The sequence below is a fragment of the Gymnodraco acuticeps genome, unplaced genomic scaffold, assembly GCF_902827175.1.
Source record: "Gymnodraco acuticeps unplaced genomic scaffold, fGymAcu1.1, whole genome shotgun sequence".
Taxonomy (NCBI): domain Eukaryota; kingdom Metazoa; phylum Chordata; class Actinopteri; order Perciformes; family Bathydraconidae; genus Gymnodraco; species Gymnodraco acuticeps.
The window spans coordinates 2,225,419-2,297,507 of NW_022989985.1; the positions used below are offsets into that span (position 1 = coordinate 2,225,419).

The following is a 72,089-nucleotide window of genomic DNA, read 5'->3' on the forward strand; positions in this document are numbered from 1 at the left end:
GGATTTGTTGTCATCTATTTGTTTTCCTTTAGGTATTGTGACAAATAAAGAGCTAGTGCGACGATTATATGATTTTCTTTGTTACCTATGCAAATGTCTTTGGATTTTGGGCTGTTAGTCGAATAAAATAAGCCATTTAAAGATTTCTCCTTCGGCGATCTGAAATGATAACAGACATTTTTACAATGTTATGGACCAAACATTTAATAAATGACCTAAGAAAATGTGTGGTGGTTAAGGATAATGAAAACAATTCTTAGTTGCAGCCTTACATCACATATCTACTTCCATCACAGTAAAGTCCTGAATAACAGCATGTTGGCACAATGTATAATGCATGTGCAACAGTGTAGGAGGAAGACCAGAAGTGACCAGTCAAGTGTGGGAGAGGCCTAATTTTGTTTGTCTGCAAACTTGTAAAAAAAAAAAAAAGAACAGAAAAAGTAGTCCTATTAATCAATAACACTTTGCCTCAGGATGAAGGAAGCTGCTCCTTACACTACAGGAAGACCAAGCATCCAGCAGTCCTCCCGGAAATGCCCATGCAATTGTCTTCAGGTCTCCTTGTTCGGAGATGAGCGGAGAGACGACCGCATTGCTGCTCCGAGACTGATCACTCACCCAGCCTCTTTCAATACCCCCAACCCCTCCTCCCTCCCTCCTCATAAAACACGCACAACCACGCCTCCGGAGAGGCACGCACCCAAGCGCAGACTCACAGACACACCTCCTCCAGTCCTCCATCACACACAAACACACGTACACACACGCGAAACCAAGAGTGCGAGAGCATCGTCGGGTGAAAACAACATGTAAGGCAGGATGAGGGACGAGTGCTTTGGTCCGGGAGACTCACAGCAGGTGCGGTAGGAGATAAGCTGCTCCTCGCAGGGAACAAGCTCCACCATGTCCCCCGCATCCGATCTGCTCACTGGCGAGGAGGTAAGGCCCCTCTCGTAAAATCTTTCCTTTTTAAAAAACTTAGCCGAACTCATTCCCTCTTTCTCGGCGGGATCCATCCCGGTTTGAATCAGCTGCTTTCTTCTTTATCAGCAAATTATGTCATTCGGGGCTCAAAGGCATTAGGTCAGCCGCAAAGGATGGAGGGCCGTTCGTGCCGCAGCACCAAAATAAAAGGGGTGCGTAGAGCAAGTATTTGGTAACGCTTCAAGGCTGAATGCGCCTCGGCATGGCCCCATGGGGACGTTTCAGGCGAATCTGCATCACATTTGGTATTGTCTCAAAAACCTTGCAAAATGGACGAATACAGTCCAAGTTTATAGTTTTAGTCTCACACTAACAACTCAGTCATTTTTTATTTAACTGCATGAATAAAACATCACACAACAACAAAAATAAAGCACAGGAAAATACAGCCTTTGGTTCTATAAATAAGCTATTATATCAATATCATGAGTACATCTTCTGATAAGGTCAATGTAAAGTTGCACTTGTTGTCACAGATGGATTTTACCCACACACATACAACAATAAGCTGTATGTGCTTTGGTTATTTTTTCAGACTGAATGTGTGCCCTAGTTCATTGTGCAACTCCAGGAGTGTTTCTTTGCTGTGTGCTGTAGCCATGGAGACAGTATGTGGCATGTGGTTTTACTTGTGCAAGAAAGTGTAGTCCCTCTATTCAAGAACAGCCGTAGACCATGAGGATGAGTAGAGGAAGAAATGCATGTGTTTAGCTTGCCCTAAGCTTTTAATCCTGTCCTCTCATTTTAAATACAAATGTGCTATTTAGTCTTATCTTCTATCCTTACTCATTAACACTATATATATATATATATATATATATATACTATAAAAGTATAAAAGGGCTCAACATGTGTGTCTTTGGTTGTCAGAAATGTATATTGACCTATTCGAAACCTACATTATTTCAGATGTGTTATTAATCTCTAGTGGCACATATATACTGCAATGTGCCTATTGGGACTTGTAGAGCAGCTTAGCAGGGCTTTTATTTACTGTAGCCTTGCTAAACCATCCATATCTCCTTTTACAACTTAATTTGATAAAAATGTATTGGATAGCTGTTTGAGTGATAGTTATATGCTGTAAATTGTAGAAGCGAACTACTCACTGAGTGTTCAGCCTTCCCATCCTGCACCTTATTTGGCCTATTTTGTTACGCTGTTTAATAACATTCACTCACCAAGGCCCTTTCCATCTCGCTGACATCTCACCTCATTCATTTAACCTCAGAGAATAAGGAGAATAAAAGCAAGATTGATCTGAGGAACTTTTTTCATCTATATTGGCAAGTTCAAACTTAGGTACTTTATTTTTATATTATTCACTGATGGGGTATTAGTAATGAATTTATCCCTCCTACATTAGCACAAGTGACACGATATTTGTCCCAGATGGTATTCATATCATAATGACATTCAGCCATTAATAAGATATTACTGAGCATTAGTCACAGCGGTGATGGAGCAGCTGGTCATAGTACAATTATGTTACCTGTAGTTTTACGAACAGCAGACTTATTATAAAATATATTTTTATTAAAGCATTTCACAACATTTGGTCATTTGCTCTTAAATTGCAATGCAGTGACTTCATACATTGCCATACAATTGTTGGACAAATGAAGGTGTTTGATTACTTGAGCATCTGACACACAAACACTATAAAAGGATTTAAAAGGATTTATTACAATTTAATGTAATTGGAAAAGAACGCTAATAAGAAATATAAGGAGAAACAGATTGATGTATGAACAAATTATGATCTTAGGTTTAGCTAATCCATCTTCCCACATAAATCGGTGATCTGTTATTCATTTGTAATGCTTTTACCTACTAACATTCATGCAAATCTAGAAACAGTATTTTTAAATGACATAAATAATCTGTGTTTGCAACTGTAGACATTTACTTTATTTTGATTTGGAGCAGCACAATTCACATAATGTATCTTATAATATGTCTCTGTAACTTTAAATTCTAAGTAAAGCAGAGAATAACAATGATGGTTTGTGTGAAAGGACGTGATATTGAGGTGTGTTGTGGAGACAGGAGAGGGAGATGGTTGGTCAGTCCTCTCTCATCACGGTGAACAGATGGTAACTCAGGGTTAGCTCGTGGATGTGTGCCAACAAGGAAGCCCATGACACATACTGTACATCCATTGGGGAAACAGAAACATTATTGTCTTCAAATAAAAATATTTCAAGGCCTTTAAAAATAGTCGGGATTCTTGAAGCAGAGATTGACAGCAGTTGTGGTTACATCATTTATTTAATATTTGAATAATTCAAACAGTATGAATAAAATATGCTTTGTTGCACTGCCTTTGAAAAAAAAATAAAAACAAGTATGCCCACTCAGACACACTAGAATGAAAATACACTTCTTACTGTAATGTTGTTAATTGGTTATATATTTATATATATTCAAGTTTCAGTTTACATTTAATATATGAACATCTGATTCAATTTACCAGAGTGTTTAATACATTGTTGAATACAAATAATTGATTTGATGAATGATTTAAACATGTTAATTGCAATTTTGTTTCATAAACTCATGCCACTACTTCTTTAAACAACTTTCTCTTTTTTGCAGAACATTTACCTCACCTCTGTACATTAAATTGCATTGAAATGTATTTGTTTTCTTCTCTCTCTTTTTTCTACAGGTTGTGTTGATCTTGAATCACAGTGAATGGAGGTTACTTTAGGATGACAAGAACACATCCCCCAGATATACTGGCATCAACTCTATATCAGGACTTCTCTAATCCCATCACCAACCACACCTTTTCTCTCCACTCCTCCCAGCAATGTGACTTGAAGATGATCGACAAACCAGAAATCATTAACAAAAGACACTGCCGCAGCTTTGACTTCATTGAGTCACTGGATGACCCACAGTCCCTCTCTTCGTCAATGGAGTACCCTTACAAGAGGACTGAGAATCCAACATTAAATAAAGACCAAATGTGGAATGGAATAGATCAACCGGGGTACTTGCGCTTTTCATCTCCCGATCTGTTCAACACCAGGCAGTTCCAGCAGCAAACCACCCAGGACAAAACAAGCAATCCTACATGGTCAGACTCTAAAAAGAGAACAAGATCTAGAAGTGCTCCAAGAATTAAGTCCACCCTCACTCCTGTGCCAATCTCAGTGTCTCCTCCCAGAGACAGGAACGGGAGGGATGCGTCTCAGGCTGCGTCAGATGCCTTGAGGACTTCTGAAACACATAGAGAATCCTTCTCTTCAAATAAGGCTTTTTTGAATGAGGTGCACCCTATCAAACTGCAGCCTCAGTCTCCTCTCTATGTCTCAGACTGTTTTGATGGGAATAAACCAGATAAACCAGCTATAACCCCTCATGTCAGGTGCCGTGTGGACATTAAACCGGACGCTGCTGTACTGCAGCATACATCTAGGCAGGTTCCCAATGCACGGACTGATCATCCTTGGCAGAGATTCTCCCAGGCCAGTAGCAGTAGAGGTTTGTATGTACCTCGACAGATTGTATCCTCTCCAACGCCCACTCCTAGCGAATGCTACAGTGGAGATTTTAGACAAGGATACCACTATACCACCAGTATGTCTCCCATCTCATACCAGCATCTAGACATGCAAAGAATGCCTTCACCAACACCACCATATCTGAGTCAGGAACAAAGAGCTTACTCAAATCCTAATATACCAACTAAGTTCTTCTATACCGAGGACCCTGTTCGGTATCCTGTCCATCCCTACTCTAGAGCATACATTCAGGATGACCGGTCCAGTCTAACCAGCCATGGTAGTACAGTCACTAGTCAGTATGATCCAAGGACTCGATGGGTGCACACCCTTCCTGTCAGGTCCTATTTCACAGAAAACTTTTCTAACAGAGAGCCAGCACACTCTGTATATAATAGGCCTTACTCCACAAGTGAGGCAGGATCATACTTTTCTCAAACTCCACTGTCTAGATCTTACTATGGAGAGGAGAACCGGTTCGATCCCTACCATATGAGTAACTCAAGGTTGTTTTATTCAAAACCATGCTCTCCTGAGGAGCAGTACTATCCACCAAGGCCATACCATACGGAGGGTCGTCGACGCCCGCGAATGTCGCAGGCCTTTTCAGATGACTGGTATCGCTCAAGTATATCTGGTTACTCTAACCAGTCCTCTCAGCTCACACCACCAAGAGTTAGGCAAGACCCCAGTATTCCTCCGTGGTTTACTAAAAGCTGTTCGGAGACAAGTAAACTAGGAGCAGAGGTAAAAAACCACTCAAAGTCTTGGGACAACATTCTATATCCACGGCACGAAAGGGAGCAATCAGTGCCTCGTGGACGGAGCTATGAAAACCTGTTTCATCAAGCAAAGCAAGCACCATCCTTTGATGTGACATCACAGCCTGTTATTCTTAACCTCTCAAGTTCACCAAGGCGCTATGCTGCCCTTTCGCTCTCTGAAAGCTCTTTAGAAAGGGGCTCAAGCAATCCGTGGAGGAATACCAAGAGCGGCCACTGGTTTGTAACTCCTGAGATCACCATAACAGATAATGACATATCTGCCGGCAACAGAAAGCGGCGAGATGTGCACACTGTCAGCTGGGATATGTTGGATGGTGAAAAGAAACCATCTCAGAGAGTATCGCCTCCTAAGCAGCCACAAAATACACCTGAAATAACCAAAGAGAGGAAACACAACAACTTCTCCCTCCAGCAGAGTCTAGAGCAACTGGACGAACTCTTAGCTGATTTGGTGATTGATTACAAACCACCAACTAGCAGAAAATCAAGCGTTGACCTTTTAGACCAGCTGAAACAACTCATTACTGAAGATGACGGCAAAGACAGGGACTCTTCTGGTATTGAAAACTTCAACTCACAACTCCCATCCTCCAAATCCAGCCCAGACACACTCAAAGACCTTGATAGTGGATGTGATGCTTTTCAAAGGAGTGCAGAAGAATGTTCTCCAGACCATAGCACAGATGAAGACGACACTATGGTGTGTGCTAACAAAAAGTGCAACCGGGTCGAGAGTATGTTCAATGCCTGCTTGTACTTCAAATCATGCCACAGTTGCTACACATTTTACTGTTCACGAAACTGTCGCAGGGATGATTGGGAGATCCATAAAGAGACCTGTCTGTATGGCCGGGTGACCAGTGTGTGCCGACACTCTCTTAAGTTCTGCAGAGAGAATTCAGAGATCCACAAAGCCTTCTCTCGCGTTGCTAAAGCTGGCTACCTGTCCAGGGGGAGAGGAGTTCTGTTTCTGGGTTTTGCTAATCCAGAGACAGCTGACAACTTCCTCCAAGTGGGGCTTGAGAGCCTCCTCATGTCTCCCACATACTTATCTCTCAGAGAGCTGGATGGCTTTAAGGACAACCTAGGCGAATACTGCAAGGATCTGCAGCTGGCAGGTAATGAGTATGACCCCAATGAATGTTTCCTTCTGAATGTATCTGTAGCTGTTGGTGAACTAGTGCCTAACAGACCTTCACCAAGGGTCCAAGCACCAACAGTTCGAAAATATGCAAAGGTTTCCCTGGCCTCCTCAAGCCCTGACAAAAAGGTACTCAGGAAGGATAGTGAAATGGAAACCCTCATCCTCACTCCGCCTCCAGGCACACCGGACATTGACAAAGAAGGGGAGAAGGGGAGGAAAGCCAGAGAGGTGTGCTTTGTCAACATCCAGCGGGAGCTCAGGACGAGAGGAGTCTTCCTCCGACACGAGTACCCCAAAATCTATAACCAGCTGTGTGAGTTTGTGGAGAGCAACAAAAGGTTCACTCCTACTACAATTTACCCAATAGATCGGAGAACAGGTAAACAGTTTATGTGCATGATCATGGCTGCGTCCGAGCCAAGAACACTGGACTGGGTGGGTACCCCTCACCTCTTGGATGATATTATATAGTAGAGCACTAAACAGTAAAGATTATGATGTCAGAAACTGTACATGCTGTAAATACATGGTGTTGTTTAGCAAATTTGACATTGATATAGGAACATGTTTATATAGTATGTGACCAATCTCTCTTTCTGTCCCTCTCTTCTCTTATTTCGCTCTGTCTCCACACAAACACACACAACCACACACACACACACACACACACACACACACACACACACACACACACACACACACACACACACACACACACACACACACACACACACACACACACACACACACACACACACACACACACACACACACACACACACACACACACAACACACACACACACACACACACACACACACACACACACACACACACACACACACACACACACACACACACAGGCCAATATGCTCTCACTTTTAAAGGTTGCCCTATGTTGTTGTTTTTGGCTTGGTTTGGATCCTGTTGCACTCAGAAGAGTTAATAGCCTGCATGTAGACTAGGCAAGTTATCCAGGTGTTTAAGATTTGAACGTGTATGTTTTGTGCAGTTTCAACTGACAATGTATGAAGCACACACTCTTTATGAAGTACACATCTCAATGCCAACACAATATAGTAGGCACAGCCTGAAACATTCATCCATTATTGATTTCTCCAACAAATGTTATAAGAAATGCATATTATACCTTGTTACAGTGGTTGTAATATTACAGCTGTTTCTAAGTATTTTTTCCTAAGTATACTATAGTTATGTGGAAACTTTTTTATGATTGCCATATTCATTATTGTTTGATAGAATATGAAGTACAATCAAACCAACTATTTGTTTCCCACTTCATTAAGATTTTAAGTTGGAACTTATATCATCTTGTGGTAAGACTTGATGTCATTCTCGTAGGAATTGCTTTGTTTGAAAGTGGCCTTCTGTCGGGAAAAAAATGCATTTGACACAAGGCAATGTGTGTAATGAGTTAGCTAGTTCTTAACGCTTGGGAGATCTTGATTTAGGATGTTTGAAATACTGATGTAAATGAACAATTATTTTGCTCAAAGCATGTTATTTTTATTCAGGTATTTTAATATGGATATTGCTTATAATAAAATGTATTATGTTAAAGAGAAACCATTTGATGCTTAGAAATAAAAGAGGTATATTATATATTATATATTGAATATTAGATAATTTGAACATCATGATCTTGAGACCTTATTGTAACTAATACACCAGTTCTTAAACTATATGCAATAAAAGAGCAACCAATACCATCTATTGTAAAATGCTATTTTATTATGAATATTAAAGAATTCCCTGGAGCCAAGAGCTGCAAAGACTTTGTTTGCACAAAAACATAAATTATAAAACAAGAATGTTCCTAACAGCTGCAGCACTGATCCCAGATATGATGCTATGCCTGCTTCCATTGCCGCTGTTGACTAATCTAAGGTTGCTCTTTTACTTGATTATATATATCTTTGTGCAAGACTTTCTGGAAATTTCTATTTTGTGATGTTTATAACCCATATATAAATATATAATAAATGGAATTTAAAGATTTACCTTGTGGCTTTCTATTTCTCATCCTCAATACTTCTTATTAGCTATTTGCAGGGTTAGTGTCTTTTATGTTATTAGACTACCACCTAGTGGAAAATGCATGTATTACTCTTTTCTTTTCAAATAAGAGCAGTGCACCTTATTATTGATTTAAACGGATTTAACAATTTTGAAACTTCATTAACCAGCTTGAATATTTATTTGAATAAACCTATTTTGTATGCAGGAGTTACATCCAGCATAGTACAGTGGCAGAGTTACAATATAGGCCTATGGCATTATTAAGAATCCTTTACTGAACATTTATAAACCCAGTTATAAGTAAAAACTTAAAATAAACCTAAAAACAACAACTATAAATTGTATATCAGCAGTGTGTAAAATCCATACAGATTATGAGCTATTGTCCTTTTTGTTTCACAATTAGACAATACTCCTGCTCGGCTAAATCTCAGAATATTTAATTTATCTTATTGTTTTTCAGCTCTGTTTCCAGCATTAAATGTCTCCTTTTCTATTTAAATAATTTGCCTTGTTCAGTTTTGTTTATCCAATATGTTATTTACCCAGTATATTTCCACATTAAATAAAAATAAATCTAATGCCATAATTATTTGAGTGACAAAGATCAAAACATAAACACATTTAACAGGAGGCCTATTAGTCAAACATCTCATAAAGTATGGTGTAGAATATAATATAATTGGGAGGGATGAAACCCTCTTTAATGGTCACACATTCAATTTAATTATCTGACAGAAATTGCAAGAAGTTACTCAAGTGAAAGTACAAAAGTATTAACATCAAAACAAACTTATGTCTTACTTAAGTGTTTATTATATTATCTCACATAATTATTCAAAATCTGCAAAGTAATACAGGGATTAAACAAATGTAGTGGAGTAACAGTACACTTTTTTAAACAGCAAACATTTAAATACTCAAGTAAAGTACAAATCAAATCAGAGTTTATTTATATAGCCCACTATCACAAAACACGTTTGTCTCAGTGGGTTTGACGGATTAACAAACATGATTGGCAGTGCTAAAAGATAAATACAATTACAGGAAAATAATTAAAAGATAGAGTGTAGAATAAAATGAAAATGAAATAAAATACAACAAAAGAAAATACAAATATAATAAAACTACACAATTAAATACCATAAAATATAGGACCTAGGAAGACAAACATAGGGAATAATCTGAAACCAGCTCTAACTATTTAGGCTTTATTAGAAAGGAAGGTATTCAGCACACTCTGAAGTATAGACACTGCCTCTGATAAAAACAGGAAGATAGTTCTAGAGAAAGGGAGCTACAAGAACCCAACATTGTACATTAAGTACAGTACTTGAGTAAATGTAGTTAGTTACTTTACACCCCTGTGTGTGGGTTAGGCATGAATGTTTTTAAGATTGTTTTCTGTTGGTAGGTAAAGCTTCCGTTAACAGGCCTTTGCGCATGCGGGTTGCGCATGTCTCCTCGTGATGACAGCAAATGACAGCACTGTTCGCTCCTGCAGAAGCCAGGGTGAGACGGCTAACCGCCAGCAAACAGCTCGTCTGATCCGAGAAATCTGATGATCGGCTGTGTTTAGTTAAAAAGTGGACAACCAGTACACGCGTATAACGTTTGGTAAGTTGCTGAATTTAAGTTGGCATGTTTTTGTTGATCATATTTGATTACTCAGGAGCTTGCAGTCTAAAGCTAAGCTAACGTAGCTAACTAGCTTAACGTTAGCTTACCCTAGTTTACTAGCAAGCGTTAGCCGTGTTTAACTAGGTTTACGTTAGCAGGCTGCTGTGGCGGTTAGCCAGAACACCAGTTTGCCGTCTGTTCACAAATCACTGCAGACACAATTGCCAACGAAGCTAACAGCTGGGGTTTGTTAGTTTCCGTCATAGCATTTAGCTGACCTAACGTTAACTACGTGTTTTATTTGATACGATTCCCAGATCGTCTGGTGGTAATCAAAGCTGAGGCAACCTAGCAGTCACAGACCTGAACTTAAATAACCATTTTGATTTGTTCAGTTAAATATCTGTTAACAACAATACCAGCAAATCAAGGACACCATACACTTGCATATTAGCACATACAAATGTTTCAGCTTATTGTGTCAATGTTCCCACCCTCATACTAAGTGTGTGAGGGTAATGTTTAGCTAAAGTTGTTAGCCTAAAAACATAACCACTGACACACTATTTGTAACGTTAAGGCTTGTAAGGCCTTGGGCAATAGCAGCATACTGCCATGTAACATAATGTTAACACTGGATATTAACGTTAAGATAAGATAGTACTTTATGGATCCCAATTTGGGATATTTTTGCTCTTAGTAGCATAGAGGTAATTGCCTTCCCATCTGTCCAATATAACCGTGGTAATAAGTCATAGACAAATATGTGTTATTTTATTAAGTTAAAAGGGTAAATATTTGCCGGGTTACTTCTTGTCAGACATGAGATTTTGCAGCTTTTCTCAGTTTTAGATTACAAAATTGAATAGGTTTGTTTTTTTCTCAGAAAGAATATTTTAATAATAGAATATGTTTATAAGGACTCAATGCAATTGTGACCCAAAGCCTAAATTAAAGGAACATGTTATTATAACAACCCAAACATACAGTTATTACCTTGTTCTTTTCTGAAAACTGGTCCTGAATTACTGCCCATCACACAAGCACTACATTTTTTCCCCATGCCACATTACGAAGCACATCATGCCTTTACATAATTTCCTCACAAGTTAGTGTCACTCACTTTGTTGTTCATCATTAAGTCTTAATCCTGGAGTGAAGCTTGGTCAACAGGAATTTCTTCTTCTCTTCTTTCTTCTGGTTGATGGCAACATATTGCCTGGTTCACACTCTTTTTGCTTGCCAACTGGATTTCTCATAATTGATCAGAATAGGTTCTTTGTATGTCTGGATACACAATACTAAAGCCCAACATGTATATTTATATATATAAATGTACATTTCGCACAATATGCATTTTCCGCTGTTTGCTTCACTCTTTCATGACAGAAATCGTAAAGATTTTGGTTTGGGTAAAATGTTTGTCTTCAATTTGGATGTTTTCATAATTTGAAGCCATATTCGTCCCTTTTTCATATTGAATGTCTTAAGCAAAAATACACTTTTTGCCCATTTCCTTTCTCAGAGCCAACCTAATGGTTCATTCTGGTGTTCCTCATCAACTGGTAGGAGTAGAAATTTGCCCTCAAGACAGCAGATAAAATGACAGCACCTCAGGTAAACTGGGTTAAGTTCCACGATACCTGAGTCTGCAGTAAAAGTCGTAACATTAAACTCCAGCCGATGATAGAACTGCCTACAGTGACCCATGTTAATGGTACATACTGTTATCCATAAAGCTGGCATGTTATTCCCTGTGATTAACTATATCCAAGCTGATAACAATGACAAACAACGTAGTTTAATCAGGAAGTCCAGCTTAAATACTGTTTTCTCTACGGATTATCGAGGAGTCACGAGAATCGGTCTTATCTGCCCTCTACTGTGTTTGTTGTGGAAACATAGATTTAGCACGACTCTGCATTATGTTTTTTTTCAGTTTTTGCCACAAACGGAGCTTGTTGTGCCCAAACTGGAGGACATTATCAAACATTCCTTTTGGGGAGTGGTGGCCTTAAAGTTAGAGAAGTGAGCTTTGTGGCTATTATGTTGCTTATTAAGCCCACAGACTGGCAGGATACATCTGGGTGGTAGTAAGATCAAAATGCTCAAAGCTAGCTTTCAATGCTTGACAGTATTTTTAACAGTATGGATTTCAATCGGCAGTCAGGGTTTAATAGCCAGCCCGAGTGGGGAGAAAGTTCACTCTCAAACCTCATGTACTTGGTCTCCTTGCTGAGCAATGTAAGACATTATCGGAAAGGGAAGTGTGAAGAGGATGTTGGCTCAGAAACATGAATACCTTTTTTGTAGAAAGTGAAATCCTTTGAACAGCTATAAAAAGCACTTTGTTCCGTTGGTCGGTCTGTGGGTGTGTGGGAAGAGTGGGCTGTGTTCCAAACACCTTTACGGTGCTAGGATATTTACTTTAAGGAGTGCTGTTTTGATCTATGCATTGTCAAAAACCATATCCAACTTTTAAACCGTGTCACTACATAACTTGGAGTGAGACTTGCCCGTTGCATTTGAAATCCTCTGTGTTGTCTTTGACCTGTCTCTTATGATACCTTGTCGTTGTGATTATAGTGCTTACACCGATGTTATGGGTGAACCATTGGTCCTTTGTTATTCAGTGGCTCTTCTGTCACAATCCCTCTCACACAACTACGAAGGTTGCAGATTATGCCTCACACTGTTTGGTTTCTCTTCTGCTTTAAAGTTCCTCAGTGCTCTCCATGACTGACTCACCAGGTGGCTTTATGCTGTTTTTTGTGTTGGAGCTGATGGACACAGGAGGATACGACAAATGACAGTTAACCTCTCTACTAGCCACTTAATAGCCTAGTTGTTTTTCACTTCCTTCCAAGTATGTGAGGAATGTGCTTGTTTAAGAAACATGAGTGTATGTGGAAGTGCACCCTGAGTGTTCTCAGTAGCCAGTTACCTGTCAATTCATTCAGCTCTAAAATGAAAGCAAAATAAATCTAAGACAAAATGTATCTGTTTTATTAGCCTTTTATAAGATCCCCCCAGATCGATTAATTTCCCCCCGAAAAAGGGTCTCCTTAAGTGCAGCTCCCTTTTGTGGTGTCTTTTGGACTGCTTTTTTTAAATTTTTATCAAAAAGCAGCTTGAAGAGCTTGGACATTTGTAAATTGTGATGGTTATTCTTCACACATTTCTGACATTTTAGAGACAAAATATCAGTTGATTAAATAGGAAAAATAAATGCAGATACTCAATAATGCTAATAAACATTAGTTTCACACCCAGTTAGCACCCCACTCATGTTATCCTCATGACCTTTTTATGAGAAAAATGTACCTTCAAAGGCAAAGCTAAAATAATTCCATTTATAATATTAATGATTTGAAATTATGAATCCATCATTTTTGAAATAGCAAATGTTTGTATTTTTTTACTGATAAATAACTTATATTTTGTCAAATGAACCCAGGACGCAGCTGTACCCTGCAAAGAATATGCATTTTTTACAAATCATAAAAACAAACATTCGGAATGCGTAAAAGAGAGATTTCCAACTAAAATAGATTTTTAACTTTACCTGTTTTTGAAAAATCAGTCATTAGAGATCGGTTATCACAACACTGTTTATTCTTGGTTTGCCAAGGGAGTTCAATGTGGAGCCTATTATTATGCGTTTAAATCCGCATAACCAATTTGATTTGTCAGACACATCATATCTAACGTCGTGGTTGTCTGTTAGCTTGTGGACAATGGCACTGCCTTGCAGTCATTCCCACTCTCAGGCAGTTTTCTCCAGTCTAGTCTCAATTACCTCATTCACACTAACGGTGTTTCAGGGCCGGTTCGGAGCTGGAGCTTGAAAAGCACCGGGTTTTCCTCTTCACACCGCAGCGGCGCCGCCTCTTAGCTCCGGAATCCGGTTAGTTTCAAGCACCAAAAAATTGTCCGGCCAGAGCAAAAGCACCGCATACGTCACGCTTACGTCGAGGCGGGGGCAGGGGCAGAGACAGATCAACTCCTGAACAACAACAAAAAGCCCGCGTTTTATCCAGCTTGTACTTTGTACACAACGATGGAGAAACTTAACAAGAGTTTCAGAGTTTCAGTGTTTCTGCCATAGACATATAAAGGTTTCTGCTCATGGTGAAGCAACGTGTCTGCGTGTTAAGGTGGAACCTGAGCATTCACGTTGATCACCTCTCATTATAACTCATTATAAATCTATAAAACTATAAATATTAAACTTTACTTCACGTGTTCATTTGAGAACAGCTGTTACATACCTGGGTGAAGGTTACAGTTCATTTAAATGAAAGATACAACGTTACTCCACACTCATGGTTCAGTCCACCTTAAGAAATAAGACCAACCTCGGAAGCAGTTGTGTTTTAAAAAAACCTTTATTGACACGAGTACACTTATAAGAATATAACTAAACCACAGAAATGACTCCGGAAAAGCTGCAGATAGAGCCATAAGAAATGAATGCAACTGATTTCATCTGCGCGGTTTGGCTTTATGAAGCAGGCACGCCAACGGTTACGTCATGACGCAAACGATGACGCAACGACGCATTACCAGTCGGACTCTGGGCGGTGTGAAAAGAGCCAGAGCTAAACCGAATAACTGGTTCTGAACCTGAAAAGCTCTAGCACGGAGCTTGAACCGGAGTTGCGTTGGTGTGAATGAGGTCATTGTCCTCCCAGAGCCATAACTCCACAGTTAAATCTGAGTTTGCTATGTTTGCATACAGCCACAAAAAGGCTTTTGTGCAAAGGATGCACCAAGAAATCATTCAGATTTCATGCACTCGGCTTGGTTTGTATGTCTTAGCTGTGTATATCTGGACAATGAAAAGTGATTTGCATAATGTGTCTCCTGAAGCTTGTGAAAAGTGTGCTTTTGTTGTTGTCATTGAGGCAGCGTGTGAAGCACATGGAATGCAAATGATCACTTCCCTTGAATGACCCAAGCATCATGTAGTTACTTTCAAATGCAGCTTTACTCTACTAATGAATATTGATACCGTTTGCACATTTTATAATTTCAATAGTATATATTTCAACCACAATTTCCGAATCCTTACTTTCTTGGGTTTTTCTATCAGGCAAGTACACATACTAGACAGTCCCACAGCGTTGTTACAAGTTTAAGGCTACATAGTTACAACAATGACATGCTGTTAACCTGACAGGAAAAATGCTGTTTTTACTCTTTGATTGAGTCTCTTTTGAAAAACATTCTGGGAGTACACTGTATTGAATCTTAAAGGAATACTTCAGAATTGTTGTGATTTACTTACATTGGAGGACTTTAAGGAGAAAGATAAAACATGATGGTCTGAATCAGCATATGTGTTATCATGATTTCCCCCATCACTTCTTAAATGTTTATCAATGTAAATGTCTGGCTAACGATTCCAAACCCAATCAACAATGATAGAAAACAGAGGAAAACAATAAGTCCTTTCGTTGAACAAGCCAGAACCAGAGATTGCTTGGTGTTTTTCTATGAGAAATGACTTGAATAAGAATCCACTTTCAAAATGGTTATTATACCATTTTTGAGGATTGACTAATCCATTGCTTGTATACTGTTTCAACTCAAGATTAGTGTTAATTTCGTCAGCTATTTTTTAATTTAGTTTTAATCTTAGTCCTGTGTTAAATTTAGTTTTAGTCATATTTAGTCACCTTCATCCTGTTTTTATTTAGTCAAGTTTTAGTCGACTAAAAGTCTGAGGATTTTAGTCTTATTTTAGTCAAAGAAAACTAATTATTTTAGTCTACTTTTTGTCAATGAAAACTGTTGAGTCTCATCAGATTATATAGAACATTTCAGTCAAACTAGTCTAGCCAAAACCAATAATTTGTCATTTTAGTCAAACGTATTTCACAATAAGATTATATCTTGTCCTTATTTGATGAAAAACTCAGGTTGAATGATTAAGAAGCTTTGCAGAGAGTATCTGCTCAGGTTTGTGGTGTTTTTACCAGCTGTGTTTTGGCCACATTGCTTCCCTTCTGATAAAACAATGCATTCACATTTTTTCTCCGCCTCATTGTAGCGAAAATGGGCCCAAATATCACATCGTTTCTTTCTCCCAAGCAGTGGTGGCTTTAGACTTTTTTGTTGTCAGTCATTTTGACGACAGGATTGTAACATTTCTGTCATAATCCATTATTATCCGTCGAGTGCACAATTTATCAATCACTCGCGCTGACGGGGGGGTATTCGGTTAATGCGAGTGTGACCACTGCTCCCAAGCCCTGTTGTTGCCATTTTATTTTCTGTTAAATAAGGTTAGTTAGACCATGAGTTAGACCCGAGTCTTCTTGACAGTTCATATTGTGCCGCTGCCCGGTGTAATTCAAATGTACCGCGGCGCGCAGCACAGACACACACAGCTGCTGCCCAGCCGCAGCACGGACACACAGCTGCTGCCCAGCCGCAGCACGGACACACAGCTGCTGCCCAGCCGCAGCACGGACACACAGCTGCTGCCCAGCCGCAGCACGGACACACAGCTGCTGCCCAGCCGCAGCACGGACACACAGCTGCTGCCCAGCCGCAGCACAGACACACAGCTGCTGCCCTGCCACCGCAGCACCGGAAATGGAACTGCTGGGAGAAAAACTGACTATCAGAGATGTAACGTTATCTTTGATAATATTTCGTCTCCTCATTTTTCGTCAACGAAAGTAAAGAGAGATTTTGGCATAGTTTTTATTTAGTAAACAACATTTTCGTCTCGTCACTTTTCGTCAACGATATTGCATGATGATTTCGTTACAGTTATTGTTTACTGCCGTCGGTGCCGTCTCGTCATCGTCTCGTTTTCGTCATGGAAAAAAAGATCGTTAACGAACATATTTCGTCATAGTTTTAGTCAACGAAATTAACACTACTCAAGATACAGCCTCTTTTTCATACATTTGTAGTTCCAATTCACCTGCTAAGATATCCCTATCCCTAATGACATTATTTATGGTTATTTTTCGAACTTGACAAAGCATCTCCAGAGCCACAATGGACTTAATACAACTGTGTGCACATGCTGTACTATCCATGATAATGAAAGGTTTTCCTATTTCCTCACCTGACTGTCAACACTTTCTTTTCCTGCTAATGTGACTAAGTTTTTTCCATTTCACTTATTAACCTGATTTACCTGTTTTTTGTGCTCTAGTGATTTACCTCTCTGCCTGTGTGAGCTGGTGAAGATGGTGAAGCCAGACATCCACACTCTGGCCCACCACCTGAAGCAGGAGCGGCTGTACGTGGCGTCGGAGAAGCAGCTGATCCAGAGGCTCAACAGTGACGTGCTGAAGACCGCCGAGAGGCTGTACCGGACCGCATGGATCGCCAAGCAGCAGAGGATCAACCTCGATCGCCTCATTCTCACAAGGTCAGACCTGTGTTCCTATTTACTGAAGTGATATTTTCCTGTTATGCATGCCTGTGATTTCTCATTTTATTTTGGTGTACTTATGTCAACAGAAAGCAATTTTGAATAAATGGCAGATAATATTATGCAGTTGGTTGTCAGCAAATATTGAAACTGAAACATTTCCGATGCTAAAACATGTTTCAAATTTGAGGATGTGGCAAATGTGAAAAAAACGAAACAAGAACATGTTTGATACTGTGTGGTGTTCTTGTGTTCACTTGACCCTGTCACTACCGTTTAGATCTGTTGTCAGTTTCAGCCTACAGTGCAAGAGCATCCCTGTTGAGCATGTGATATAATGCTTGTTCATGCTTGTCTAAAGGTGGATAGATGTCAGTCAGAACTAGGTTGGAGGATATGTCATCTTTCACCACAGAAGCTAGCATACACTCTTTTGGACCCACCCTGTCTGTAGGTTGGGTGAGATCCGGTTTGCATAGTGGAGAGAAATTACAGTATTATTATATAGTTGTTCGTACAAGGGATTATTTACGTACAAGGGATTATTTACGTTGTATATTAATAATGACACCACTTTTTTTTTTACAGTGCGGAGGCCTCTCCAGCGGAATGCTGCCAACATGCCAAAATGCTGGAAGACACACAGTTTGTTGATGGCTACAAGACTCTGGGCTTCCAAGAGAACATCTATGGAGAGTTCTTGGCCCGGTTGAGGGAAAACCCCAGACTGGTGGCTTCCTGTCTGGTGGCCGGGGAGAGGCTGAACCAGGAGCACAACCAGTGTGTCACCCATACAGTCTTCACCTCACTTTATGGCAACTGTATTATGCAGGAGGATGAGAGCTACCTGCTACAGGTCAGTAGCCTCAACTGTCTTTAGTGTTAGGGGTCGTCCACGCCAAGAACCATAGATAATGATTACTTTATGTCTTTTTATTTTATTCTAACTCGGGTGGATAGCAGAGTAAATTCAAACTATATTGAGGATGTCAGTGGTGAAGGATATTGTTGGGATTACTTTCAGAGCCATTTACGATAGTAACACTGACAGCCAATCAAAACCCACCTGAATACAAAGGTGTTGTTCCACACAGGAATGTAGATGAGTAAAATGGTCTTTGGAAATATTTGACATTTTCAGTTAACATAACATTTCCTTATTGTGCAACAATATTAATTATTGTTTGACAGTGTAAGCTGACTATTTATAGTTATGATTATAGATCACGTTCTGGGTATGGATGGCTCTTTACATATTGGACAAACAATAATAGCCTTTCTGTAAGATTACATGTTTTTCTTCTGATGCAACTTTCTTTTCTTGCCATCTCCCAGGTGTTGCGTTACCTGGTGGAGTTTGAGCTGAAGGAAAGTGACAACCCTCGCCGTTTGCTGCGACGGGGAACCTGTGCCTTCAGCATCCTTTTCAAGCTCTTCACCGAGGGCCTGTACTCCGCCAAACTCTTCCTCACCGCCACCCTACATGAACCCATTATGCAGCTGCTGGTTGAAGATGAAGACCACCTGGAGACCGACCCAGCCAAGGTGACGGAGCGCCTCACCCCTGCCCAGCAGGACCGCTTCGGAGAGAAGGGCTCCGAGGGCTACAAACAAAGGGTGCAGTCAGCGGTGGAGGCCAACGAAGCTAAGCTAGTAGCTCTGGTCAACAAGTTTATCGGTTACTTAAAGCAGAACACCTACTGCTTTCCCCACAGCCTGCGCTGGATTGTGTCGCAGATGTACAAGACTTTGTCCTGTGTGGAGCGTCTGGAGGTGGGCGAGGTGCGCACCATGTGCACCGACCTGCTGCTGACCTGCTTCATCTGCCCAGCTATAGTCAACCCGGAGCAGTATGGAATCATCTCAGACGCCCCCATCAATGAAGTAGCTCGCTTCAATCTAATGCAGGTTTGTGGCAAAGCATGCAACCAATACACATATCATGCATTTGGTAATCATTATACAGTATTGATTCATTTTGCATGTCATTTGTTACACAGGTGGGACAGCTTTTGCAGCAGTTGGCCATGACTGATAATGATGCAGACCCAAGGCGGAAAAGCAGTTTGGCTAAATTTGATAAGGTACAAGAACCATTGTGAAGTTGAGTTAAATCGAACTTAAGCACAACATACTTTTCTCCTTGTACTAATTTATACTTTTATGTCTCTGTCTCCAGAGTTGTGTGGCTGCTTTTCTGGATGTGGTCCTTGGAGGAAGAGCAGTCGAGACCCCACCCATGTCCTCAATGAACCTCCTAGAAGGCCTCAGTAGGACTGCGGTCTATATTACACATAATCAGCTGCTTGTGCTGGTAGGCTTTTTTTTTTAATTGATATCCAAATGTGACATTAGCATACCGTGTGATTTATTTTGTGTTGTCTACAGCTACAGGGTTGAACAATAAATGTTTTCCCCTCATAAATGACCATTGCAGCTTCTCTGCGTTTGGCATATGCTTTATCATTGCTCACCTTGACCTATGGTCACACTACTTAATTTTTTAGGTTTTTACAAGTAAATTCTTAGCAATTCACACATAACAATTTAGGATGAGTCATTTTTACTGGAATGCCAATGACATTATGCGAAAGCTTAACTACACTGTTGCAATCTGTTCCAAGTCATTTGTCAAAGCAACCCACACATACATAAAAATAGGCTAGATAGTCTTTGTGAATTGCAGATTAGTCAGTCGCAAACAACGCAGAAATGTGTCTTTTGAATTAATTTACCTTATGACTCTAGTGTGACCTCAACGTGCATATTTATTAATACATTACTATGTTTATGTCAAGACTTATGACAGCTCAAGAGCCATTTTGTTCATTTGAAAATGAAAAACATTTGTGTCTTTTGTATTGATTATATTTCTCCCTTCATTGTGAAACACCTTTCATCAGTGAACTCTAATAAAGCCATGTGTAATTCTACATGTTGTGCCAGCAACAGTTAAAGTTTAGGCAGACTTTGGCAAGTGCAAACTTGCCATCTCACACCCTTCCTAGAAAAACCTGTTGAATTCCAAAAATGTTTCCCATGTCCTGCGTAGGTGGACTTTGTACGGAATGTGATGGCAGGGGACCACCTTCGGGAGGAGGAGCACATGGCTCTGGAGACTCTGGTAGCCAATGTGCCCCAGTCCCGAGCTGTGAAGAGCAACAGTCTGGAGCTCACACCCTCCAACACCCCCCAGCTCTCCCCCGCTACCACCCCTGCCAACAAGAAGAACAGGCTCCCCATAGGTACCTCCTCATGAGGCGCATTCACACCGCAGTACTTTTCCCACAATGGTTCATCAGAACTTAGTTCATGAGAACTCTTTAGTTCTCATGAACTAAGTACAGATCACGTTCACACCGGAATAAGTCCCTGGGGGAGGATTAGGCAAATGAAGCCGCTGACGTCACTTCTTCTTCTTCTGCTTTGGGTTTACTGGCAGGCCGTAAACCACTTCACGGCGTATACTGCCGCCCAAAATCCCCGGCCGGAAGTCCCCTACTGAAGCCTTCCGAGTAAATCGCCAGAACGCCGACACCTCCTCATCTCCACCGCTCCCATGTTTTATTTTGTGTTGCCATAAGTTAGTCTCTCTGCGTTTCTGCGCTGGGCTAATGCTAATAATGCTAAAGGATAATAAAATGGCGGCTTCACAAAACTTTTTGGGAGTTTTACGGGGCATGGTTTGCAATCTGCCCAGCCAATCAGACATAGGAACCTTTTTCTCCCACGAAAGTCCCTGCTCTCTAGCAGGGACGGAAACGGGGGTGAAAAGGTTCTCATGAACTCATTTTAGTTCCGGCTCTTTTTGGTGTGAACGCAACATTTCGGAACTATATCGGAACTAAAGTGGGAAAAGTACTGCGGTGTGAACGCGCCTATGGCCTCTGAGCCTCTTTCTCCTTGCCACGTCTAAAAATAGATATGTTATTGTGCTAAATGTTGGAACCTCTTGTTTCCTGATGTGAGGATCCAAAGGACATTTTCCTTTTTAAGGAATATCACAATTTGAAACAAGAACCAAAAGATAGAACTGTTATATTTGACCTAATGGGAAGCAAAATAAACAAGTAGAATTGAGTGGTGATGACTAGTGAAAGGCCTGTGTTTTATAAGAAGCTAATGAGCTTCTTCTCAGCTTGTTATAAAGATAATTAGCATGGCCTGGATTGAGGCTCAATTACAGAAATGACAACCAATTAAATTACCAAATATAAATGGACTCATTTTAATTGGAATGGATGGAAAAGATGCATAGACTACCTTCATTAGCATTCTCAAGACAAATGATGTTGTAGCAACACGCCCTTAATTAGAAATGAACCACTTGTACACGCTACTCTGAAATTACATTTATACACACAATCTTGACTTGATACTTGAAATACTTTAAAGATTCTGAGATGTACTCTGTATTCTTTCTCCAACTCCCTACCTTTTGTCCTTCTCCTTTCCCCCTGTGCTGCCATTGACCAGGACAACACTTAGCCGCTATAACATCCTGGGACCCCACAACCACCACTCTGTCTGCTCACATTCCATTAGTTACCCCTTTTGGTGGGTAGCATGTCGGTCGTGTTAGAGCAGGAGAGAACTTAACCCATGAAGCTGTTGTTTTACCAAGTGGCGCATTAGATAACACTCATCTAGTGCTAACTGCACCGTAATCGCACTGCTTCGCCACTGTTACCTTGCAGCACTGTTGTTGTCCATTTGCTACCACCCTGCTTGCTTTACCCTGCTCTGTGCGTTGTCCCTTTATTACACCTAAAATGTTTTTGTCACTTGTTTTTGTTATAAAGTTTTCCCCCTTTTTGCTTACTCATTCAGCTGAATATGGCTTTTCATCACCAGGTAGAGTCAGGGGAAAATGTATATAGTCCACCTTTCCTCTTTCTAGTCTGTGCCCGAGTTGTGATCAGAATAAAAGAGAGTAGTGCTCTGATGTGTTGTGGTTGAGTTCTAAACAGCACTCTAGCATCCACTTATTTCTGAGAAAGTAAAGGCAAATCAATTTATAGTGGCTTTACAAGCAGTATATTGGCTCTTCTTGTTTGTAAATGAATTGGGAGACAGTGTTCCAAGACCTCTTAGCTATTTGAAACTTGAGAGTGTTGTTATTGGAGGATTTAGGATGTAACCACATCCTTTTTAATTTTCTTCAAATACTTAATTCCTTGTTCATGCTTTGATGGAAGCATGGTTCAGAAAAAACACACTTTCATCCAGAATGAAACACAATCCAAGTTAAGTGTCATGTGGCAAAATGCCTTGATTGCCTGTTATATCATTCTCTTGAGATTAGAACCAGACTTCCCATGTGATCCAGAACCTCAGTAGACTTGTAAAGTACCTTTTTACTTTAATTTTATTTTTTTTCATTAATCCACTGGATCGAGCTAAGTTTTCAATTCCGTGTGCTACAGCCACGTGCGGCTGAAATATCTTAGACTGGTCTTTAGAGTGGTATGAGTATCATGTGCTGCTTAAGTGTTTCATTATGTTAGCGCTTCCATTTTTACCCCAGAAACATTTTGAAAGCAGGTCAGTGGGTTTCAGTTTGGGACATACCAAATGTTTAAATAATATGGCATGAATAGCGTCATCAAGCAAATCATGTGCTTTTGTCTGTATCTGTTTACAGTGTGTAACCATAACAACTGGAAAAACTATTTTCATACTTAACAAAGTAATCTTCCTCCTAAAATAAAGCTTAGTGTTTATTATGTACTAACATCTAAATATGAGATATAGACTTGTCTTTTAATGTCACACCAGTGCACCGTGTAATTTGAGCATAAAAACGGTAAATCTGACAATATGTGTGAAACCAAAAAAGACATTCAGCTCACTTTTTTTGACATGCTACATATTGGTGTGACATAACAGATGGGTCTTGGTTTTATAGTTTCACGCTTAAGGCTGCAGCTTTTAATTTTCATAAAAACATAACAATATATGTTGTTATTGAGTGCCCTCAGATAATAAGTGGTTTAATTCCCTCGACCCAGCAGCTGCTCGCAGCCGCAGCCGTACCAACATAGCCCAGGAGGGGGAGGCAGAGGCCAGCTCCCAGGAGTCCCTGCAGGAGCTGATGCCAGAGGATGTGCTGGTGATTTCACTTGGAAATGGTCCTCAGTCGGTCCCTGGGATGATGTCAGAGAATGAGGTAATGTGACTTGAATGAATGTACTCATTTACAGGAGAGATTATGATGTGATGAATTCAATGTCATATCTTTTTCTGTCGCTGAAAGACTTCTTAGAGTCGGTGTCATGAATTTGATAAGAGCCTTGTATCTCATGTATAAGTACCTCCCTGATTCAAGTGTTTCCTGCTGTCTTTGAATGAGAAACAAAGCTCTACAAAGAATGACTCATGGCAAGGCGAGATAGCAACCAAAAATAAGTGATATTTTTTTTAATGTATGCTCTTTCTCTCTCTCCACTGCTCTCTAGGTTTTGAACCTGCAGATGGCTGATGGGGCCCAGGGGGACGGCCATGCTGATGATACTAAGCTGCATGGTAAACCAGACAAAACTCTGCGCTTCTCCCTCTGCAGTGACAACCTGGAAGGCATCTCAGAGGGTCAGTCTGCAGTCTGATGATACATGGAGCTCAAACATGACAAAAACATATTGCTGCTATGTTTATGAGTGATATCAGAAAACTTGAAAGTAGTGTTTTTGGTTTGTGGAAGCACATTATTGTGATTATCGGCCCATCTGATGTTTTTGTCACTGTTATATGGACACAACAAACAAATGAACACACCAACAAGAAAGACTATGATGCAACTCCATTTCACACTCAAATATGACTGATTATTAGTTGGTGACATTTGTATTTATTATTTCCCCCTCAGGTCCATCCAACAGATCTAACTCTGTGTCGTCTCTGGACCTGGAGGGAGAGTCTGTCTCTGAACTGGGAGCCGGACCGTCAGGGAGCAACGGGGTGGAGGCGCTACAGCTTCTAGAGCATGAACAGGGTATGCGTGTGTATTTTTTAATTCTGCAAAAGAAGTTGGAAGTGAAAATAGGAAAAGAAAGATGTAATGTTTATAAAGCACTGAATGGTTTAGGCCCAAAATACATTTCTGATCTTCTGCTAAATTATGAACCATCCAGATCTCTCAGGTCTTCAGGGACTGGTCAGCTTTCTGTCCCCAGAGTCAGAACTAAACATGGTAAAGCAGCGTTCAGTTATTATGCTCCAAATATCTGGAACAAACTCCCAGAAACCTGCAGGTCCGCTACAACTCTGACTACTTTTAAATCCAGGCTGAAGACTTTTCTTTTTGCCGCTGCTTTTAATTGAAACTGAGCGGTTGTGTTTCGTTTTTGGTTAATGAACATTTGGGGCTAGTAACCCCAGGGAATCAGTGTCTGGGGACTTTGTCCTGGCTGATTTTCTCTGTGTATGCTGCTCGGGACGTATGTGCCATACCGTACACAGCTCATGTTTAGAGAAACCTTAAAGAAAGGCATCAGTAAAATTGAACTTCCGTGTGAACTATGCATATCTTAAACTGCACTGTAACTTTTTATTCATGTACTTTTTATTCATGTATTTTTTCTTTTAATGTTTCTTTTATTATCTTTTCTTTTTAATGAATGTTTTTAAATGCCTTTGTCTGAATGTCTTTCATTTTTGTAAAGCACCTTGAATTGCCTTGTGTTGAAAGGTGCTATATAAATACACTTGCCTCTCCTTGCCTTGCCTAATATATAATGTATATAATATAATGTGCAGGCTCTGTCTAACATCCTTTGTGTCTCCTTCAGCCACCACTCAAGACAACCTGGATGACAAACTGCGCAAGTTTGAGATCAGAGACATGATGGGTCTCACCGATGATCGGGACATCTCTGAGACGGTCAGCGAAACCTGGAGCACCGATGTGCTCGGCAGCGACTTTGACCCCAACATGGATGAAGATCGGCTGCAGGAAATAGCAGGTGGGGCATGGCTTTCTGTGTTTGTCCATATTCACTCCCTGCGTAAGAAGGCAAATTGATCAATCTACACAGTCTGTGAGGTCATTGCACATTGTATGAGATGAATGGGAATCTTACCTGGCTTTTCATTAAGTAGATTAAGGGAAATGTCCTCACCTTGTGGTATGTAGAGGAAATAGCAGATTTTCAGTGCAGCATAGGTTCTATAAAGAAACACAGATACGGAACTGCTCATATCTGTTACTGTGATAAAAAGTCATTTTAATTCCATTACAACATTCAAGTACAGCTTAAAGGAACCAAATATGCCTTAGTTTCTAGTTGTGCAAATGGAGTTTTTATGAAATTGGTCCATTGATATTCCAAATTCAGTGTCAGTGCTCTGACAATTCACTGCCAAATCTTATATTGAAACAATGCTTAGTTGCTCAGTTTTTATGATTTTCAATAGAACAAAGAAACTGCATAATCTATTACTTTTATAATGAAGGTTCAAGCAAAAACTGCCAATTGTATACCCATTGTCTGTTTCCTTCTACTGCCACTGACTTTTAGATGTTACTGATTATGCAATTATCTTCCAATCTTGTAAACGGCAGTAATGAATTGGAGGCATTCAAATAGAAATTGTACTCAAGGGGCAAAACAAGTTGATTTCTACATGTCTCTGGAAGTGTATCCTGAAGATAGCTTGCATCATCACAGTGACGGTGTCTAATCTAGTAAATACATGCATTATCATAATATGCTGATTTATATCAAATAAAAAATTCTTCAGTATATATTGGAGGGCAGATTTAACCTCTGCACTATTTTGAGCAAGGACTATAACTGTTATGCACAGGTTGTACAAATCCGAAGTCCATCTAATGTAAATCTAGCTGTAGTATACAGAATATTTTAGTCTTTACATTTATTTTCCTGCCTCCTTGCCTCAGCCTCTTTTTCCTTGCAGCCTTCCTCCTGCCCATCTCGCTTTCCTTCTGTCTCTCTGACATTCACTCTGTCCCTGCAGTCTTATTGACCTTGGTTCCTTCTCATTTGCATCCTCCATTTTTCATTCTTCCGAATATGGCGTTCGGGGACTTTTCCATCATTAAGTGAATTTACAGCGATTTCCTTATGTGTTTTCTCCAAGGGATTGGGTTATGAGATGCACATTAAATATCCATTAATACCTCATTATCCCACTGATAAGATTACCATGATAATGAGGCAGAAATTCTAATTGTTTCACTTCTTGTTGTGCCACTCATTTAATCATCCACCTGAAAGACAAGTACTCTGCGCCCCTACCTTGAAGACTGTAAACACGGACAGCGGGGTAGAGCTCTCCCACCGCCAATGAGAGCCCTACCCCCGCCAACATCAGCACACACTGTTGCCTGGCTGCTGGCATGCATGCACGCTCATGGCGTGTGTGTGCCATGATGTGGAAGCGAGACATTCCAGGGGGCGCGGCTACCACAGGTCGACTCTTTGGTCTTGAGCCTTGGCCAGTGACTCCCACTCACACCTGCTAGCTCCTCCACATTCTTCCGCCTTGTTAAGCCTTGGCTTTCCAAATGGAGATGGAGGGACTCCGTGCTGAGGACTTTGTGGGGGGCGAAGCGGTAATTTGGTTGTGAGTAATGCTAGGCAAAATCAACAGCTCAAAGTCATGGCCCTGGAGGCCGAGGCAGGGTGAGATATTACCATTAACCTCTGACCTTTGGCACAGTGGTGTATGTGCCTGTGGGTCCCAGCATGCAATGCACGTGACCTCCAACTCTCTCTGTGTGTCTGTATGCAGAGCTCACTGTCACTGAAGCCCCATCCACTCACTATTCAAAGGGGGCTTTTTCTACTGTTTATAATTATCTCTGGCCATTTCACTGTGTTTTTGGAAAACTGAGACCTCTAGGCATATTGTAAATACGATGGAACGGGTTTAATTAAAATATAACGAAAAAAGCAACACAGTCAGTACTAAGGGATCACAATCACCCCCTAAATACGTGGATTAAAGGAAGATATATTATTTTAGGGGAAAACCTTAGTCATGTCAGTCATTCATCAGGAAAACATGCCAAACATTTGCTAGTCCCAGTTTTAATTTGTGAGAATTTGCTACCTTTTTCTATATTTACATAGTTGGAATTCGTTTTATTGCAAAAATAGAAGTTTGAATAGACAATTCACAAGAAAAACATCATTTTTAACCCAAACTATTTTATTGGCATCATTTGTGTATTTCAAGTTCACATTCAAATCTGAATAATTTATTAGAACTAATTACAGAATATGAATCAACACCAGTGCTATAACAACACGCAGAGGCTTGCTAGAGTACGAAAAGGTGACGACTTTGTAACGATGCAGGTGACCTTATTTTCCAGACAAATAAAAGCTGGTTCATTTTGATGGAGGAGGTTAACTCTTTGTCTCTCTCCCTCTCTGCTCTCAGGGGCCGCTGCAGAGAACATGCTCGGCAGCCTGCTGTGTCTCCCTGGCTCCGGATCAGTGCTGCTGGACCCCTATGGCTCCACCATCTCAGAGACCACCAGCGAGGCCTGGAGCGTGGAGGTCCTCCCCAGTGACTCAGGTAGGGATCCAGGTTCGTTCTTTTCTTTTCTACGGTTTGCTTGGGTTATTGTGTTGATCCGTCCACTCCCTCTTCTGGATGCATGCATATTTATGTTTGTTGGATATAGTGGGGGTTGGGACACCAGGTGTGGCTTCACAGCAATCCATACCAAAAATGTGTGTGCATCTGTCATCATATTTGTGTGCACTAGCCTGTCTTTCATGGCAGATCTGCGTGTGCCAGTAAAAGGCAGAACAGGGTTTCCTTAGAGGGACCACCAGGTGTGTTTGCACCTGTGGTGGAGCAGCGGGAGGGAAGCAAAAGGACAGCAGCTGTCCTCCGTCAGTTTACGTCAGTTTTTTATACGACTAGACTTAACATCGCTTTTCTCTGAGGCTGGTGTTTACATAGTGCACTGTTGTGACACACAGGGCATCAGTCTACATCATTTGTCAATCCACATTCATAAACAAACTTGTGAATAGATAGTCTAAATATTTTATTAATGAAAAATGATGTGCTTAACTTCCCCTTTTGAAAACCAGTGTTTTGTGAAATCAGTAGTGCTTTATTAACAGCGTTAAGTGTTTCTTTGAAAAGCCTGGGCTTATGTTAATTGAAGTAGTACACCATTTCAATATGTGCCGTGCAGAAATGACATGCATGAGTGTCTTGATTGCTTTTTGTTCCGTTTGCTGCTCCTGTTCTGCTCTGTAATAGCACGATCGGAGGCTCTCTTGGACTAGAACGCTTGTTTCATGGCTAGGCAGCAGAAAACTAGACTCTGAAGAGCACTTCACCAACACATTATTACTAACGAGCATGCAAATGAGTACTGCTGTTAGTATGGAGCCTCTGGGTTCGAACCAACAGCTCCGTTGGGTAGCCAAAGAGTTGGCCGTATAGCTTTATGGTTTGGTTTGGCAGTTATAAGACATGATAATGTATGCTTTGTTTGATTTCATACATATGTGCACACTTCGTTTCCCAATGATCGTAACAGAGGGGGGGGGGGGGGGTGGAGAGAAAAGATTGACCATCATCTATTGCAAACAGGAGTACACTGGATAAAGAGTTGTGTGAAATGAGAAATGTACACACTATTGTATCGGATTCCTTTTTTCTAAAGATATGATTTTTAAAGTATTTATATTTCTATCCTTTTTGGTAAATTTCCAGAAGCTCCCGACCTGAAACAGGAGGAGCGTCTGCAGGAGCTGGAGAGCTGCTCAGGGGTCGGCAGTACCTCCGATGACACGGAGGTCAGAGAGGTCAGCTCGAGGCCCAGCACACCAGGGCTCAGTGTTGTCTCAGGTATTCATTTAACCTATTCTCTTCCCTATTTCGCACCTTCTTCTTTGTCTGTATAGGTTGTCTCTCTCTCAAGCTAACCCTTTCCTTTTGATCCAAAACTCTCTTTAAATAAATTGCATGTTCCTCACCCTCTTGAGGCTGTGTACAGCGGTCATGTTGCTGGCAGAGATGTTAACAATGGGGTCAGTGGGATTTATTTTCCGTATGACACAGGTTTTTGCTGGTTGTCTTTTCAGTTGGCTCAGGTGGACATGCTATGTTTACATGCATGAGGTAGTATCCTAGATTAAGAAGCCAGCAGTGATGTGCGTGGCTCAGCTCACAGGAAAACATCCCTCGGGATCCCGCCGATGGATAGTCTGCATCTGATGATCACTCTTATCCGCGTCCTCCCCCTAGCCCATGGGAGCTTACGCTACCAATTTACGGCTCCCAGTGGTCTCCCATCTGAGAGAGAGCATACAGTATAGTCAAGAGACAAATGTCTTCTTTTGTTTCAGAAACATTGGTTCTGTTTTGTGACAGGTATTTTACTGTAGAGGGTGAGTTTCTGTTGTCTTGACTGTCAATACAACTGTTTTTGTTGTTTGTTCCTCCTGCAGGCGTCAGTGCAACCTCAGAAGACATCCCCAACAAGATTGAGGACCTGCGGTCAGAGTGCAGCTCAGACTTTGGAGGGAAGGACTCTGTGACCAGTCCAGATGGGGAGGAGTCAGGCCACGGTAGGAGAGTGTCACATCCCCGCTACGCTAGCTAAGCCATCATCCAGTGTCTATCTGGTCGCAACAGCATCAGCCAGAGCAATCAATCCCTGTCCTTCCACAGCTGCCACCAACTCTAATCACTCTTTCAGTTCTCAGCAACCCTAATTGTTGCATTAAGTTAGTGTACATCCCTTGTAAGCCAGGCTGGGAAGTCCCTTGCCTATTGTCTTTTTAACTTGATGTTACAAATGTATTTATTTGTTAATAACAGCAATACGCTTTTGTGTGTCAGTGCTTGATTCAGTAAACGCTCTAAATTGTCTCATATCCTCTTGTGTTTTCACAGGAGCACATCCGACATCTCCACCCTCACAGGCCGATTCCTTACTGGCCATGTTCGATCCCCTCTCCTCCGCTGACGGTAATTTGCACTCCCAGGATGCTCTTCAGCCAATCAGATTTAGAAATTAGTATCATTAAGTCCCGACCCTAATGTCGAGGGCTCGCAGAACAGCTTGAGCTTTCGTGGAATCAACCAAAATAGAGCCTGTGCCCCTCTCACGTGTCTTACTCCAATTACTGGTCTTATTATACGAGCTAATTAAACGTCATTTCATTTGGGCTATCTATTATCCAAAATGATTCTTCGCAGACTCTCTTCCTGTGCATTGTGTGTGCAGTGCAGGTGGATATTGTGTGAGAGAGGAATGGTCGTGGCTTTGTGTCTGTGGCAAGGTGAAGGGATGACAGGTTGAGAGACCTCACCCCAGGCTCTTTGGCACTGTCCCCTTGTCCCACTGTGCTCATGGCACCAGGCTGCCATTGGAAGCTTTTCAGGAGAGAGAGTCTACCCTTGGAACAGGTGGCCTACCTAGGGCTCATCTCCCTCTAACATCTCTCTTTAGACCTCTCTCCCACTTTTGAGGGGATTTTTTCCCCACTGCTTTTTATGTTTAGCCACTCTAGAAACAAGCGAGAACAGCTCTTCCCCTCAGTAAGCCTACATTTTGCACAGGGATGTTATTATTATTATCATCATGTTGTTCTAACCCTTTTCTTTTTCTTTTTCTCGCCTCAGGCTCCACCACTGGAACAATAGTGAGGCCCAAAGTGCACTACGCTAGGCCCCCTCACCCTCCCCCCGACCCTCCCATCCCTGAAGCCAGTGCCCTGGGGCCGGAGACGCGCCACTCTCTCTTCACGCCCCACTGCCTGACCCAGGTCGAGCTGGAGCACACCAAGCAGCGGCACTCCTTCCCCGACAGGCTGGTACGTAGCCGCAGCTCTGACATCGTGTGCCCAGGCCGACGGCCCACAAGCGACCCCGGCCTTAACCGGCGGGTTGCGGTTGAAGAGCGCGACCCTGCCGGGGCCTTCGCCTTAGGACCGTCCTCGTCCCCCAGCAAGGACTCCCTGAAAGGGGAGGTAAGGAGCTACAGCGGCACTCTTAGCATTAGACAGAGAGAGTTGCGTTTTTACTAATGCTGCTGAAGAACAGTTTTAAAATAATCCATTAGTTTCTCTTTTAGGGATTGTTATTTATAATAATATAACTGCTGGGATCTAAGTGTATCTTTGTAATATATATCCTAAGGTTGAGGACCGTAAAGACAGCGACGACGAGAAGTCGGACCGCAACAGGCCATGGTGGAAGAAACGTTTTGTGTCAGCCATTCCCAAAGGTAAGCAAACTTAGTGATTTTAAACATTCCCAGAGAACAGAGAAATGAACTTTACACATATAAAAGTGATCTGTTTGATCGCAGCTTTGTTTGTTAGTTGTGGAAAAAAAGTACTCTTAATCACGACCAACAGAAAATATCACATTTTAAAGAGCAGAGCGAAATCCAATTTATAATGTGAGAATGATGATCCATGTTGTCCACTCCATTGCTGATGCTCCAGTTGGAAAATCATGTTTCTTGTTGTTTGAAGTTACCTCAGAGACGTGTCCAGTCCTTTTTCTTGCACGTCTCACTGGCTGCAGATTTATATAGACTTTTCAAAGCCAATCAGTCATCAGAGGAGCTGTAGATTGTATGGCTGTAGCCCTCCCAGCAGTGCTGTCAGCCAGCGGCTAATGGTCATTAGATAGACCTTTCTGTCATCAGCACTGATAGATGACGCATCTCTTGTTGCAGTTCTACTCTACAACCAGCGCTCATACATCTGTCTGGGAAATAATGAGCTGTGCCCACACAGAATGACTGCTTATTACTCTTTGAGATAATGATGTTTCTTAAGTAAACATTACATTGATATTCATAAAATGGAGGACTGTGGGCACAAGGAAAAAGTAAAGAGTCGTAAAGCTAAAACCACCAATCTCCATCCAAACGTCTGTAGAGTCCATTTGTTTTTTGTCCTGTTGCTCTGCATGGTGACGCACAGTCAGTTGTCCGGCAGAGTGGCAGCGCGTGTGTGAAAGGCCAACCCTGTCTGTTGTGTTCCTCACAGTGCTGTATTGGACGGCTGAGAGTGATGTCCCAGGTAACGCTTCACGCTGTCGTCATTGAGCTAGCTTTCCTGCTGGAGCCAGCGGCTGCGCGCCCATGCTGCTTTGTAGATGTTGCCTTAGAGCTGTAGAGCTGTGATGTGACATGGTTGTAGCCTGAGTTCAAACGCCCACACTCCTCATTTATTCATCTGTTTAATCACCCCTTTGTCATTTTTGTTACAGTATGTTACCATTTTTCTATAAAGAGAATGCAGAATATCGATGTAGATATTCCACCCAATGTTTCCCGTGTGTGTCATCGAGTTTTAGACCCCGTGTCATCTTTGTGTGTCCTGTTCACACCTTTGTGTTAATAGGATAAGCATCAGTGAGTTGACCTGCAAATCTGCATCGACTGGACTTTTTTTTATAATAACTAGGGATGGGTATTGTTAGGATTGTATCGATATTACAACTCTTATCAATGCTCTTATTGGTTCTTTTTCATTTCTAAACATTTGCAGAAAGTTTTATTGTACCTAAAGTAATATGCATAGTAAGAGGGTCTCAGCCCCCGAAAGGAGATGCTGCAAATTAAATTACACCAAAACATGGTGTACAGATAAAAGAGCCGGTAATGTACAGCTTATCAATACAACTGTCTTTAAATAATTTAAAGATATACCCTTTTAATACTGGGTTTTGGTACCCATCCCTAATAATGACTTAAAGGGGACCTTTGTGATATTCTGCTATACACCAATGGTTTAATTCTCCATTCCAATATTATTTTGCTTTACTCTGAATAAAGTTATACCATTGACTTTTGGCAATGTATGATACCATACATCCTACATTGAGATGTTTTAATCTCAATACAAGCCATGACAAAATACCAATGTGGCTGTCAGCAGTCATTATCTGCTTGTTATCACGCAGTAGGGAGAGCGGTGTCGGTCCACTAATCACATGTCTCTCCTCCACAGCTCCGATAGCTGCCTTTCGGAAAAGGGACAAGCAGGAGAAGGACGACGTGCCCCCGGAGCGCGTCCCACAAGGTCTGTCCTGCTTTTCTTTAATTACACTACTGATTGGGAACAAAATATGGATACATACATAGTTTATATTTCTAAAACCCTTATCTAGATTATTTGAAATGTACATGTATCTGAAGTACTTTTGTGCTGTAACTCCAACTTCATTTCCAGGAGTATATATCTATGTTTACATATCCTCATATACAGGTGTATCACATATACACACATTACCATTTATATTTACCTCCACATGTATACAGCCTAAATACCTATCTGTACTTCTAATCCAATCTGTACATTTGTATTCTAAGCTTACTTATAAACAGTGTTGTGCTAGTTACTGAAAACCAGTAACTAGTTACCATTACTAGTTACTTCATTTCAAAAGTAACTCAGTTACTTTACTGATTACTTACACCAAAAAGTAATGCGTTACTGTGAAAAGTAACTTTTTAGTTACTTAAAAAAAGGGCTCCCATTAATGCCCTTATAGCCTTCCTTTCAGTACTGTTATTGTATTGGAGAATAATACAATCTGTCGATCAACTTGACATGCATTATATGCAATCTGGATTGCATCGATATTAGCTGGCTTTCCATTTTTGTATATTCTTTCTCCAGGTAGTTGGAAAAAGTTTTCCGTCCCATATGCCCGGACATGGTATCATGCTAACTAGCTCCCTGAAAGCGGGTGACTCCACTGTAGCAATAGCCTGCATGTGTTCTACAACATACCGTGCAATGGCTTTATCGACTTTTCCCTGGCTAGCAGTCCCTTGGTTAAAATCCAGCCGCTGTTGCTTAGGTGGAGGTGGAGTGGCGTTGGATGAGTCTCTGTGGTCTTAGCTACTAGCTTCGTCCCAGCATGTTGTTTTTGCAGATGTTTTAAGAGATTTGAATTACTGGTTTGGGCAGTAGATAGGATCTTTGACCCGCCAGGACACAACTTACATTTAACAGAAACTTTCTTTTCTTTGTGCTCGACAAAAGTGAAATAGTGAGAATATCTCCAGGTGGAGAAACTAGACTTGAGCTCCGCCGCCGCCATGATAGTCTTGTTAGTAAACAACACAAACACACCCACAGCCCGTCTCCGCATGTGACACAGGAAGTATTTAAGTACATTTACTCAAGTACTGTACTTAAGTACAGTTCTCATCTCTGTTCGCCTGGCTGTTGACTATATAAAAAAACTAACGGAGTAACGCACCACGGAGTAACGCACCATGTAGTAACGGTAACTGAGTTACTGAATTTAAAAAGTAATGCGTTAGAGTACTAGTTACTGCCAAAAATAACGGCGTTACAGTAACGCGTTACTTTGTAACGCGTTAGTCCCAACACTGCTTATAAATGCCCATCCCACACTACCTAAAAAAACACAACTATTCGAAGGATAAGAGGGAAAAAGCTTACAAAGTCTGCCCGCATTGTGATTATGAATTCAGTCAACAAACCCAAATGTGTTCAAATTATGTCATACTAATACTCAAACGTAGGGTGTTGGCTTTCATTAAAATACATATTTTCTCTTGGTGGGTTTAGCAGATGACCTGTTGCCCAGACAGAGCTCTCAGGCGCAGGCAGCTGAAGATATCCTGGACAAATACAGGAACATCAAGAGGATCAGCCCGAGCGATGGCGCCACAGGTGGAGCTTCTTACGATGGAACAGGAGGTCAGGATGAACACTCTTTTCTTCTATCTAGATAATACACACTTTTCAGTAGATACATTGAATAATCTTCCTGTTTTTGTGTCAACAGATCTTTGTGGTGATGACAACGTTCACGACTCTCCGAGAGAAGACACTCTGCAGAACATTTCCACAGACGACCTCCCAGACTCAGCCAGTCAGACAGCCCAGCAGCATGACACCAAGTTCTCTTTCAGGTCAGAAAAAACACAGAACCTAGAAGCAATTACTCAACACTCTAGGTTTCTTTGCAGATATGTTTAACCATTGCTGTTAATTACATTTAACTTTGTGTGTCTTCCAGTGATGCGAAGAAGAAGTTGAGGTTGGCTTTGTGTTCAGCGGACTCAGTGGCTCTGCCCATCATGCTTCCTTTAACCACACGAAACGGGCTGCCTGACCACATGGAATCTGAAGGTAGGCGGTTATTTTCTAGCTGTACTTGATATAAGGTACCTTGGTCACTCTCTCCATGGGGAGTGGGGTACAAGCCCTTAATGTTGGCAAGAATCCAAGCAGCTGAAAGTGTCCTTAGCAAGACGTCAACTCTGCAGCACCTTCACCTTCTGACCAACCTTTCAAGGTTTGGGGCAAGGTTGAAAGTGTTAAAAAAAACATGCTAGATATTTAAATACTCGTGTAGTCACATAGGTTAATAATAGTCCAGCATTCCTCACAGCAGGGACAATAGCAGGCAGAATCAAGTGACATCCTGTGAAATGGTCAACAGTCAAACCATAAAACTCAATCTTTGGGGCCATCAGTCACATGGTCAATGTGGCGGCAGCAGGTTGATCAGATTACAGCAGCCAGCCGTCTCTTTTTGAGCGGTGAGCAGTGTCGTCTAATGCTGTCTCCCCGCCGTCCTCTCGCTCAGACAATGAGATCGTCTGCTTCCTGAAGATCCAGCTCGCAGAGGCCATCAACCTTCAGGATAAGAACCAGATGGCCCAGATCCAGGAGACCACGCGCTGCGTCAGCCGCTTTGACGTACGCACCAGCAGGAAGCTGATGGCTGCCATCGCGGAGGATTACAGGTAACTGTGGAGGCCTGGAGAGTCGGTGCACGCTCACTTATGGCACCCCATGAGTCTTTCAATTTGTTCTCATTTCTCTTTTCACTGCATTATGTTGTTGAAAGGTCTCCTATTAGGGGTGTAACGGTATCCGTATTCGTCCCGTACCGTCACGGTTCGGACTTCACGGTTCGGCACATGCAGTCACACGGCGAATACACCTTTTTTTACGAGTGGGAAAAAAGTCTGTCACTCAGGGCAGTATTACACTATATATAATCCAGGGGGCGGCATTGCGCCTAAAAGCCAGCCGCCCGTAAATAACAAATGAAGAACAAGAACAAAACACAACAAAACGAACACAATACATGAAGAAGAAAAGTTAGCAGCTATGGCGAGTTCACACAACACACAGGAGCTAGAAGACCCACCTGCTTCTTTTAAATCAGGTGTGTGGGAACATTTCGGGTTCCCTGTGGACTACAACAATGATGGGGTGCAAGTTGTGGATCGGACGAGGACGGTGTGTCGGCGTTGTTCGACAGCGGTGCGGTATGCTAGTGGTAACACGTCAAACATGCTCAATCACATCCGAGTCGGTACTCAGTCCCCAGCGAGAGGGTTTTCTCGACGGCAGGTGACATAGTTACCGCCAACAGATCTGCCCTCACTGCTGACAACGTAGACAAACTCATCTTTTTGAAGAAAAACTTTAAAATAGAGTAAAGCTTGAGTGCCTTTATTTAGGCATAATGGCCTCACACACTCACAAAGTTAATTACACATGTTAGACATTGCTCCTGAAGGTACAGATTTTATTTGTATCATTGTATTTTTTATATTTTGACATCAGGAGATGTTATACAGTTCTGTATTGCCTTTTATTGATTGTGATTGAAACACTTTCTTATTATTTATTTTAATATTTTAAAGACATTCATTTTAGTTGTACAGCTTATTTAACCTTTTTGTTTGACATCAGCCATTATAAATAATATGGCCATCTGAGTGTGTGTGTGTGTGTGTGTGTGTGTTACTGTTTGTGGTTTGTTTTTAACTGTGTAATACAGTTAATGATTCCAAATGTTAGAGTTCCTTATTTTCATACCAAAACTTGCACTACTGTTAAAAATAAATAACAGCAAAAAAAATTATGCATTTGGGACTTTTCTTTGCTTTTCCTTGTTGTACCGAAACCGTACCGAACCATGACCCCTAAACCGAGGTATGAACCGAACCGTGACTTCTGTGAATCGTTACACCCCTATCTCCTATTATACTAATTTTAGGCATAAATTATAGCTCTCAAATATATTAAAAACATGTCTATGAAGTGTTTTGCTAAAAATACCAAATGGATCACTCATTCTAGCCATGCCTCATACCCCTCTATTTCAGCCCTGTTAGAGAAGTGCTGATTCCGGGTCCGTAGCTTAAAAAAAAAAAAAAACGAGATAATATCGGCAGCAAATCTGGATCAGCTCCGTTGTACCCCTATCTGTTTTGGGTAAGGAGGAAAAGAGAGAGGGTTTTGTTTTTTAAGACACTTTGTGAGTCTACTGACTCACACATATGTTTGTATTAAAGACATCAAAAAGTGCATTTTGCATGATAGGAGACCTATAAGGCAACTACAGAGATATAGCCAGCAATTCAGTGGCACTAATAAAATACAAATGTTTGTGTGTGTTTCCCTTTTAGAAAGCGGGCACCATACATAGCGTATCTAACCCGGTGTCGTCAGGGCCTGCAGACCTCTCAGGCCCACCTGGAGAGACTCCTCCAGAGGGTGCTGAGAGACAAGGAGGTGGCTAACCGCTACTTCACCACAGTCTGCGTTCGCCTCCTTCTCGAACACATGGAGTCCAAGATGCTTGACTTCATTAAAGGTATCTCTACATTTTCACTTTCCGTGTAGCTAAACATGGCCTTATGGACTTGTACGTCCTTCAGCTGGCAGAGTAGAGCGAATTCTGACCTTCCTGCCATCCTATTTTCTGCCGTTTCTGGCATATTATTTGTGTTTCACAAAGATTTATCCGTCTTAAAAAAAAAAAAGGTGGTTGTACCCTAAGATTATTTAAATATGAAGGTAGTTTATCCCCAAATATTTAAGTAACAGATTTAATGGAAAGCATGTTTTAATATAATTTAATGTGAACTAATTTTCAGACAAAATTTAGTGTTTTATTACATTTTTTGTATTACACAACATTATTTATTTCCTAGTATTTGATGCTTGTCTATAAAATACCTCACATCAAAGCTAAATCCACTTCAAACAATCCTATAGTTGCACAGCAGTGGTTGCAGCTCCGTCCTGTGCTGCACTTACATCTGTTGTTTCTCTTCTCCCCTGCAGCGTTCCAGGGGTGCACAGCATCGGATGACAAGACAGCATCAGTGGAGGATTTTCTGCGCTACTTGTACGGCGCCATGGCCCGTGATGCCATTTGGCAGTACGCGAGCGAGGACCAGCTGCAGGATGCCCAGATGGCTATCGAGCGCAGCGTTATGAACCGCATCTTCAAATTGGCCTTCTACCCCAACCAGGATGGAGATATTCTCAGAGACCAGTGAGTAGCTGGAATCACACCAGCACCACACAGCCTCACTAGGCAGTGTTCTAGTTTATTTGTTGTTTTATTAAGATTTAAACCTGAAATAGTGAAAGGACTTTGATACAGCAGTTAGTGGTAAACAAAGAAAGACCCTCAGCAAAGTGTTGTCTGTTTCTCGTGCACAATTTGTGCTTTTGACACCTGGTGAAAAAATGCAGAATACGAAATTTCACATCCTTATAATGTAATGAAATTAAGTTTCATAAGCAATATTGTTTTTACAATAAGTATGATTCTATAAACCATGAACATTTTAAACAATCCCCTTATCCTTTTAATGTTATTTTTCAAGGAGTTGAAGCCAGAGAATCAGTCGAAAACGAAAGAGCCAGATCAATTCTAATGTTAGATATTTAGATTTGCACGTGTCATACTATATGTCATAAGTTGTTTTGTCCACACAGGCTTTTCCATGAACATATCCAGCGGCTCACAAAAGTTGTGACGGCCAATCATAAAGCTCTGCAAATCCCAGAGGTATCCTATGGTCACATTTGTTTTAATATCAGTTGCGTGCCTTTTTATAGAAGAAGAAAATACTGTTTAAAGTTGTCTTGAATGTGTTTTTCTCTCCTGGTTGCAGGTGTACCTGAAGGAGGCTCCCTGGCCCTCCGCCCAGTCTGAGATCAGGACCATCAATGCATACAAGACGCCTCGAGACAAAGTCCAGTGTGTACTGCGCATGTGCTCCACCATCATGAACCTCCTCAGTCTGGCCAACGAGGACTCAGTCCCCGGAGCCGATGACTTTGTCCCTGTGCTCGTCTTTGTCCTCATAAGGGTGAGTCGGATCTTCCTTCTCTCACACAATCTGTTGAAAACGCATTCAGTAAAACTCGCATATTAATCTCCTATTGACTTTTTTTTTTAAATAAATAGAGGCTAAGCATAATTATGAGAAACAGTATTTCCCAAATGACTGCATTTTAACTCCGAGGCATCATAAAGTCTGCTATCTGCTAACCGGTGTGGATATTCTTTACATATTTACATATTTATGATTGTAATCCACACGGCGTTGCGTGAGCTTCTTCCAGCCGCTAATGTGGGCCCATCCCTACATCTCCTCCCCTCCAGGCAAACCCGCCCTGCCTGCTGTCCACCGTTCAGTACATCAATAATTTCTATGCCAGCCGGCTGAGTGGGGAGGAGTGCTATTGGTGGATGCAGTTCACCGCGGCGCTGGAATTCATTAAGACCATCGATGATCGCAAGTGAAGCAGAACAGCCACCTGTATGGGCAGACTGCGGGGGAAGGAGCCGGGAGACTGGGACACTTCCCAACCAACTGCTCCCTCTGCACAGCTTATGAAACCTGGCCCTCAGCCTGCTCTTTATTTGTATAGCTTGTATATAGCCAGAGACGTTGAAAGAGTACAAAATATATATTACTGTATGTATGTGGACAAATCCAGGTTTTAGCTGTGCTGAAAAAATGGCGTCGGGGGAAGAATTAGCAAGATGTTAACCTGATTTGGATTATTCTTTTTTGTCTCTTCAATCATCTTTCACGTTTGGGGTCTGTATTAGGAATTTTGCATATACATAATTACCAATATGACATTAAATCAACTTAAAAGATAATCCTATATAAAGGGACCAGACTTCCTTGATGTGATCACTGATTTTTTTTAAATTCCCCCCTGAGTAAGAGGGAAGAGCTTCCAATTAAATTACAATATAATGTTCATTAAATGCGTTGTAACGTGGGGATTTACAGTGCGTGAGTTACTGTAGGGATTTAGTGACTCGTTAACACTGAGATTACCTCACAATAACCATAATACTCATAAGGTAAGTGTGTCAAACATATAGGGCAGCTTTTTCATGAATTGTTTACTTCATCTTATTCCCAAAAACAAGTGTCGGTGATAATTTGGACATAAGGGCCCACATATTTATATGAAATAAAAATGTATTTATTTCTGTAATTCTATTGAATGCTTTTGTTTAATTTTTTTTTTTAAAGGTGAAAATGCACATCATGCCCATTCATGATGTCTGAGGCAAGTGTTGTATTTATAATAAACTTGTTTGAGTTAGGAAGGCACCTTAGCAAAGAGTAGGCGGGGCTGCTGGGGGATTATGATACAGGGTCAACTCATGCACAGAGCAGTGGTGGCATTTCTGGAAATATTGTGCCTTTGATGTGGGGCGCTCTGTACAGGTAGTTATTTTTGACTATTTTTCTTTTTTTAACCCAGCATAGGCATTATCCCCAGCCTACACCCTCCCCAACGGGCCAATCGCGTCCCACAGAGAAACCTTAGTCCAGCCCTCTCTGCAGGAGCATGGGCTTCACTGATTGTCATGGCTCAGTCCCTTTTACTTGAATTTGAACAAATATCCCCCTTTGGAAATGTAGGTCCTACCTCAGAGTTAAAACCGATGAGCCTGATTATGACTGCCTTGCGTTGGTTGTCAACCGAGTACTGGGTCATTTTTGCACTGGTAAGAAATAGTGAAACAGTAAAGGGCAGGGAGGGGAAGTGATCTACCTGCTGTGATGCTTGTTGCGTTCACATCACCCTTAAATTACACTTTGTTAGCAAACAAAGATGTTTTAGTTTCCAATCTTATACCGGAGATGCCACATGTGTCCGAATGGGCGTACTAGTGAACTATTGGATATTAGCTCTCTACCTCCTCATAAGTTCAAGAAAGGGACTCGTGTTTATGTGCACTTATATATATTTTTTTTCTTATCCCCATTTTGGCGTGCTGTGATATCCCAGTGTCATTGTATCTTTCCAAATGTAGTACAAGCATGTCTTTAATTATCCAGAAATGACTAAAACTCATCTCTCTCTTGAATTCCTCTGCTTCATTTTTGTGCACAGACGTGCCACATGTATTATAGTTTTTTCACAACCCATTACTTTTCACGGTAACCGACAGCACAATACACAGGATAGAAGAGCAAATAATCAACACTATTGACTTGTTACTGATTTCCTTTTTTCTTTTCATTTTATGCTAACGTGGTTGGTGTAGTATGTGAGCGTGGTTTATATATATAGTGAGTGTGTGTGAGATGAACGTGTGATTGGTTGACCCTCTGCCTCCTCTTGCATGAAGTCATTGACTGGTCTACATACTGGATCATGATATACAGTTTAATAGGATTAACATCTGCCACAGGCCAGTAATTGAACCTGCAAGAGGATGCAAAGATTCTCTTTGTGTCCGTGATGCTTGCATATCAGAACTCAATGATTTATTTTGCACAACACAGATGTTTTCCTGAGAAATTGACAGGGGGCAGTGCATTGAAATATCAATACGTATGCCCATTAACATAAGCATATTGTGACTACAGAAATGTGTTACTATCTCAATCTTCCACATTAATGGGCACATTTCAAATGTGATTGGATTGGATTGGTCTACAGAAGCACCAGATTTGAATTTGCAGTATACTTCCTTGCAGAGTCTGTAATCAATCTGATGAGAAAAACATGCACTGGAAAATGAAGTTGCACATTGCATCTATACTAATTAGGTTTATGTGATGTCACCTAAATCTGGAATACATACGGCACACATCTGATGAAATTATTTGGCCCTGGCTTATGTTTCAGTGTTTCCTCAGATGGCCGATCACAGCAGCTGCAGATGTCCCCAGTCAAGTACTGATTAAAACACCAGATCATTTACACACATATACACAAGGCTATAATGATCAAACTGTAATATAAGTTCTGATTGTATGCAAACCACAGGGTAGTTGTGTCAAGTGAATCGACTAAATTGTTAGTCTGTGTCAAATCGTTACTGCTCTGCTCCCTGGTCAATTGAGTCGAAAAGCTGAGCAGAGAAGAAAAAAAGAGTTTTACATCTTACATCTAATTTTACATTTTATTGTAAGCTTGCACAATATGACATGCGGGGAAAGCCGGTTTGTCTTTACTGTGATTAATGCATTATGTAATTCTTTAAAAACAATAAAAGAAGCAGAAGTTTTTCCTTTTTATTTTTTTATTCTTCTGTCCACTGCAAGGGGGATAATGTCGTACCTACTGTACATGATGTTTAATTATTCCGAGGCTTATTGGGACAGTTGTAGGTATATTTTGCCGAGAGTTTCAACGACAGAAGAGAGGGTCGGGAAATATATGCGTGGAATATAATTGTTGGTGGGGGCAGTGGAGCAGCATCTTCCAATCTAGCAGTCACAAATAGCAACCTCTCAGAAAACATTTCATTACTGCTGACAAGTGTACGCTGGATTGTAATTGGAGATATCCCCTCATCTAAAAGCCCTCCTTACTTCACCGGTTAATACTCGTCTTTTTTCTCATCATAAACTTCTTCACGGGGTGCTTTGTGTCCCCTGATGATATCTCACAATTGTTAATTTAAATTCAAATTTGGTGTGTGAAGTTAATTAGTTGCTTAAGCCAATGGCGATAGGCCAGATTTGGAGATTGGATCTTTCCACTATGTGGCACTTAGCTGATTTAAGATACAAGGAGGCTTGGTTTTTTGTTTTGCCTCATGCTGCTCCACATTTATGATTGTCTGATACTCTTTCGAGCGATAAACTAAACAAACATAAGGTGTACAAATGTATTCCAAATAAGACAACAGGGCACTGGAGTTTCTTTTTCAGGTGATGGCTGATGGATAAAGTGAGAAAGATTTGTATGAGTTTTATTGATGTCGTTCGTAGCTTGAAGACATAAACAGGCCTGAGGTCTCACCCAGATGGCTGTGCAGAGACAGATGATCAGTCCAGTGGGACTCGTGCATGACTTCACACGTTGGTCTGGTACTTCCTGGCTGTACAGTGAATTAGGGCCTCCCCATTCCCCTCCTCAACTGTACACCAGCTCAGCATAAGACAGAACAGTCTCATTAAATCACCCATATGTCCCTCCTGTAGGCCTCTTTATAAAGCTCACCCTCACTTAAGAGTTACTGTAGATTCCAAAGTAGAATTGCCACTCACGCCATGATGGAAAATAATCAATTGTTAACTTTGGGTGATAAAATATCCTCAAAGGTGGGCCTAAATTGAAGTGACCCAAGAGCTGGGACAATACAATAATGCAATAAAGCATGATTAAAAGTACATCACATTATTATTCAATAAGTCACTTTACCTGGAAATGACTTGTTAATAATATGTGTTAAATGTTTTCTCTATAGCAGCGGTTCATGATTTGCTGCCATATACACTATCACTATGCAGCTGCAGGAAGAATCACATAATCAGCACTGTTGTCCTCTCTGACTGTACTCTCGCCGGTCTGTACAGTGTGTGTTTCTCCCTCGGTGTCCTGCAGATGGCAGACGCACCATTCCCGAGGACGCTCTGCAGATCTGATCTGAGAGCGGCTCAGACAAAGAACACCACGGGGCACGACGGCTTGACATTTAAAACCAATGGGACTCGCTGTCTGGAACTGGATCTGTATTCTTCATTCGGGTATTCTTCAAATGAATAAATATTAGGATATAGTCTGTATTATTATTATTATTTTAGTAGTAGTAGAATGGACATTTGACACTTAAAGCTTAATGCAGAGGCAGATAAGTAAAATACTTTTTTTGTTTTAATACTTCGCTCATAAGAATGGTCTGTTGTTGCCTTAGGTTCTTCGTGGCATTTTATATCGTGAAAAGTGTCATCACGCGCGCATATCCTTCACGGTACACGTCCATAATGTAAATATCTCGTTGGGAGTTATTTGCTGTTGGTGGCGGGAAATCTTCACAAAGGACAGAATAAACAACACAAGGCAGCAGCACGTCAATTAAATTAACAGTGTGGAGCAGCAGGGGAGGGGGCCAAATGAACAAAAATGTCAAATACACATATTAAAACTTAAATGAAATAGCCGCAAGGATGCAGGCAGAGTAGGAGATTAAACTCAAAGGGATACCAAGTCTCTGTGCCTGGAGGTGGTGATACTGTAATAGATGCAAATAGTAAAAGTGAGCACCATTCTCTGTAATAATTTCAGCTTAAACGACAAAGACAAAGGAGATTTGTGTCTTGTAACAAATAACAAAATAGTTCTGTTTCATTATAGAGCACACATTAAACCATGGAAAAATGCTAACCCAGTCCTGTTATAGCATAATTCCAAAGGACAGATATATAGATTATTGCATCCCTTTGCACTTTTATTGTGGCATCAAACCTACTGGGTTTAGTCCAAAATAGTAGTAATAAATGACATTCCCCATGTCTTCCTTTATTGCTCACCACAAAGGATATCAATTAAGCAAAGGTGTCAGTTACAATGGCCTTCTGAGGCTACCACTCCTTCCTTATATTGCGCTGATATCATTAGAAAAAGAACAATTTTCACAGGCACAGCTAATCACCTGCGAGGGAAAGAGTGGGTGGTGACATCAAATTGAACCGCGGAAATAGAACAGGAATTAGATGCACTTAGCCATCAGATGTTAATGGCAGCAATCAACAGCCAATTACCCAGCATACTTGAGTACCTTGACAAGTGCAGGTGTACCCTACAACTAACACAGGCCTTTTTCATGCATTTCCATAAATTCGACAGTAAACTCCCTCCCTGATTGCGCATGCATGTTTCATTGAGGTTGCAATTAAGCAATATTGTAAGGATGGATGTGTCAAACATGGATCGTAAGAAAGAGGAAATTCCTTCAGGGCAAGTTGGACAACAATAACATAGCTTAACTGCATGCATGCAAATCAATGAAGTTATTGTTTACATTTCAACTACCACCTTTTCTCCCCTCATATTGCTTACGCACATTTGCTAGTTTGAACCTTTGTAAATCAATGTTCAGAAATGTGTTGGCAGACATTTTTTTTGTAGACTGGACAGTGCAGTGGTGTCACTGCCTGGCACAGCTCGCATTGTGAACATGATCCAGGCTGAAGATCTTCTGCTGATGCTGATGATCTCTGTCACTGGGGTGGATTTCAGGGCTCAGCTCTGACTGCTGCCCTGACAACTTTAGGAAACACACTCAGGGCACATACACATGTATTAGATGCACATCAGCCCTTGCACCCACTGCGAGGCCAGCGTCCCATATGACCCACTTTGATTATTCTGTCTTTAAGCAACAGGTGACGGGCTTCCCCGGATGTCATCTGTGTCGTTGGCCTCTGTTCAGAGGCAGCATTCAGGACCCAGGGAGAGCTGGCTGGCAACATGCCCGATCTACAAGTGAGCTGTCCTATCATTGACATCAAGTAAGCCCAACATGTCATGTCTTCATCTTGTGAGAGTTCAATCCCCCTTTCGGGATGGATCAAGCTCTCTGTCGTTGAAGAGAGGCTGTGCAGATATTTCCTCCTGGGAATGTCTAGAAAATTACCCTTGAGATACATGCTTAATAACGCTGCTTTAATTATGACCGAGAAGCAATACATTGCACTAAGTGTGTGCAATATGTATTCTACAACCAGTGTGATTTTAAATGTACAAACTGGAGTAACTTATATAATTGTATAATGTTACTTGTATACTGTAAGTGATGGGGGCTTTTTTGTATGTCCAGGCACATAAATCTGTTTTGTATGAGCCCTGCATGGCCTGGTATTCAGGCTACAGTCCATCTGGTGGACAGCACTGTAAGCTGCAGCGATGGCGAGCTCTGATCTCTGGAGCTGGTAAACAGACACCACAATGGTAAGGTAAGCAAGATCTAGGAAAAAGCGTAATGTGTGGAGGGGCGTTTGGTTTTAAAAATCTAAGCCTGTTTTTGAAAAGAAAAGCAATATTATAATTGAATAATCACTGCTTTTAAATTGGCATTATACCAATGATAATATGTACATTGAATGAATCTCTGTTCTGTTTTGTATTATTGTAGCTCTGAATAGCCATGGTTAAATAATAGACAGCCAATGACTAATAGCACTGTCTTCACATGAGGCAAACATATTTTACAATATTCAATATAATACAATATGACCATTGACAGTCCATTAGCTTTTAAGAATGACCTGTGCTTTCCCTCCTCTTTCTCCCTCTTCTATTTGTCCTCCAGCTACTTGACTTGTTCTACTTGACTCCTGAACCATTTTAATATCAGGCTGCCATGGGTTTCCTTCCTGTAAGCCAGCGTCTTCATATTTCTGTTTCTGCTCTCCCAGAACGAGAGATAAAAACTGAGCATGCTGTTGGTGAATTCTACCAGTGTATTAATAGAGGAAGTGACCGTGTTAATGGCCCTTTTAAACACCATGGAGAGTGTGCAGAGAGCACAAATGTTGAGAACATATTTTGGACTCATTTGACTATAATTTGTATTTAGATAAAAAACAACACCTGTGTCCTCCTGCTGCTAATTACAACATGCACAATTGTTTCCTTAAAAGAAATAATTAATACATGTATCTTAAGTGCAAAGAGCTATATTAAAGATGATTTTATGGATAGTGTTCAGCTCTAAATGCACATTTGCACAGACATAAAGTTTAATGTAATTGTAGTTGGACATTTTATTTTAACTATTTTTTAATTAATTTTATCTCTGCAAATGTTTCAAAAATATGCAAAATCTATCTTATTCAAGTGCAAGTTAAGTTTTGTTTGGTGCTTAATGCAAAAGCTAGTTAACAGTTCATATTAATCACTTTTGAAATGACATCGATAAACCAGCCCAACGGAAAAATGGCAATTAAGCACTTATTGGCCCAACATGATCAGTGTTGTCAGAGGTCATGGGCAGACATCAATGGCAGTGTGTGTGTGTGTGTGTGTGTGTGTGTGTGTGTGTGTGTGTGTGTGTGTGTGTGTGTGTGTGTGTGTGTGTGTGTGTGTGTGTTTAAATGCACGTGCAGTATGTGTGCTTGTGCATGTTAAATGTGGCCCAACTTTTTCTTCATGACTAACGGCCTCCATAAAAGATGGAGCCTGTCTCCCCGCAGCAAACCTCTTATGCTCCGTCTCTCTCTCGCTGGCACTTCATTGCTTACTCACAGAGGAGTCCACAATGCTATATATTAATTAAGGGGTTTCAGAAACAATAATGGTGACAATAAAGACAGTCCTCCCTCTTTGTCCTCCGAGTTCTGCCGTCAGACGACATTAGGAGGCATTTGAGAGGAGATAGGGAGGAGGGGATGGAGGAGAGATAGAGCCCCTTCTCTCAGGAATGTAATCTCCCTGATGTTACATGGTGCAGCCTAAACTGATAAATTGCAGATTAAATGGCGGCCACACTCCACTTCACCCTACAGCCTACACCACACCCCCTTAGTTCCACACATTTTTGCTATTCACTGCCTTCTTGGCCTGTCAATTCTGCCTAATCGTGAGAGGCACTAAAACACCAGGTCTTGACAGAGCCAGATCAAGAATGATGAACATCTCTCAATGGCAAAAGACTCGTGCTCCTAACTCTACTAGAAGGCTCGCATCACTTATGCAGAAATCAGCGGCGTGCCAGCATCTAGGAATTATGCCTGCTGACAGGAGATGCATGAGGTACGTATTGTGCGGCTGGAGCAGCCTTGACAAGTTATAGTTAACTGCAGCAATGGCGACCCCGAACACAAAGGATACAGCGGCTTATTAATGGTGGAGCATCCATGTCAATAATCCCTGCTTTTGGGTTCTGTCCAGAGTCATGCATCTTGCCATTACAAGTGGCACACACACATGGTTTCACAGCACATAAATACACACACTCGCACAAGCAGAACACACATTTCCTCACTGTGTTTTATTCCTCTTACGGGCCGGAAAGCTTTCTTTTCCTATAGATTGCATTGGCAAAACACCTGGAAAAAAGGAAAAGTGAACGTAAATATATACACCTGCTTATAATTGTTTCCCTTTATTACCCCCCCAAAATAACCTGCCGGTAGAGGGTGTGCCCTCCCGACCTAATCCATAAGCCTGAATACAAATAAATAAGTCATTAAATTCCCAACCGCATGTTGCCGTTGTCGTCTATGGAAATATTTGTAATGTATATTCTAATTTTTCGGAATAAATTAGGCACAGATGCATTTCCATGTAAATTTATTCAAGGCGAAAGGAAGAAGAGTGTGGGGGGTGCGGTAAGATCTGCCAGATTATGCATAATTGTAGTATTGTAGCTCTCATTTCTACATCTAGCTCCGTATTGCGTGGTCATTAAATTGTAAAATAATGGCAACCTCACAGCTTCTCTGTCCTAATTGCCCCTTCCGTACAATTGCCTTCTCAAGACAATGTGATGAAGTGTGCTGTAGGATGTGTTAATAAGATGGCATTTCTAACTGAGGAGGACAATGCTTTAGAGTTGCACTCTGTGTATACCAAGTGGAGTGACTTCACTCACTCACTCACTCACTGTCTCTCCTATTTGCTCACCTTTTGTTGCTGTTTGATGCCTTTGAGGCTGCAAACAACTGAGCTCACAGTAGCCCTGACATATCAGGAGGAAACTGGGATTTCAACTTGTCTTCACTCATTTCAATATGTGGAGAAATCAAAGAGGGAAAAAAGGCTCATTAATAAAAAGACGTGTCTCTAATCCACTCAGTGGTTGGGAGGGAATTTTTTTAATGAAATGCAACACGTTACCTAATTGCGCGGCCGCATCAGGCACACAGTGTGTATTTCAAAGGAAAATATGCATGAATTTCAAATGTACTATCTCTCAATTGAGACCGGATACGAGTGAGGGGAAGGGAAGAAGAGATCAATCTCTGATGATATGTGAAAAGGGCAAGCTCCTCGCCCAGCATGTACTTTTCCTCATTACCTTTCATTTGCTAAGCGAGCATCTTCCACTTGATACAAAATAAACAACTTGAATACAGTGTGATGATATCTGGCTGTCTGTGGCCGCACTGGAACCTGCGTGTCCTCATCTGTGCATATTTGTAAACACACATTTCAGGCTGAAAGGCTTTAGTTGCACTTGCGTGATAGAAGGTTATTATAACGTGTTTAAAGTGTCCCCCAGTGGACATTTAGTCCACGCTGAGACTTGGTGGACTCATCACCAGCACTTCTGTCTGTGCTGCAGCCTCCCCCCACACACACACATGCACACACAACACCCCAGAGTGCTCTCCTCGTAGCCTAACCCACCTCTACTTCCTCCCAGCTCCCTCTGACGTTTAGCCATGCTTCATCTCCACATCCTTAAAAGCAGAAATTAATGACAAGCACAAAGCTGCTCATTTATAATTGCTTCATTATACTGTTGTGTTCTCCTGACAATAATGGTGTTGCTGGTGTTTTTCTAATTATATGGCATTTTTTTTTGCTCGTTATCAAGGACTTCAGGTAATTGTGGAGAAAATAATGACTGCCTGCCTGCCTGCTTCCTCTGTCTCTCATGGATTGCACATCACAAACAGTCTCAGTGCAACCAAGAGCCTTATCAAGGAGGCTGTTGGTTGCCTTTAAAAAGCCGACTCCATTTACACAGTTAGTCATCAGCGGCACTGTGGCTCAAGTGTCTCTAATGAGCAACTTGTATTCAAGTGTTTAACTCAAAGGTTTATGACAGATTACAATTAGCTTTTATTTATTTTTGTAGTACTTGAATCAGAGACTTTCTTACTAATTCTCATTTTGTTTTTGTTCTCCTTGCTCCCTTTGAAAAAACGATCCTAACATTTGGTGATACTCAGAAATATAAGAACTTTATTAATCCTTTTTAGTTATTCAAACCGCCAATGAATACAATGAAGAAACAGCATGCATCAATTCCCATTCTATGAGTCTCACATATAAATATGATTTGCAACAGTGACGATAACATCACTAATAATGCGGTGATTTCATTCAACTGTGTGGAGATTAGTGATTTGCATTTAATACCCGGTGTGCTCCGCTGTTTCTTTTCATGCAACATTGCCGGGTATGGATGATGACATTATAATAATTAAAGAACATTATGGACAGAGGGTGCTTCGCTATTTGCTACCGTGCGTAATGGCAGCCAACACTGTTATTTCTATTTGAAGAATGCATCCATGTGTGAAATAATAATACTCCCTCCAGGAATACCATTGTCATATTTTATTTGTCGGTATAAAAAGATGAAACAAAAAATGTAATAAAAAAGGAAACTCTCACTCTTCATTTCCATCCTTCTTCCTTTTGTTTTTTAATTCTGCTGTTGCAGCATCCAGCACCGCTGCTGTCTGAAAACCTCAGAGGCGGACTTAATTAGTTGCTAAGAGAAAGCTGCCAGTGGTGGGGAGCTAAGAGAGCAGGGCATATTTTAGTTTGCTCTGAACTTTGCTAATGATCAGGTAGGATGTAATTCCCTCCGTTCCCAAGAGGCGCCCAGCAGAGAGCTGCACTAACTAAAAGGAGAGAAACAAGGCTGAGCCCAGGGAAAGTATGAAATATTGACTGTTGTGAACAAATCCTTTGCTTACTATTTCTTCTTCCAGATCACTAAGACTTATATTTTCTCCCACCGCTTCTGGAGGTGTGATTATAGTCTAATGCTGTGACACATCGCGAACAGTGCTTGAGAGGGTGTAGGAGAGAACATTTGCACAGTAGCCATCATGGACAGGTGGAAACAGGATGTAGTGTGGCTCAGAATGGGGAAGGCAGTATATCATTTATATCCAGCAATGTCTGAGCAGTGACAGGGACTGTGTTTAGCAGGTTCCTATCCCACATGCATCACATTATGATTCTGAAGTGCCTCAGACGAAAGAGGAGGTTGAATTGCTGTTGACCTGAGTGAGCTAAAATGACATAGATTCAGACAAATAGAGCACTGAGCTAAGCGGGAAAACAAGATGGATGTCTACTGGCAGCACATCTGCACAGGCTCCCTCTCTCTCTCTCTCTCTCTCTCTCTCTCTCTCCTCTCTCTCTCTCCTCTCTCTCTCTCTCTCTCTCTCTCTCTCTCTCTCTCTCTCTCTCTCTCTCTCTCTCTCTCTCTCTCGATGTGTGTGTTCGGCTGTATGTTTGGTGAGCCCAAACTTTTGACATTTCCCCCAGTTGCACCACATCAAAAGCTGTCTGGATACACACTTAATAAGGCTTGCAAACATGCAACTTAACACTCTCGAAATTACGCAATCTCTAGAGTTTTAAGAAACACACATTTCTTTTAATGTTGCCACGACTCAGAGAAGCGCCTTTAACTGCACAGCCTGACATTAAATCTGAGGACTATACACAGAGTTCTATCTGTGTTCTAAAATGTCAACGTGAAGTTTTCAGAGCGGCCTTTTACAAGCTTCCCAGTTTAAATCTTGGCAGACTCTTCTGTGTGTGTGAGTGTATCACCATGGTTGTGGCGTCTAATATGCACGCCCCAGTGCATTGAGAAAAGAGAGTTCTTCTTCCTCACTTGGTTTAATTGTCCCTCAGAGACCTGTGGAATTGGAATCTAAGTGGAATACCAGTCTCTTTCTCCAGCCTCACCCCAACACCACCTCCACGAGCCCCCACACCCTCTCCCTTATTCTCTCTGGGGTTGGAGCGGGGCATTCGGAGACTCTTGATTTGGGCCTGTCTTTATTTCATCACTGGCGTCTTCTCAGCTTGCTCTTTGCCGTGGTGCTTGAGCGCCACAGCGTTAGGCTTTATTAACCCCCCTAAGCAAGAAGTACCTAAGGGAGGTCAGACACTGGTCGTTAAAAATCTATTGTGACTTGTCTGAAAAATGAATAAATGAGCACATTATTTCTCCCCGTTCTGCAGCCCCGCTGCGCTGTTTGTCTAATCAAGTGCGGGAGCAGGCAAAGTCAACCAGGGTTGACATGCACATTTTATTTAAGTTTTTGTCTGTCAGAGGAGTTTAAATGTGTAATGAACAAAGGAGTGGTGATTTGAAATATAATCCCATTACACTGATGAAATTACAAAGACGGCGAGAGTTCACAAATCATGCTCATTGTTTTCTATCATGAGCGATGCCCCTGTTGAGGTTGTTGCGCGAGGAGGAAGGGCAGACCGTGAATGAATAGTGACAGCACTGTAAGGGGATTGGGACTGAGCGCGGCCCGGCTTCGGTGCACCTCCCCGCACTGGGAAATACTGAAAACGCTTCGTTCTTGCCTCTGCCGTGGCTCAGGATGAACCCATTTGAACGGGCCCAACACAAAATGAAGGCACCAAAAGAGTTGTTTCTTGGTCAGACTTGGACATGTTTAGGAAACTAATCCTCCAAAAGCAATGCTGAAAAATGCATATAGCTTTCACCCAAAGCAAGCAAAACAATAATTTCAAAGAAGAAATATGTACATTTATAATAATAATAATAATACATTTATTTTGGGGGGCGCCTTTCATAACACCCAAGGACACCATACAGGGCATAGGGGCAATATAGGGAACAATTAAAACAGTGGATTTAGTGAAGTGAAGTATCAGCCGGGGTAAGACAAGACAAACAACAGGAAATTGACTGCAAAAGGACACAAAAGGACACAGGGTACAGATTATAAAGAAAATGCCAGTTTGAACAGGTGGGTTTTGAGTTATGTGTTAGGCTTGCTCACTTGCTAAGTGTTTAATCACCCGCAACCAAGAACTGTGGTGTTTTGTAACATTAGAATAAGCCTTTTATATCTTCATAGAGAGAAGGTCCTATTCCAATGTCTGCAATGTTTTGAAAAGCCATGTTTCCACAGTAGCACAAAATAGACAAACCAAACACTGGCTTTTATGTTATCTGAAGAACATTGTGATTTTTGGACTATCCTGGAAAGGGAGAGGTGAAGAGTAGGGTACTGTACAACCTCACTGTTTGATACCACTAAATCTTACATACTGGTCCTTTTAAACATTGACGAGGCTGCAGTAACTGTACCACATTAAAAGTAATTGTGTTTCCTTCTCAACTCATGCTACCTTCAAGCTTCTTTAAGGATGGACAACATCAACAGATCATGACAGAAATGTTCATTTCTCTTTTCAAGTCCAGCTTGTAAGACTTTGTTTTAAGGATTAATGTAGTTGTGTGTAGCTGCAGACGCCCTTTGATGTCTGCCTTTGATAAGGAGGGTGCTAACAGCAAGGCCCTTGGCTGAAAAAAGTTGCATCTAACTCTAAGAATATATATATATATATATTAGATTAGAGCAACTTCTGTTTTAGTCTTCTCCAGCTTTAATTGGAAACCTCATATGCCCCTTAAATAACATCATCTGAAGCAAAAAAGTACATCTGGCTCTAAAATGCTTACCATTTTTAACACTAATGAACTGAGGCGTGCAGTAGAGATCGCCAAACTGCTGGGAGATGTACAGTATATTCTGGAGAATTCCCCTGCTGCACAGGAGCTCATAAAACACATATGAAGACAGGAACTTGTATCTGGTTATTCGTGTTTAATTGGAGGCGCTGAGTGATGCAAACTAGGTTTTAATGCCCTCCCCTGCTGCCTGACTACAAGTAGCATCAGTGTAGCAACCCCTCCTTTTCCATATTTCCTCACAGAAATGACCAAACATACTGCTAACAATGCCTGAAACACACTCTTACAAACTCCCCCTAAATGTGGTGACACAACATGAAGATATTAGACACTAAACGCATTTAAATGCCATAGTTTTCTTTTATTTCCTGGCATGTGAAGAAGTGCAAAAGTATTTGTGACAATCCTGCCAAAGAGACAGTGTTATGACTCATGTGGGAACTTTATTAAATCATGTTTGTTTCAGATTATTTTTAGTTTCTAATTACTAGCCATATTGAAGTGTTGATTATATAATGAGAAACGTCCGTCATCGATTCCCAGGAAGAAGACTCTTGGCTGCCCTCTAAAGCTTGTAACAGGTGAAAAGGCAACATGTAAAGGAGAAAGCTGGGTGTCAAGTGATGTAATAAATCTACACCCAATCGAGTTGACAATCATTCAAAACAGAGCGACAGGGAGGCTCAGCTTATACCTTCCGACTGTAGGGGCCATTTGATATACATTTTCTTTAACTGTCACATGTGTTTGTCGAATGTCCGGTTTTTGTTAAACGCTTGACACAACGTTCTGTCTCACGCTATTACAGTTCTCTTCCAGGCTTTGATGTTCTCTATGTACAATATAATAGCTCATCCTGTAAACATGAGAACAGATTGAATAAAGAATACTTTGCTTTCCCTTGGCCCTGGAAAACAGTTCTGTCATGTGCTGTCCACGCTCATCTCGGCTCTGGGCTGGCCGTGGCGCCTTTATTCAATGTGACAGAGGAGAGCTGGGGACTCTTTCTCCTGGCACCCCGGTACGCGCCACACTGACACTCTCCTCTGAAGTGCCACATTAATTCTAATAAAGCGCTGCCTTACCAGGGCCCATGAAGACCAGGGCTGTTGAGGGGGAGGTAGACGCTCGTATAAATACCAGGCTTAATGAAGGGAGGCAGTGGTGGCGCAGGTGGTGTGGCAGTGCAGGTGGCACCTCTCGCCCCCAGGCTCCCGGGTGAGTCCGCTGCCACTGCCACTCCAGGGGGCACAGCAGCAGAGATTGCATTTTAATTACCAGGTACACCTTGTCCTCCTGATGGGTCATCGCCTTGGTGGGAGTGAGTGTGCAGACATGCCTGCTTTATCTCTACCTGCATGTTTACAATGAGATACTCCCCTAAATGTTGTAACGTAATGCTAGAGCGCAAATAGGGGTCTTATTGTTCATGCTTGGCCTGTCACCACACAACATAACTAATTCAGTATATAGGAGAGACCGGCATCCTCCGTGAATTATGTGCACCTCTCTCCCTGTAGGGAGGTATCCATCCAGCGGCAGTCAGCGCTAACCCTCCCCTTGAGGAGCTCCATCCACAGGGAGGTCCACACCTGTTTCCTCACCCCCTCTATCCTCACTCTGGAAAAATCATCTCTCTTTCTTCCAGTGGTAACTCAAAACTTGACATTTCAAATGCTTCTTTAGTTGGGGTTTCCAGTTTTGGTGCACCTGGGTGAGAAATGGATTGTGGTTCCACTGCACCTATTCCTTCTGTGCCTCAAGACCCTGTACAGATGGGTGATGAGAGGTCTTGGATTGGGGGAGGGAAGGAGGGTTGTATGTCCAGGACATGTGAAGCCCCCTCACCCCCCTTCCCCTCTCTCTCTCTGGGGATGCTTCTGTCAGCACACACCAGCACAGATGTTGTTGCATTGTCTGGAGCACTGAATCCCGGATCAGCCCAACTGGGAGCTTCTACTCATTAGCTATTGTCTCTGTGTGTCTGACTAGGCCTTTGATGAATGCAGCAGTTAGCCAAAGATCAGACACTAGACAGAGAGAACAGAAAAAAACCCCTCTATCCCTCGGAAAGAAGCAGTCCTAAATATAATACCTTCAACTTCTTCAAATGAACATTGCCGATTGTACATACATTTCACATTACAATTCATTATAGACATTTTTTTCTCGAAAAATCCAAACCATAGTTGAGGTGAATCTTCTTGATCATGGGTCTTCGGTTTGTCTTTTAGCTTTTTCTGCACTCAGCAGACATACTGTATCATCTTAAGCTCTGTGTTTACCATAAAGAGCAGGGGCTCTAAGCTCCAGAAAATAAAAGGGCACCGTGTCTGCCACTTGGAAACTATGCTTCCCTCTTTGCTTACTCACCCAGAGAAAGGCCATGTTATTATTTATTTAATTCCCCCTCCTTCCCTTCTTCTGTCTTCCCATGCATGCATCCAGCCAGCCAGCCGGGCTATGAACACATTGCGGGGCCTGAGGGCAGTACTGTGGACAACCTGCGCTGTGTTCACATGGCTGAGCAGAGAGCGAGTGAGGAAGACTGGCACGCTGAAACCAAACAGGTGTATGATTCAGAGGCGTGAGCTGTGAAGGGTGCATTTTTTATACAAGTCAATGTTGCTTTTGGAGCAAACAGCGGCTTGGAGCTGTCCCAGGAAACATTTACATGCATTGTGACTTTTTTCTCTTGTAAGCCAGAATGCGCTTTTATTGTTTTGTCGCTTATTCAAATATTCATAATTATGCCTCTAACATTTAACTTTTCATTACCAAACAGAATTCAAAATAAGAATTGTTTGATAATAAAAAGTAATGACATGCCACATAGAATCTGCATAAAATGTCATTGTTACGAAGACCCATTGGTCCAAAACCCCAATAGTCCGAAAAAAGTCCCATTTCACTGAAAGCTCATTTGTCCAACAGTCTGTTACCTCGAAAAAACAAATGGCCGTTGCTCTATTCGGACTATTGGGATTTGGAACAATGGGCTTTAGGAACAATGGGCAGTTCCCTCTTGTAAGTGGTCAGTCCTTTGCTGTTTTCCAACTGTGATGTCTTGTAACGTCTTTGGATTTTCTCTAGATGAGTTCTCACTTTGTGTAGGTGGGTCTCTTATCAATACTTTTCCTCACAGTTCTATGTATTCTTTCGTGATGACAAACAAGTGAGCACTTCCTTTAACTCAGTGTATTATTATTTTTGGAAGATGAAATCAGCACTTGATTCTGCATAATTAAAATGTTCGGTGTCACAGACTATAAGCATTAAAGTTGCTAAATAATACACTAAGGAGCAAAATAGAAAATGTTAACAGAGGCCCCTCTCATTGAAAGGCACACTATCCCTCATTTCACTTAGCTCACAGCTGGAACCAAACATAACTGAAGCTGAGGATTAGAATCATGATGCTCTGCTATCTTTGCTTTAGGTGCAAAGGCAACAATGTAGGTGTTTAGGGTGCGTGTTTCATCTTTGAATTGTTCTAATTAAACACATTTAGAGCATTAGCATATTTACAACAGATGATTTCATTTAGCTTTAGACAGTCAGTGCACTCACTGCTGTGCTTACCATTTGAGCTGAATTCTGATGTATTATACAACTCACAACATGTACAAAATCACCACACACCCATACCTAAAATAACTTATGTAAATATGATAACAGTGTCACCCCTCCTCCCTGCAAGCTAGCTAGCTAGTTAGTTAGCATTTAGGATAATTCGATCTATTACGACGTCTTTTTGAAAACAATTTCCCCTTCATTTCTATAAATTATTGGCAACTTTAGCTCCACAAAGAATTGCTAAGATCTTAGAAAGCATTGTTATGGCAACAACAGTATCTAATGAGGTTGTTTGCAAGCTTACAGTTGAGCTAGCTTATCTCAACCACTTATTTGCAGGTAAAACACACAAATGAGCATAGCCTACTTGAAATGATGATTCCTAAACTATCATGGATGTTTATAACGGATAGTGCTAGTGGGTAATACGTTAACCGTTTGACTTCTTAATCTTCTAAATAGATTGTTACTAACTTCGTTCGATGGTAATCGGTATTGATTGTATTTCTTCTTTTCACTGACCTTGGTTTCTACAATGTGATTGCACCACCAAGAAAATAAGACCCAGTTGCATGAAACCACATTTTTCATTTTGAGGTAAATAACACTAAGGCCGATGTAATACTGAAGTATAATTAGGTTTCATGTAGAGAGCTCTTGAACTGTGCGTTATTGTGTGCAGTTGAGTTTGAGTGTTTGAGTTTCTATTAACTCTGTAGGGTTGATTTTAAGAGCCGCACTCACAATGAACTGCACAACTGGAATTATCATTTTAAACTGCAATAAAGTCATACAATTTTAATGCAGCTTTACTACCTAACTTGTCATCATGACTATCAAAGAAACTAATAGAGCTATATTCAGCTGTTTAATACCTTTATCCCTTTCACTGCACTTTTAAAAATATTTGACCAGCAAACCACAGTGTTTAATAATGTGGTTTAACAAGAAATCAACAGACCTCTCCACACTTAGGAATACAGAAATGACACAATGCCCCAGAGGAGTCACTAAGGAAGCGGCCATAAATCTCTGCGCAGTCAGTTCTTGAAAGCTAGACCTTGAGGTTAAGAAAAGAGACCATGTTAGTGGTTATTAAGTGAAAGTTTCCAATCGATAGCCAGAGAGACGTAATCAGGGAGGGTTTAATTGTAGAGGGGAAGACATCTATTCACGTTATTGCAGCAGCTGTCCAGGAAAGCTTAATTTTTTGCCCCAGAGTCTCCCCTCCACCATCTGAGTCCAACTGACCTCCTGAAAAGCTACCGATCGCGCGGAGTAAAGGTGTCAGACATTCAGTGATATCACTCTAGTTTTGTGTCCACAGTTGTATGACTCATCTCCCTACAGTCGAACAGTGTACTGGCGTCAACGCATTATAAAAACATAAAAACGTCTCATCTTTACCATTACCAAATACATTATCATTTATTTTGAATTATATGTATAAAGTGCATTCAATATGTTGCATATACACTTTTCTTTCATACCATTACGAAAAACACAATTTATTCTGCATTACAGTAGGCCTATATGTACATATTTCGCATTGAACATGCTCCATATATACACTTTTCTTTCATACCATTACAAAGTACTTTCAATATGGTGCATATATATTCGTACAGAGTAACACAATAAAATAATACTATTGCACATTCTTTGCTACCAAAGTAAGATTTAAGTGAGCACGGGGAAAAGTTCATCAACTTTCCAGAAGTTAAAGTAAAACTTAAAACAAATTCAACTCCTTTTTTATGACTGTTAATTCTCTAAAGCATTAACCTTTAAAAATGTGATTTACATCTGCATTTGTCAAGCTCCACCGGGTAAACCTGGCAATAAACACCTTAGAGACTCCAAACATCTCCCATGAACTCAGAAAATATTTGACTGTAGTCATATATCAACAATATATCAACCACTCCTGCAAAATGAATCACTGGATACAACAGCTATGCCTTTGCTACATACTTGCCAGTAAAGGAAATAAAGTACTCTGACACAGTGCCAAATGAAAGGGTTTTTAAAAACAATTATTCAACATTAATCATTGTGAAATTCTTGGTATTTCTTGCTAATAGGCCTCCATTCAATAAAGTGCCTAAATATAAAGATTCAGCATTACAGATAAATTGGATTCTCACAAAGCAAATTGGATGCATTATTCAGAGCAGTGGTTGTCTCCTTTCTTATTCAAAGAGACTCTGCTACATTACGTTGCATGATCATAATAAGCATAACAAACCCATCCGTTTCTGCACCAGTCTTCTTCCTGGTTACGCAGCAGCCGGTTCATTTCTGGCTCCATGTGCTGCTTGATCACCAAAATCCAAAGGCGACTCATTGCAGGGAGTTTCATGCCATGAAATGATGATGATGATGTGAATGGATGGCTGATGCCGCGTCAAATCCAGTAGATGTCAGTAAATTGGAACATATGTTACTTAAACTATAACATCATGATAATTCTCCTCCAAGATGGCTCATAAAACTGGAATTTATTAGGCTAAATCCAGGGTGATGATAACATAGATAATTTTTAATGGAAGGTTAATGTGAGCATCAAAAGATAAAAATGGACCCTTTGGCCTTGTATCAGCTGGATCCTACAGCGCCATGCTAAAAACAGAACCATTTTTATGCACCATGGGGTGTTCCCCTTTCATTACATTTTATAGCTTAAAGCATAAAAATATATGGAACATTTTCATGGCTAATAAAATCCCAGATCTTTACATGATAAGCACAATGGAGACACAGTGTAAAGGAAATCTAGATTTGCAAAATATTCCCTCTGCTATTTGTCCCAGTGCTGTCCCACCAGAATGAGGAGTGTGTTCAGCTGCTCGTGAGCCATACCTCCTCCCAGCGGGGACCTGGAGAGCCTGCTCTGACACAAGCACAGCGCGCTTCCTCTATCCCCACAGACGCACTTTTAAAATAGGCCACATTGGAGAAAACATGACTTTTCACTATTCTAATAAATGGGAGCCTGCCTGTTTATTATTAATGACATCCCAGCACACTTTTCAGATTTGGTTGGTGTTACGCTTTGTGAGTAATTTATATTCGTGCCAGCGTGAAAGCCTGCGTGTGTATGCTTACTGTCTTTTTACTGTCAGCTATGTGTAGTAGTTCCATGAAATTGTAATGTTTACCAGGTCATTCCTGACCTTCTTAATTCTTCTGGTTATTAATATGGTAAAGCCAACAGAGAGGAACAATTAATCAAATACACGTCTTTTCTTCCCTATTTCACCTTTCATACATATTAATTAAATGCAGCTGCCTTGGGCTGAGGAGTGCATTAACATGTATGTACCAACGTGGAGAAATAAGTCAGAAAGCAGAGCAACTCTGCCCCAACAGCGCGAGGTACTTCCCCAGGATTAGCCTTATGAGGCTGAGTGGCAGGAACTTGAACATGACAGAGCACTGATACACTTTCTTGTCCAGACAATTATCTGTGCCCTACTTTTAAAGCTAATTCTACACGGGCCCCCCAGGTTGTGTGTGAAGCATCCTGGTGGGGGGGCGGCAGGGGAGGGTGTCAGTCACAGGAGAACCACACTGCCCTGGAGCAAAGCTGCGGGTCCCTTCTCAGAGAGAGGGGGGTTGGGATGATTGAAATAGAAGTTGAGATGTAGGACACATAAATAAAGTGTTTTTTTCCCTGGAATACACTTCCCTATCCTACATTTACATAATACTCTACCATGCAAACCATCACTCGTATCAGCCCCAAGGTTTACGGGGTCACGTGATGATGCACGTAGCCACGTTGAACAGTTGTTTACATCAGTTTCCTAAACATTAGCAGCTCAGAACATTATTTATTTTGCATTGTCTTTTAAAAACCAAATATTTGGGTATATATTTGTGGCAGTACCTGCTCCTAATTTCTTCGCATTTGTTCTGGATGTCATCATTCTCAAAGGATGAAGGCCTGGATTCCCTCTTGCTGCTCAGGCTATTGTACTTGCACACCGCATGACCTCCAAGGAGAGATGGAAGACAATGCGAGCGTGGTGGATGAAAGGGCATCGGAGAGCGGCCGCGTCCATGGGGGGGGGAACGGGGAGGATGGGAAGCAGATGGCAGTGGCTCTGTCCCATCAGCACAACAGAAGGGGGACTCAAGATGGCCACAGGCCCCCCTCACATTAACAGCATTCAGGGAGACGCCTTATCATCCCGCCAGCGTGATACGTTTTTAACAACATCCAAACCCCCCCTCTTTCATCGCACTACACTGGAGATGCTGAAATCAATCATCTAGGTACTTACAGTATAACATTAAAGTCAAGGGTAGAGCCTATCGCATATAGCCTAAAAATGGGATCTAGGTGAGGAAATATATTCCTCAAAATAAGGCGGAATAAAATCCGGTTTAAGATGACGGGGCACGACCTGCTTGACGTGCTTCCTGGTCGACTTTGAATGAGGCTGCAGCGTCCATGAGCAGCTTGTCTGGGAGATAACCTTCAGCAGCCTCCCATCCCTCGCCACCCCTCGCAGTGTGAAGAGCATGCACTGAAGAGGTGCTAATTAAGCTTTGTGAATATAAAGAAGACGCCATACTGCTGCGGCCAGAAACACACACATACAGTAATGCACACCTTTGATCTGCAGTGAGGATACCACGGTTGACTCATAATATCCAGCAGTACTGCACACGTTTTGTGCATTTACCTTAGTTGAAAGATGATTTTTTTCCTTGACAAATATATATGTATATAGCCACAGTAAATCAGAGGTTGAATCTAAATTGTTCATCTGATGACTTTTCCCCACGCAGCATAGTTCATCACACAGGCCAGCGACAGAGCAGCAAAAAACCAGAGAATCATGCATCTTTGCGAGTAGAAATTAATAAAAACACTATGTCAAGGAGCCAGAAAAAATTGTTTCCCCTAATGGATTCTCCACAGAAAACAGCTTTTAGACAATCAATCTTTTCTTTGAAAGCCCAATTATTTAAGTAATTGTTCCTTACAATTGCCACAGGAATTTGTCCTCTGGATGCTGTAAAAGTAAGCATCTTTTGTCACTCGTAAAATGGCTCATACCATTTTTATTGTACTCATTTAATTTCTTTGGCACGGTTCTACTTAGCACTCTATGTCTACATTTATAAAACTGTTCATTCTCTATTTGTCAAAGAACACACACACGGGCACACACTCACATGCACACAGGGTTTGTGGTATTATGGTATAATCGAAAGTCATACAGAGTGCAGTGTCAATCAGAAGTGAGGCTTTGTTTATAGTCTGCTATAAACACCTGTTGACTGACATGCTGTCAGTTCTGCAGTGTATGGTAATGACCATACAGCATGATATCTTATTGGTAAACTGGCATTGTGTGATTTAACTGTGCCGTCATTCATTCAGCTTTCATAAGGGCACCAGGCATGGTTACAAATTGAAATTAAATGACCATTCATTAAACCATTAAAATAATAAATCAGACATCATTTGCCCCATGTTTAGGCAATACCTTTTACATTACATTTACATTAATGTTTCTGTATCATAACTATTATTAATATATTATTTAAGAACAATAGTCCCAGTTTACAACAAACATTACAAGATGCCTATCATTTTGTCTTAAATTCATCTTTACTGCCAACCCAGTCTCACGGCATTTCGTGTTATAGTCACAAAATGTATTTAATCTATTGATTCGTGTTCACCAACACGATTTTCCCCTTTTGTTCGTGTCACACAGAACGATTTGAAAAGCAATGTATTTCTATTGGTAGTATGTTTCGTGCCTGCACCATGTATTTTTGTCCGGGCGGGTCTTGGAAGACCGGAAGCCGTGTGGTTCATAAAAACATTTTCTTACTCAATATCTTACCCTAAGCCTAACCCTAAACCTTTTATTTGAAATAGTATAATGTCAGAGTTTTTTGCCGTCCGCGAGGAAAATAAATGGGGCTCAGAGCCTCAGAATACTGAAATCTGTATTTAAAAAAAAAAATGTTTCCTTACAGTATAATTTGTTATTATTTGGTGCAGGCACAAAACATACTACCAATATAAATACATTGCTTCTAAAATTGTTCTGTGTCAGAATACTGAAATCTGAATTTTTTTTTCTCTTTTTCCTTCAAATTTGTTATTATTTACGTTGCTTTTAAAATCGTTCTGTGTGACACGAAAAAAAATTGAAAATCGTGTTGGTGAACACGAATCAATAGATTAATTTTGTGACTATAACACGAAACGCCGTGAGACTGTGTTGTTACTGCATGAGAAGCCAATACAAATCATACAGTAGAAGCATACAAACTTTATTTTGTCACATGTTATATTGTTAACTTAAGTAATCCAACAATGTGCTGTATTAACATAAGTGCATAAACCACCTGATGTTAGTCCATGTGTATAAATAGTTGTTTATATACCTATAAATATAGGATATACAAACAGGAATCGGGTATAGTTAATCTATTTATGATTCTTAATAAATTCACAGTATTGCTTTAAGTCAATTTTTTAAATATCTATTATGTCTTATGCTATATTTTGAGAAAGTGAAAGTAATAGCCTGCAGTAAAAAGCATTTTCTTAAAGAGCCTGTGACAGCCTCCCAACAACTGTTGTGCAATGAAATATTGGGCTACTAGTAATCTCAAAACCGTCAGTTTAAAAAAGAAGGTGCAATACCGTTCCGATAAATATCAATAATTTCAAACATCGCGGGGAAATTCCTTCGACTCATTTTGAAGTTTTGGGGGAAGCCGGAAGTGACGTCAATGCGGGAATGCTTCACTGTGCGGCAAGAGAGCCAAACAAGGACAAAGTGTGTTGTCATGCGTAGAAATGGTTCGACGATGCGTTGTGTCTGGGTGTTCCAATACAGCAAATGACGAACTAAACATCAGCATCCATAGCTTTCCCACAGATGTCAAGCGTCAGAGCACATGGGAGAAACACGTGCAGAACACAAGGGCCGAATGGTCTGTGAAGAACCCCCGAACGACCTACATATGCAGCGCCCACTTTATGCCCGAGAATTTCGAGGAAAGGCCTATGTTGATGGTTGGAAGTTGGATAGATGTAACGGGAAAACGGATTCTGAAGCCGTTAGCAGTGCCTACTCTCTTTCCCACGCCGTCGCAAATCCATCAAGGCACCAAAGACTTCGCGACCGCCACCCCCGAGCAAAACGCCACAGAAGTGCCTACTTCGAAAAACGAGGGAAAACACAGATAAAAAAAAACAAACAAATACTTTGGCCGCGATTCAGTTTAGCAATCGTGTAACTTGAATAATTCCTGATGTATTAATTGTAATGTAAATTTCACCCTTGTGCTTGTAGGTTTTGGATTCTCTCCTAAAGCCACGGTTGACAGCTGATGGTGCATCAGCTGCACATACTTCAACTGCATGCAGTGATGCATCAGATGATCCCATGCAAGAGACGCCAGGCACTATGACCTCTGCATGCCAAACTCATCCAGTAAAGGAGAAGAAAAGTGCATATGTGTGTCCAGTGGTCTCTGCATTGTACAATCCCTCTGCGCTATACAAGATGCCTCATCGAGAACCAAGTTCTATTAATTCTGTTCCTGTCCCTCTATTATAATACCACCTACATTATATGATTTTCTTGGTGCAGGTCTTATAATGGAGGGACCACTCACCAGTGTAATCCAATTATGCATATACATATATACTACAAAGCATATAACGTTTATAAATCAAAGGAAGATGAATTTGGCAATGCATAGGATTTATGTATTAAATACTGAGTCAAAATAATGGTTTTGGGCGGGAGGGGGTATGTAGATGATAACATAATTCAATAACAACATTTCCATCTCATAAAATCGAACATGTACATGTATCACAGCATGTCAAGTTTGGCGGGAAATGTATATTGAACTATTAGGCGAAATATACGTGGACCCTGTCAAATAAGCCTAAAATGCAAGTGCAATGCATTTTCCAAAATAAGTCACACTCTAGTACTTTCCATATAATGTGCACATGCTTGTATTGCTGTAAACTGGACTGTCTATTACCTTCTTGCAAAAATATTACTGGTATGGTTTGATGATTGGTTTTTCATATCATAATTCATATTGGCTGTATATTGCATAGCGTTTCGCCAAAAGTTGAGTTTACTGTGAGAACGAAAAGATTAACCAAGATCCACATTTAGTCACCAAACTACCACACAAAAGACTGCCGTTGTACCACCTGCTTAAAAAAAGTGTTGCTTACATGCTGCAGTAAGCATGTATATACACAAGCAGAAAATTAAACCTGGTTTAATTATATTTACAAGCCACATTTTCACCTCTTCCAAAATATATGTAGTATAGGTCTTCTCAAAGGCTTTACTTGCATCATTATTATAATTATGTTTTGCTTGTTAGTGTCCAGGTTACTGACAGCCTGCAAAATACTGTTACAATTAGGCCTGGCAGCAGAGCCAGATGTTTCTCTGAGAGGAGAGAGGGAGATGTCAAAACACCTGTCTGATCACCATGGTGCACATGCTGCTGCAACCAGCAACAGTGCAACCAGGCCTTGTTAGTTTAGTCTGCTCTTCAAGGCTACAGTAGGTCTGGAACTACACAATGGACACCTCTGCTGACAAAGACACTGCAGATTCTCTCTCAACATTACTATAGCTGTGTTAGCCCAAGAGGCAGAATTCCATCTAACAGAGCAGTTCATCGCATTTCATTTCTTTCCTTTTCTGTGTGATTCAATTATTGACAGTATATATGGAATCATTTGGTGACAGTAAATAGAATAATTCAGTGTGACTTGTCAATCTTCCATAATAAATAAATGTTGTGTAACAGATTCACCTCAACACTGAATTGATTAGTTGATTATCGAATATAAATATGCATATGGTTGGTAATTAAATCTAGTAACATGTTATCTACCTGTCACCAACATGAGTAGATGTCAAATGTGTTCAGCGTGCAGCATTATCTCACTGTATGCTTATTTGCAACAATTTTTTTCCCTGTACATGAATAGACTGACATATATGTGAGATCTTTTCATAGTGTTTGGCCTCAAGTCAGATAATTATATTTACATGTATCTTATTTAAAAAATAAGTAAATCATGTTATTTCAATCTTTTAAAGTCCTAGCAAAGCCTTGAAGATGTTTTCTAAATCACTTGATACAGAACAATCTTAAAGATGCCCTTTTGTGCTTTTTGTGGTTTTCTATTTCCCATAGTGTGTTTTATAGGTTTTTGTGCATGTAAATGGTTTGCAGAGGCAAAACTCCTAAAATTCCCTCCAGAGGGAGTTTCTCTCCCACACACTCCACATGCCTGAAACACTTCTCCTATGTTTACTTCCGCAACATAATGATAACACTATGTAACACTTGCGCTTCTATTGGTTATCGATCCAACACATTGTACGTGATAGGCTAACCCCTAGATTCCACCGGGTCCGTCTGCGTCGCGTTACGGCCATGTTACGGCCGTGTTACGGCCATGTTACGGCCGCGTTACGGCTGTGCCGCGGCGTTCGCAATGATCGCGGCCACTCTAGTCAATGGGTGCTATTCCACCAGACGCGCCGCGTTACGGTTCAGAAGCGTCCCAGAAACGTCTCGGCGCTGAGCTCCGCTCAAAATAGGATTCAAGTCTATTTTTCGACGTGAGGCGTTGCAGAGACGCCGGGCAGGAAGTGGACCGGTCAGAGCATCCGGCCCATCCCCAAAATAAACTAATTTTGCAGACCCTATCCCTCCGTATTCTTTCAAGTAGCCACTTTTATCACTAAAATACAGCAACATATCTTTGATTCATGTCGTTTACAACTGGGATATTACAATTATTATTAACTTTGTCTGTACAAAGTAGTCTGTCCAGGAAATATGCCCAAATCAACAAAAACTGCGAGCCGGCAGGCAAGACGCTCCGCTTCTGAAATGCTTCTGAAACGCGCCCGGTAGGGTATGACGCCAGAGGAGGCCGGACCAAAACCGTGGCGCAGCCGTGACGCGACGCAGACGGACCCGGTGGAATTGAGGGGTAAGGGACACGACATCTCTGAGCGACTGACCAATCACAACAAAGCCAGACAGCTAACCAATCAGATCAGACTGGGCTCTGGTTTCAGACAGAGGGTGAAAAGAGGTGCTGCAGCACAGGCAGTATGAGAAATGAAGACCTATCTGAACATTAAAGCATGTAAACATGTCACATTATTAGCACAAAATACAAATATGAACCTGCAAAATAGGGCCCTTTAATAACTGTTGATTTATTTGTCAAATTGCCTAACCTTTATACTTCTAATGATAAATCAACAATTTCTACAACAGCAGCAAACTGCACACTACCTTGATTGTATGAAAGTATAAATAGGGAAAGAATGATCTTTTTGCTCTATTTTACAGCTGTTTTAGCCTATAAAAATGCAACAGTAAAAACTGCAACACTTAGCAGTGGAAATTATAACCGCATTAACCTAACATTACATGAGGCTTTTATTGGAATATGTGTTCAATAAATTCTTCCAGTAGCTTGTGGGCCAGTGTAGGTACCGTAGTGTTACTCATCCTTTAAAGTGTTCAGGTCAGTTACTATGGCAACCTGCACAAACTGGGGATGAGATAAGGGCCGGAGCCGTGGCCTTGAGGGAGTCGTTAAGCATCTGTCTCCTGACTCCCCCCCTTCAGTCTGTGTATGGAGGAGGCTGCCAGGGAGGCAGCACATAAACAACAAAGGTGGCTCACCCTTGCTCTCTCTCCAAGGGCTGACCATCATCACGCTGAGTTAACAGTGCCACCCATCACCGCTGAGTCAAACTAGGATAAAGGAGATAATGTCGAGATATTTTTCTGGGCATGCAGTTTGGAAAATGTAAAGGGTCTCTATGATGCTCTTTGGGGTGTTCCCTTTCCTGTAGTGTGTTAAAAAAGGTTTTTGTTCTTGTAAATGTTCTGCAAAGGCTAAAATCCCAAAGTTCCCCACAGAGGGATTAAGTTTGGACTCCTTTGTTTACTTCCTTATCATAGTGAATTCACTACGTAACAATCATGCTTCTATTGGCTAGCGCTCCCACACATTGTACGTGAAAGGGTAAGGGGCGGGACATCTCCAAACGGTTAACTGACCACAGTAGAAGCACAAAATACAAATATGAGCCTGAAAATGAGATATTACTGCCCCTTTAAGGTCCTTTTAACATAAAAAAGATCACTCAAAATGCCTCAATTAGACTAGAAATAGAGAAAACATAATAATATTGTTTTCTTATTCACATGCTGTTTTGTATAAGTAGAAACTGTGACTTTAATGTAATTACTTTTCAAAGTAATCTTTTGAAAAACAGTGAGATACATCACTATGGATACTTCTGGCAGAGGGGGTTAGTGGTTAACTGTTCGTGAACTTGTCACTAAGGTATACGTGCAGAAAAATGAAATATTGCTTTAAATTATTCTGACTCCATCGCTGTACAAGTGTGAAGACAAGAGAGATGTCAGAGGCTAAGTTCATCAGTGGATTCTGATGAGGTTGGTGCTGCTGCTGTAGCGAGTGAGCACGCCTCACTGAGTTTCAATGCAGCTGCGCTTCTCAAGATGTTCCAATCAAGATGTTACCGTCTCCTTTAGAAAAGTGAGTTTTGTAACGGAATACAATACCCCATATTTGTGCTAAAAAGTCTTAATAGTGTGGGTTAGAAAAATATATTTCAGCACTGGTTTATTGCATAATAGAGAAATCCAATAACCTAAGAAAACAGTTCAACATCAGGGTGGGAATGTGTTTTATTTGGTATTATTATATCAAAGACTTTTGACATGAAGGCTGTGTATACTTTTGCTCACAGCCTTTCCTCTTTTTACTCGTCAGCATCTGTGTGTGGACTGAGTCCAGTTTTTCTCCCTACTGAAGGAATTAATCATTCTCTAAACACACAAAACAGCAAGAGTCAGCTAACAAGAGGCCCCTGCTGGTTGACCACAGCATGTCAGTGTCAATAACAGCAACATTTACTGGACTCAACACCACCGCACAATAAGGACAACCATTTGGAGGCCTGATACTCTTTAAGATACTGCCACTCAGGGTCTTACAGGGGTACCTCTTATGTTAAAGTGTCATGTTTAAAACTCGGAGCACAGAGCATCAAGGCTGCAGTCCACCTATAGCCTCACCTAGCAGTGTGTCGACCTGGAGCAGCCAGCCTTGCTTTAGAAACAGATGATAAATAAATCAAAGTGCACTAAGCACTGCTTCCACATGGCAATCGCCTCCTTCATAGCGTCTGCACCTCATCAATCACACCATTGTCTGCTTGAAAGGCGAGCCTTGTAAATGTCATATCCACTCAAACCCAAGGAGAGGCGGATCAGAATGCGACTCCGTTTTTTTTTTTTTTTAATTGGATAGTGTAATTAAACTAAAAAACCCTGCTATGCTGCCTTTTGACAGGACAGATGAAGACCCCTTTTAATAGGGCTATGAAACATATTTGTTAAAAGGATGAGGCAATATGTACCATATGATTGGGTGCCCTTATGTGTCATACTTTTCATTTATGATTAAAATGGCAGAAAAGGTGGATTTACGGAAAAAAATAGAGATTTTTAAAAGGTCTCAATATATAAGAATAATTAATGAAATTTGCCATCCAAATTATAACATTTCTTGGAACCATTTGAAAAAGAAAGCCCCTCGTATATTATATACACCAATCGGAAGCATATATCAAAGCATATGTTCAGCAGCATTTGTGAAACATTCATCTTGGGACCGAGCGATTAAGAGAGGTAGAGCTTGTTCTTGATTAAAGTAACAACCGAGAGAGGCCAAGCTATACTATTGATTACATGAACAAACGGGATACGGGTCACTTTGCTACCCACACATGCTTTCTATTTAATTTCATTAGCGGCGTTCTTTCCTGATGTACTAATGTTACACAAACACCGGAGGAATACATGCGCGCATACACACACAAAAAAAGGAAAAGCAGCCACTCTCTGTCACATGTCCGGGGTCATAAAAGTGACACATACATACACACTCGCACACATCCACATTCAATATCCTGCTGCTTTAGAGTTGATTTTGATGGTGGCTGGTGAGAACCTTGCTTGAGAGGTCTCTCTCGAGAGGCAGAGTAAGGCCTCCGTACGAAAGATCGATAGGACAGGGGTGCACAAATAAATCAGCATGCTCTAGTGACGTCTGTCATAAAGCTCCCGCCACAGTTGCAGCTCTTAGGTTTATGGCGGCGTTGAGTGTTATTGCAATCTTTTGATAGCCTTGGTTAATTTATCTGATTACAAGAGCACCCAAAGAACAAGCTGCAGGCAACCTCAAGTGTTGCATCTAAGCAGTTCTGTGGTTTCAGCGATATCAGGCTGTCAATCTGACGTGGTTAACAATGAGTTGTTCACTCTTTTTCTTTTAGGATAAGGAAATCATGCTAGGTAAATGCACCAATGTGAAGACGTTTATAGGTGCTAGAATTAATATTCTTAACATTGATTTAGTGACTATATGTAGGCTAATGAAAGGCCTACACAAAAGGGGTTGTATGTTGGGACAAGATCACCTGAAACTGCAATTTCCCTGTCTTTGTTTTACAGAACAACTTTGATGTTTGAGTTCGTATAAGTCCGCTAAAAAAACAACATTTAAAATGCCAATGCACAAAACACTGCAAAGACTAATAAGTAGGCGGCTAGCTTGTGAACATAGCAGAGCATTGAACTGCTAATATTTCTGCCAGGAGATGGAGGAGACCAAAACAGAGCTAAAAGGAGAGTTGATATTGGACTTACATTCATCATGGCCAGGAAAAACGACTCCAAATTAACTGTAATGTTTCTCAGTATTAGTTTGATGCATATATAAGCAACTGATTGTTAACATGTTATCTTAAAAGGCTATACGAAGTCAGTGCTGTATTTGATGCTTGCTTCTGCTCCCTCCAATCAGCCCCAAAAGTGCCAAGGCGATTATGCAAGTCCAATTATACATTTTGGGGATTTATAATCTAGATATCATTGCTTACTTCGATTACAAATATAATCTTTTACCACTTTACCAAAAAGATGCCACATTACAGCAAAATACACTACGATAAATCACTAAAAACAAGACAAAAGATAATTAAGAAATAGGGGAATTTTGCGACAATTCTATAGTTTATGTTCTCTATATAAAAGATAGTCTACATTTCTGTTGTGTTTTTCTCCTACTTTCACATGGAGAACACATTTTCTGCTTTATTTTTCTCTGTTTTTGGCAGTTTCAGATCAGCAATGAAACCCTCGCAGACAATATGAAAGTGGAGACTGTAGACCTTATCCAAGGGGCATTTGCAAAAAGTGAATGAACACGTCAGCTACCTCATGGTTTTAAATGAAACCGCATAAAGGCTTGCCCTGCCATTCTATCTACTAGCAGCCAGTGTGAATTGTGCTGGAAAATCTATTTTGGAGAGCAGGGCCTTTCAATTCACAGGGAAAAAGACTGACTGCTGTAGCGACATCAATCAAACCAGGACGCTGCGCTGGCTTCG

At 41.1% G+C, this 72,089-nt stretch overlaps 2 protein-coding genes across 19 annotated transcripts; both read left to right on the plus strand.

Moving 5' to 3' along the window:
• The first annotated feature begins 702 nt into the window (after positions 1 to 702).
• unm_hu7912 (un-named hu7912) lies at positions 703 to 7,159 on the plus strand. The gene is made up of 2 exons (XM_034212752.1): positions 703 to 942; positions 3,659 to 7,159. The coding sequence occupies exon 2, from the start codon at positions 3,702 to 3,704 to the stop codon at positions 6,897 to 6,899; it is 3,198 nt and encodes a 1,065-aa protein (XP_034068643.1). The 5' UTR covers positions 703 to 942; positions 3,659 to 3,701; the 3' UTR covers positions 6,900 to 7,159.
• Positions 7,160 to 9,938: 2,779 nt separating this feature from the next.
• gapvd1 (GTPase activating protein and VPS9 domains 1) lies at positions 9,939 to 42,802 on the plus strand. 18 transcript variants are annotated; one of them, XM_034212480.1, is made up of 29 exons: positions 9,939 to 10,085; positions 17,266 to 17,484; positions 18,076 to 18,343; positions 18,823 to 19,395; positions 19,488 to 19,571; positions 19,667 to 19,801; positions 20,540 to 20,732; positions 21,964 to 22,044; positions 23,499 to 23,656; positions 23,946 to 24,075; positions 24,353 to 24,478; positions 25,275 to 25,448; positions 27,895 to 28,044; positions 29,194 to 29,328; positions 29,931 to 30,050; positions 30,379 to 30,453; positions 31,111 to 31,457; positions 31,627 to 31,714; positions 32,490 to 32,522; positions 33,456 to 33,527; positions 35,052 to 35,183; positions 35,272 to 35,398; positions 35,506 to 35,618; positions 36,079 to 36,238; positions 37,919 to 38,106; positions 38,580 to 38,793; positions 39,243 to 39,315; positions 39,422 to 39,619; positions 39,916 to 42,802. In XM_034212480.1, the coding sequence occupies exons 2-29, from the start codon at positions 17,300 to 17,302 to the stop codon at positions 40,054 to 40,056; spliced, it is 4,473 nt and encodes a 1,490-aa protein (XP_034068371.1). In that variant the 5' UTR covers positions 9,939 to 10,085; positions 17,266 to 17,299; the 3' UTR covers positions 40,057 to 42,802. The 18 variants fall into 18 exon arrangements, with proteins under 18 accessions (XP_034068371.1, XP_034068374.1, XP_034068387.1 ...); XM_034212483.1 differs by having other exon boundaries at positions 35,055 to 35,183; XM_034212496.1 differs by having other exon boundaries at positions 31,111 to 31,301.
• Positions 42,803 to 72,089: the final 29,287 nt, after the last annotated feature.

Excerpts from the sequence above, each read along its gene's own strand:
- unm_hu7912 (XM_034212752.1), top strand. The coding sequence starts at position 3,702 with ATGACAAGAACACATCCCCCAGATATACTGGCATCAACTCTATATCAG.
- gapvd1 (XM_034212480.1), top strand. The coding sequence starts at position 17,300 with ATGGTGAAGCCAGACATCCACACTCTGGCCCACCACCTGAAGCAGGAG. Across the intron at positions 23,657-23,945 it reads GGATGATGTCAGAGAATGAG|GTTTTGAACCTGCAGATGGC; the intron begins GTAATGTGACTT and ends ACTGCTCTCTAG. Across the intron at positions 25,449-27,894 it reads TCGGCTGCAGGAAATAGCAG|GGGCCGCTGCAGAGAACATG; the intron begins GTGGGGCATGGC and ends CTCTGCTCTCAG.